Consider the following 60,754-nt stretch of genomic DNA (forward strand, 5'->3'; position numbering starts at 1 on the left):
TGTTTTCTTTGTTTTCTTTTTTTAAAACAACTTTTTGTTTTCTCCCCAGAGTCTTTGAATTGTATTAGCAATGATGAGTGTTGTCATAATTAGTAAAAGAGGTAATAGTAGTTGTTTAGCGTATTGACGGATGTAGACTTTTCTTTTCTTGTGTGGATGAATGGCTATATTACTCTTCTGACTATAAATACTCTAAATTAAAATCAACTAAACACTCGCCACTTGTGCTGAACAGTGTATAGCAAACAACAGAACTGGGCCTGTACTTCAAGAAAAATTCACCACTGATTTAACAAACTAAAAATAATTTCCGCTACTTGACTTTTTTCTCATGATTGCCAAATCCACTTACAACCTTTTGCATAGATGTTTCTCTTTATCATATTAGGCACTAGCTATTGCGGGTGATACATTTTCAAGATAAAAAAAATAAAAAAGTAAAAATAAATTTTAAAAAAAAACTGGATGAGCGAGCTTAAAAGAAATTTTTAACATAACAATCTTAAAAATAAACAAAAACTGGTATGACACCACGTTTTCCAAACTCACGACTTCTTGTTTAGCAGCCGGGACACAGACAATTGTTGGTGTTTATATATAATATTGTTTTATTTATAATACTTCTTTATGTAAAAACTAATTACGGTTAAGTCGTCCGTTCACATAAACATAAGGACTTGCAACTAGAAAATATATACATTAAAAACTTTAAGGTGTTTTCTAGATCTTTTTGTTTTTATGAGCATTTTAGTAATAATTACAATTTTGAACAATCTGTACCTTTGCAAAATTGCAACAGAACGTTTACATCCATTACAAGCTGCTGAAAAGGCATTTTAACATGTATAAAACATACAAATACCATTACTATATTTTGTTACAAGCTTTGTCAATTTTTTGAAATTATTCTTTTTCTTAATAGTTAAAACAGTAGAAGATTCGAAGGCATTAAACTTGTTTAAAAACAATATGTTTTGAAATTGTTCTCAGTGATATGAATGTATATGCATGTCTAAATTCGCGTTGCTTGTCTTCAGATCTCACCTGAGTTTCTCTCTCTCTCTCTCTCTCTCTTTGCCAACAACATAGGTGGTATATTTCTTATGACGAAAATAAACTTTATTTAATGCAATTCAGATAAATATATGACAAATGAGCAATTGTAGTTATTAAACTAAACTGCGAGGTGATTTTTGATGGTGAACATAATTGTGGTATATACTTCGGTGATTGCTACTTCACCATTGTAGAAACAATCCCGGAGAGCTTTTTCACGCGCACTTGCGATGATTCCAAGCTGGTCGCCTCGAATTGGCTATGGCACCTCCGAGTGATTTCAGCTATCATTTTCTATTTGACCCTAAACAAAATTATCTTTAAGTGTGTATGAAGGTCTGCTAGCACCACTCTGATGAAGATATTCATTTACAACTGGAACGAAATCATCATCAACGTTTACATCCTTTGATAGGTCAGCCAACAACCTGTCAGTATATTCTGTAACCTCATCACTGCGGTCAGATTCCATCACGCATATACAATGACCGAAATCTAATGTTAAACATAACCACAAAGACGGATAAGAATTCTTCCAGATAAATGTTGAATACTTGGAAATGAAATGTTGAATACTTGGAACTGTATTTAATCCCCGGCAACCAATGGTTTAGATAATGCAGCTGTATTGGATTCCATAAGAATGCTAATCGGTGTCTCATAAAGTGAATAAAAAACAAGATACTGCTTTTTATTTATCACCTTATCCATATCCCCACGAAACCTTAGCTATTGTAATGATAAATATGTATGCTTCGGGCTCACGTACCTGTAAGATGTTACGTTTAGGTCTATCAAAGCAATTTTCTTCAGGATTGAAAATAAGTCGACCATTTGCTAATTTTATCTCGTCATTAGAAGGATAGATTGGATTTTCACTAATATTTCCGTGATTATCCTTCATGAAGTCACTACGGGTGGTGGCGTGGACAGCTCTGTGATTTTTGTATCTATATGCTGTTTTGTCAAGTCTCAGCTACATCAATATAATTTTTGATAAAAGGAAACGATACACCAGTGTCCCTGATTCCACCGTTTTCATTGATCTCAACCAGAATGAGCTTTGAGCTTGAATGTCTACGTTTAACATTTTCAGTTTGCCAGTTTGCCAGTTTGATCTTCAAAAATCACAAGCTCACCTTGGTTGACACCAACGACCTCACAATTATTAAACTCAGTCAAATCTGCTTTGATGGCAAATCGGCTCATATCTACATCACCGCCGTGTTTTCGAGTGGAGTAACGTTCGTAAATATTAATAGACATTGTTGTATAATATTACTCGTACTTTAATGTGAAATCAGTAGGTGTTTGCGGGTTTCGTGAACGTTCCAAGTGCACTCAACACTTCAAGAACAAGATGATTGCCTATGGGGCCATCCAATAGTGCTTGTACTGGCATAATCGAATGAAATGACTGTTGTTTACCAAGTAGGAATAAATAATCAACAACTTCAACTGCTGCACAAGTCCATACGAGTCAAAATACAAACTATGTTGAGGGTGTTACCACGTACGGGATCCACAGAATGCCATGATCTGTTATTGAACCTAGATTAATAAATAAATGCTAGTTTTGCGGGTGAGTGGCACCATGGATCCAATTCCATCTCGCATGAAAAACCACGAAAATGTTTGATCGATTTTTCCTTCGCTAGTAAATCAAGATTGGTCAATGAACGGTTCAACAGCGAGATCTTCTGCGACCTGATAATCGAAGACCTTTGCCTGTGACTATTCGATGATTTATGCCTTTAGGCCACTCCCTTTTACATACAGCCACCGACTACCTTTCAAAGTCATTCCTGTTCCGACAGTCCATAACGCTGCAGCTCTTGCAATCGCTAGAGCCGCTGCTGCCAACAATTCTGGAATCGCTTCAAGGAATGGAAATATTCCATCAGTCTTGTGCATTCGTGATACCTCCGATTTGGATAATTTTGATGTCTCTGAGGTGTTTTTGTGTTGGGCTCAGAAAGCTGTGTTTTGGTCAACCACACGGGAATATTTCAGTAACACCGACCCCCACTTCGTGATAGGGCATTGCTAATTGGATACTTAGCAGGTTTAATTACGAATTTTCTGTAGGTGCATTGATCACTCTCATTCGACCACCAGCACTCCTCGAACAGCATTGTCTTTTCAGAAAGTATCACAACACAGCATTGATAGCTATAACCAGCGTTACCTACACGTGCATGCAAATACATGCCAACTACGGACTACCTGAACAACTGGAAGTGTTCCAGTGGGAAGTAATAAATCCAATACAACGAATAAGGTCTTGTTGTGAAATCTACAGATCCGTGTACGACCACAGATTGTGATATGCATGTGCAATATGAAGAGTGGCTTCTGCTGAAAGTTCTTGATAGCCGTTTGACCGCAAAGAGACCTCAGTTATTTCTAAGTTGTCAAATATCATTTTTTAAATCTGTACCTGATCATTGTATGGCGTTGTTAGTTCAGGCCATAAAACACATGTTTTGGTGCAGTAAGGCCATGCCGCACTTTTAATACTATCCACAACTGGCATTGCAGCCTGCTTAGCAGTGGGTGATGCGCGTGATGATAAGGATGTGAGTGCTTTTGGTACACTATGAAATAACCCACAAACAACATGATACAGACCAGTTCCATGTCATGTACATAGGTTTTCTCGCGTTAATAACGCGGTTTCACACGTCCATATTATTATCAAAAGTCAAGTCGGTCTCTAATGAACAGTTGTATCGTTATTGGCAGATCAAGCATGTGCTTGTCTTGATCCACAAGGAAAAACGAATATGAGTCAGTCGATTATTACGGCAGGGCAGATACACAGGTGCTGCGGGCGTAATCGATATCAAATCACTTGGTTCCACGGTTGGTTAAAACCCAAACAGTATGTAGCGCTGAACAACTACGTCTGTCGTTTCATACCTGCTCTCACAACTGCGGATGATTTCGTCAAAAGTTACATTGACTTGAGTTGATTACGTATGCCTCACAGTGTCAAGCGCAATATGATATTCCAGACGGAAAAATCGCTTTTCATCTGGAGTATTACTAGACCAACCGAAAGCTAATCATATTGACGACCGTGCAATAACAATCGCATACATTTGAGATTCAATGGCAATGACAGAACTAAATGTGGGCTCATGAGCACGTATCGAAAGTTTAGAGTTTTTGCTAGTCAACACCAAATTTCTTTTTCGAATTTCTTCATTGATCGATTCGATGTCGTACGTGCCAGAAGGAAGCTCAATGGTATGCCAGTTCGCGTCAGTATCTGCTGTTAACAACAATCTATTGTTCGCGTGCAGACCACCAAACGGCTGGAATAAAATATTAGGCCAAATGTAATACAATCGCAATGATGCTAGAATGATCTCAAGTTTGGGCTATTCATCAGTGGAAAAAGTCATAATAAATTCTGCTTTTGTGGATGAATTGGTGATCATCGAGGTAGCACTCTTTGCTGTATTTACAACCACATGTTGCACTGAAGCATAGATTTCACTCAAGACGCAAAGCGTCTCAACAAGAACAGTCTCAATCGTTTCAGAACTCATCATCAGTGTTGTATATATCATAAATATATTTAACAAGTTTATGTAGAATCTCATGATATCTGTCTCTGTCCATACGATTATTAGCGGGGAGCCGCTGGCAAATCGATATGGCTTCATTAATAACGAAGGGTGCATTGTTGCCCGCACAAACTGATCCCACAAGTATTTCCAATCGATCATCAACAACGTTAGGGACCCACAATCCACCACCAAGGTCCTCTCCTTGTTTCGTGGGCGTAAGTCCTGCATCGGTTGCTGTGCTAACCCTTGTACTTTTTCGTTTATCCATTATGTTTGTTTTTCCAATGTTTCAGTTTCAGGGGCAAGTTGTTCTACTTATTTTATTTTTCTTGGTGTTTGTTCATATTTGTTTTCGTGTAACGTTTAGTGGTGAAGGCTTACGTTTTGGTTGAGACGCGGCTGCCTGATCTGAATACTCTTCTTCCTCGAAATCAGGAGCAAATACTCGTCGATCCGAATATCCTTCTGTTGTAGTATGAATGGGTAGTGGATGCCCATATTTTTCTGTCGCGGTGTTTTTTTAAGCTGGCTGATATTTACCTGTTATGTGCAGGAGATGCATATAATTTTGTATCTCTTGAGTTGTTACATTACCTTTTAGAGCTTTCATCAAATTTAATATACTTTTTATAAGAATTAAACATCTTGTCAGAGGATTTTTTTCTGCCCCAGTAAAGTCCTTGCATACCCACTTTACCCAAACCTTTTTTAAATCCTTTTTTGTTTTTTTTTATCACTAAACCTCTCCGGTTGCGGGGTATTTTAGGACGTGCACGGACGGTGTTCTGTTGATCAAACTGGCGACCTTCTTCATTAAAATTCTCTTTCGGTGTATACATCAATAACAGGTATATGGGTGATGGTGAAAAAAGTGGTTCTACGACGTCTTCTTCTTCGACTTCAGCCACCAGCTCTGGCCAGGTTCATCTTCGGTCCCCTTGGGCGCTGAACTTGTTCCCATGTAGCCTTTGTATCCTTTCTAATATCATCGACACGTTCAACAATTTCTTTTGCGGGTTTGGTCAACGGCGCAATTGTTTGTTCACACACAGCTGTGAGATCTTCTCGTGCAGTTTGATGCAACAGTAACATATCTTTGACTTTTTGGTGGCCTTCTATCACATTTTGATATTGCTGAGCAGCTTCACGGCGGCGTCTTTCGTACGATCCTATGGTATCACTGACATTTTTACAAAGTTGCTTTTTATTGTTATATTGACGTATTCAAAAACCCGCACGATATTTACCCCGTCAACTGCAATTTCTTGTAAAGTTAATCTTGAGAAACTCTACTGGTATGAAGTAATCCGCATAAACGTGTCAGGAAATTCATCCCACGTGTGATCGACAGGACACCAAGTCCAGTGAATATTTCCAAGACCATGCACGTCAATGCCACGAAAGATCATCAGCATATTACAGTTGGCACATATTACTTTTGGTACATATGCCTATTACTGAGTCAAATAAATCATATCCGTGTTTTTGTGTGGGACTCGTGAAAACATTTGTGCCGGATGTACTTGATTTTCTTGTAAAATATCGCGGAAAATAGCAAGATTGTTTTTGTTTGCATCCAAATTGTTATTGTGAGGGATTTCTCCAATGGAGGAAAATAGATTGTCTTAGCGTTGTAACCGCTTCTCAACGCTCCTTTGTCACTGGACGATTTTTGCAATCACGTAAAGAAAACGCACGAATGTTATCATCCGTTATAATTGCGCCTGCTAGTAAATCGAGCTGCGGTCGAATCCATTTCCCTGTGACTTCCATCGATATAAGAAGCACCTCCACTGTGTCCGGAGAGCCTTGAGCACTCTGGGCACCATCAAGGATTGGTGGTTCTCTCTTTGCAACACACCGTACTGCTAAGTAGCAGAACTATCATGGATATTGTTCAGAGACATGTACTTTTCGATCGATATCGGACGCATTTACGTCTACTGAAACGTTCAAGCATTCAATGTCAGCGTAGATGATATAAGTGACTTTCATCTTTTATTGCACTGCTGTAAATTTTAAAATGCTTTACCTGGTTCTGGCATGATTGTTTCCTGTGGTTTTTCGCTAATTCCACTACAGTAAAAGTCATAACTGGTGAGCACTTGGTGAGCACTTGTTGGGTGCTGAATGCATGCATGCAACGTCTGCATGCAACGGTTGCATGGATATTTCTTGCATTGATGCTTGCATTGTCGGTAAAGTTATTATCAAAATATAGCATGATAAAGATTCTGATTTTTTCATTTCACTAAGCAGCAACAAATCAATATGTGTTCGTCCATGCTGCCAATGTGGAGACAGTGTCAGTAAATAAGAGCCTTTGTAGTCTCTAAGCACATCAACAGCGATACATGTGTTAAGGGCTTCAAGGGACTATATTGAATAAGGGACATTGTCTGTTCCCTCTCTAAATGTCTTTACATGATGTAGGCTGCACGTATGAGATGGTTAACATTTATTTCTGACATCAGTTTTTTGTTCACGTGTCAGTTGCCATGGTTACTGGGTGTCGAAATACTATCAAAAAGAAATGAAAAGTAGTCATCTATTCCATTTACTTCTCTTCGATACTGATTTACCATGAATTATGCATTCAGTTTTAAAATTGTCACTCATAGCCCAAAAGAATATCTAACTTAGTCAAGTGAAACGTGTGCTAACTTACAGTGACAAAACAGATACTGAACGATAAACTCAAAAACTGTTCCTAAATGAAATATTGTTTAATATTATTGAATGATAAGATTTTAAATGAGGTGTTAACAGGGGCGTAAAAGTTCGCTGCTTCGTCGAACATATTAGTTTGCTACCGTCACTAGAAATGACACACACACACATGATTTGCAAAGTATCGATGTTCATATCAATGAATTCATACTGTTTTTCTTTCAATATTGTGCATTATTCTATGTGGGTTGTGGTAAACTGAGCAGCTAATAAAACTTGGTTTCAAACTGTAAATGAACAGCTCATGATGTTACGGATATTTAATTCAAAAAGTAAAAAAGAAACAATTTAACAACATGTTTTATAGAGAAAATGTTTCGAACCTGGTGCGTCAGTATTGCACACCAACACTTTATCAAGTTAGCTATGAAAGCAGCCTGTATCATCTTTGTATGTCATGCTGATGATACATTTTTTATAAGCAGATTTATACAGCTCCAGATGATCTTTGTTGTTTGCTCAGTTCATGCTCTAGTTTTCAAGAAGAAACAAAAAACTAATAAAATTAAATTAAATATATTCTGGTTGCAACTGTTCTCTCCATCTGAAAATTGACAGCTTCATTTGCAGATCATATCTATAGGTACGAAAATGCACTACATTATTGAGTACGATACACACAGCAATTAAACGGTTAAGTATCGTGATGGAAATGAGCAAAAAACCTTAACCCCTTTTATTTCTTTATAAAATATATAATATGTATAAGTACCCTATTGTATACAGAATGCTCTTGCGAAAATTAGACGACATAGAAATACAATTCTAGGTAGTGTTTACTCCACTGAGTCTCTTTACTTTCGATTCCAAATGCCCCTTTAGCGCCTTTTAGAAAAATTGCGTGCCCAAGGTATTTAAAAAGAATAAAGAAGAAAAGAAATTAATTAATAATATTGTTTTTAAAATATCTAAATATAATAATGGAAGAAATAAATTAGTGCACTGTAGAAAATGCGATATAATTGTTCACGCGTAGCGACATGTAGGCAGCTATTGTACAACAGGGGAAAAACGACAACGTAACCTAGGCAGTAAAATTCAAGAGTTGTTTAGTATCGAGAGTTTGGAGAAACGGTGCTCCCATAAGTTGATACGAGGAACAAATATGTGTCATAAGAAATACTCTATCAGTAGAAATTCCTTCCTGGAGCAAGCCTATGCTCAGATTTTATTTCCAGTTTTAAGTTGCTAAAATTGAGCATTTTGTCCTCAATTTCAAATACCAGCCCATGTTCAAAGTCGTGTTTTGATATGGAAAAAATATAAGCATATTCAATGAGGAAAAGTATGATTTAAATATCGAATAATACAGTATGACAAATAGTCATGAAATTTACAAGTAATTATTTTTCTCATCAAAGTGGGGGGGGGGGCAGAAAATGTCCTTTATTCAGTATAGTTCTTCTTTAAGTTTGGCATTGGTCACTTGAACAGGAAATTCGATATCGCCAAAGTTGAATTAGCCAAGATGTTGCTGATATTACGGAGGGAATCTTGGTGATCATCAGCCGGATATAACGCTGACAAAATTGCCCATTCAAAACATCTGTTGTAAACTTTTTTCATGTTGATAACTGACTTTGGATTGACCCAGTCTGGAGTTGTAACTGGGTCCACAAAATGGGAGATCCAGTGAGAGATGAACCTCCACTTAGGCTCATCTTTCGAGAGTCCATCCCAAACCAACATTGGTGTATTTCTACTGCGTTATGATAATCTTTTAAATGCTTCTGCCAATATCATCATTGATGTCTTTGTGATTCAGGAGTGTGCGAGCACCGCTGTGAATCCACGGGGTGGTAGTTTTGAATCCCTCCTAGTCACGACTAAGTGGTATACCCAAGTGCGCGCTAAAGGCACTGTTTCCTTTCACTCCAGCGTGGTCAAAGTTTTGCAACACCGCTACGATTCCAGGAATCAGATTTGTCAGCAGATCTCGAACGTCTTTGCTTGGTGTGTATGTGGGCGTGATAATGGCCACTACGTTTCTGAAATTTAAATTCTGGTACATGTGATTGTTGTGTTTTTGCACAGACGTACTCAGCTGCTTCGTTAGCGATAGCAAATTCGAGACGACGTTTTCGTACATCCTCGGTAGGAAGACGGTTTTGTTCAAACGTGTCTAATACCACAAGGATGTCAGCTTTTCTTGCGCCATGCTAGTATTCGGATAGTGGAAATTACCTTAGTTGTTTTACCATTGTTTTTGTTGCTGTTTTAGTTGTTGTTGAAGTGTTAACCGGTTGAGGCTATAGTAAAGGATTCAGTATAAATACGGGTCTCAATTATTTAAGTACGTCAGCCTTTCTCATATGACTTGGATTTCATACTGCCATGCGAGCTGTTTTAGCTGTGGAACTATATGTATGTATGTATGTATATATGTATGTATGTATGTATGTATGTATGTATGTATGTATGTATGTATGTTTCTGTCTATCTATCAGAATACCATGGGTTTTTAGTTTTGAGGTCTTCATTCCTGTAAAATACGTTTGCTATTTTACCAAATTCATCTGAAAATACATCATACTTTAACACAATATGTTCATCTGTAAAGTGTTGAGTTGTAGGTTGTGGCAAAGCATGGGCGGCAAATGATTAGTTATTTTTAGTTATATATTATAATTTTTGTATAGCCTCCTACTTTGTACCGGTACCATAATTCGCAGCAGATCTTTACCTTAAAACCATTTGTTCTTTAACAATCAATATGGGCATCCAAGGGACACAAGCCATATGCAATCATAATTCTTTGGTCAGAATTTTTTCTGCACTTCCACATGAAATGCCATAATTATCTGCTACCTCTAGGACAGTAACACATCTGTTTTCTTCACATTTTTATTTCTACATAATCTTTATCTCTTTTCAAAGAAACGTCCTTTGCCTAACTTTTCCTGTATCGTCTTTAACAATCTCTCTACCATATCTAAAACCTTTCATCCATCTATTGGTTCCAGATTAAACAAGTGATTTAGTTCCATAAACATCATAAAGTCATCTGTTATATGTGAAAGGATTTTCCTAATTTTACATAAATATTTACACTATCTGTTCGACAAAATAATAATAATAATAATAATAATAATAATAATATGCAATTTGGCCAATGCATCTAAATATATGACGTAAAAATATAACGCCATTAAGCATGTTACGTCATCAACTTTAAAATAACGTCATGTCTTATTTTGGGACATTTTCACTTATATACATGCGAGTTTTTATGACGTTGGATTGTTTTATTTGAAGATATTGCATTTGTTTTATAACTATTTGCCCAAAGCTTGTCTGTGTTTAAAGAGAGGATGAGAAAGGGTGGGGTAGGGTGGGATGGGATTGGGTTGGAGCCCGATGTTGTGATATGGCGGACATTGTATTAGTGACCAGTTCTTTCACTGCCGTAGATGCAGGAGTTTGAGAGTTTTATGTTGTTAGCACGGCGGATTATAGCAGTTTAATGGAAATCCATGATGTTGATTAGCCGACAATATGACAGATGATTCATATTTGAATTAAAGTTCATGTATGGCTGGTGAGCAAATATATGATCTGCATCTGTAGTAACGTATATAATAGTCTGTGGAAAGCAAGGGCTCACTATACAAGGAAGTGGACTGCCAATTTCCTTTAAATTGGTGTCTTTGTGGTGTGAAACAGCCTTTGTAAATGTGCACATGAGTGGAAATGTACACATGTTCTTACACCAAAATGGACATCTAGTCAAAAAAAAGTTTGCATTAGTAAGAAATAAATCTTGTAATGGATCAATGATAAATTCATTGACACCTAGTTTTGTACATTCACAGCATTATATCACTAGCAGTTTGGCCATTTTTACCTGCATACGCGATGATACTATAAACCAGACATGAAACTGAATGGTTCTAAAGATTCAATCGACAGTGGGAATGGATAATAATTGCTAGGGTTACAATTATTGTATGATTTCATTGACATCTGTGAATATGACTCAGAAGCACGATTCATCTAAGCTGTAAAAGTCCCGATACATTATACTAATTATATAAATTACACAACAGGTATATACAAAAAATGTCCTGCCATTTTGTTACTAAATAATGTTCAATTGAAAAACAAATACAATTATGAATTCGTAATAATTTACGATTCACTGCGTATTAATTCTCATAGTTTGTTAATAATAATAATAATAATAATAACAAATTTCATTCTTGATGCATTGACCACGAGTTCAACTTACATACATGTTTGACAAAATATGGTGTAACGAAGAAACACAACTTTGACATAACAGTTCTAGAACACAATGAATCTCCCACTATTTAAGATTTTACAATATAACAGGCAGGATTAAATACTATTAATAAAATCTTTGCATAAGTAGAAGAAATTCCTATAATTTCCATTACAGTCCGTGTTCGAAACTTGGCATTTCTCAAGTTATTATACAGGTGACATTAACCACAACGGGCACAGTCTTTCAACACATGGGATAGTTTTCAATCTACCTTCGTTTACCTTTATCGGTAAGTTTCAGTTTCTGAACATACAAGCAAACATTGTATAAGAGTTTGAACAATAGTATAGACAATTCAAGTCGTTTATGATCTTATAGTAAACTCGTAATCTATCAATTTCATTCAAATTTCCATTTAGTTGTTGTATAACAATATCGTGACATCGTTGTTTAAGTATAGTGAAAAGGAGATTCTATGTTTTTTATAGGCTGATTTTATGCCTGGTTATGTACTTGAATAAAGCCAATTTATCTATCATCTCATTGTTTCTAATGTTTCAAAGTGTATCGCGTACGCGGTGCATTGGTAATTTACATTCTAGTCGAACCCTGCAATAGCTGTTTGCTGACCGATATTCAATTACTTCTTTTACTGATATTATTCTGATCTACCTACGTCGCCTGCTCTGATCCACAAATACTCTCCATGAAAGCAATTAATGCAGTGTCAATTTGAGTATGCTCTAACATTATAAGTATATCATTAGATATTTCTGAAATTAACGAACTGGACAAATTTATTTGTGTTTCATTCCAAATAAATCTATCACTTGGAAAAATGTTTCACTATTTGCCTTGATCATCTCTGTAATCTACCTTTCTCTACAAGCACGCGGGCCAATTCTAAATTGCGTAACTCTTACTCAAAGCAGCAAACAAACGAAATTTCTAATAAACGCTTCTGGACATTAATACTACACAAGTTGAGCCCCAATCATAGTATCACATAAAACACAAACGAGGCATATTCCTTCACATAAGAATATTACAAGCAAATAATATAATTATGGCAATACATCAACCGCAGTGCACGGAGATATATTAGTTATCCGAGACTTTCTTTTTTCACCTCTCAGACAACAACTTTTGTAACCCAACCGTTCCACAGTATCTGGCACGCAGTGGTTATCAACCCCGTTTTAAAATTGGTTTCAATAACCGTCGATAATTAATTGAAAAATCAAAACAGCAAAATCAAATGAAAGAAATTTAAGCCTGTTTAGGAAACTTCAGATTCAAATTCGAACAAAATCCTTGCTTCATTCTCGGTACACACTTCTACTCTCAGTTAAGTTGGTTCTCTGACAAGATATACAAGCTGGCAAGCGATTCATCGGTACACCCACTGCTACAGTTCTTATATTGTTTTGTTTTGGGTTTTTTTCTTTGTTTTTACTCGCAGCGTGCCCTCCAGCGTACCACAAGCTTCGCTGTTTGTACCATAATGTGGCAAGACGTCATTTTCTCTTCCTCTTCTATATGATCATATCCATCGTATGACTCTTCCAGTCTATTGGAAGGTTCATGCTCACTCTTGGATCGAGACATCAGTTATTTCCTTACCACTGCGCCAATGTCCAGTCCACTTGATGGACAGCTTAGGTGAGTTGCCTTTCTTTCTGAGAGAATGGTGCAACCACACAAGAACAACGTCACCGAAAGACTGACCATGTACCGTGAGAATATTGGTGGATTTGTATTGCCAAATAGCGGTTCCTAATTTCTTTCGCGCTTCCTCGTTGGCCGCGAAGATTGCCTTCAAAACGTGTATTCGGACATGAATTCAGAGAGATTCTACAAGGCCTCATTTAGTGTTAGGAAGATTTACTTATCGACCCAGCATCAGCTTGTACGGGCTGAATCCTAAAGAAGCGCGGCCATGCTCGTAAGAGGAATTTTTCTAGTTCATCTTCAACTTATGTCGCAAGCAACTGGCATAATGTTCGGTTGAATCGTTTCAAATATCCTATTACACTGCAGATAGCAAGTTCATTAAATACAGTACCTTCAAACTGTCGGCCTTGGTCGAATAACAGCACACTATCAACGCCAAATTTATGAAATAAAATAATCAAGGAATGCTCTTACAACCGTGGTGGCATCCATATTAGGCAAATGATCCGTCTCAACCCACTTGGTGAAATGATCTCAAATCACAAGAATGTTTGCATTTACCTTCTTCGCCTTACATAGTTTTACAATAATACGGTCTTAAACTAAATAACAAAAATGCAAAACAGCAGGTTTAGTAAAATTAAACAAATAATTTCATTCTCTGCGTTACAAAATGAAAATTTAAGAGGAACTTACATTATTGTGAATTAAATCATGACTAGTCCTAAACGTTCTATTATAAGTAAATTGAATAGAGTGTTCCGAATGAATTCCAGGTCTTGAATGTACTGATGTATCAATAGCCTTGAATCAGCCGAGGTGCCAACGGTCTTGATGTGTCACAGTGATATAATCCGGAATGTATTTGAATGAGTTCACAATAATCCAAAAATATTTTCTTTCGTCCAAGCAATCAATGCGCACTTTGTTATTTTAATGAACAATTTAAATAAACAATTCCTCTCAAATTGCATCTAAAAGCAACAAAATATACGTCTGCAAACTGAAATTAAAATAGGAATATGAATGAATAAGTGTTACTTCTTCTTTCTTATACAAATCCCCACCACTATGTCGCAATGCATCCACACATAACCTGCGTCGCAATACATCCCCACCTTAGATATGTCCGAACGGAAATTACCTCAAACAGGTTCTTATCTAAAAACTTCTAAGGTCATAATCAAGGCTGGTTATAGAACCCAAATCCAAGTAAACAATCTCTTTATTGCTTACTAACGAGAAAAAGAACAGGAACATACCACAAATCTATCTTCAGTCTTGAAGAAAGGTAAAGCGTACAAAATAAATAAAATATGCATACCATCTCGACAGATAACAAAACAAGAAAGATTTATGCAAGAAAGCTTACTTTTACACATTAGTCAAATATAATCAAATATACATATGATGCCATATAAATAAGATTTAAATAGGTATATGTCTTATGAACGAAACAAAACATACATAAAACAATACAGCACGTCTATACAGGGGAGCGTGCATCTGGAATTACATTATCTTTTCCCTTGATGTGTCTAATGTCCATGTTTCATTCCTGTAACATCAACACCACGTGAACAATTTCGAATTTTTATTTTTCATTTTGTTAATGAAAGTAAGGGTGTTGTGTTGCGATCATGAAAACATTAACCGTAGAAGGAGCTTAACTAACATAAACTTCAACGTGTTTCAAAAACAATATTAAAGCCAAACAGGCCTTCTAAATTGTGAAATAATCTCTCTGGTTCTTTTTTATACTTTAGAGAAAGAGAAACCTGGATGATTCACGCCACTTTTGTCTTCATGAAACAAGACTCCACCAACCCCTGCGTCACTTACATCAGCAGCCATTTTAAATGATTCGTTGAAGTCTGGAGCAAAAGAACTAATTTTGTTACTCAACAAACTGGTCAGGGGTTCAGAAATTATGAAAATATTTTAGCAATATTTCCAATTATAACCAAAGCTCGCATCATTTGCTTTTTACTGATTGGCACTTGGAATTTAGAGACAGCCCTAGCTTGAACTACAACATGTATAAATTGACCGTGTCCCACAAGATGTCCTGCAAATGTAACACACGCACGACAAAACTCATTTTAAGGTAAATTAATTGTCAGATTTGCATTTCTTAGTCGACCAAAGAACTTCCACATGGCTTCCAAATTATATTTACAGGTGTTGCTGTAGATGATAATGTCATCGATGTAAGCGTCACATTTATCTATACTAGATGTCATCATCTTCATTAAATGCTGGAATGTTGACGGAGAATTATTCATACCAAACGGCATCACTTTATATTGCTACCGCCATCTGGAGTTGCAAATGCCGTAATTTATTTTGTTCTTTCCGTGAGTGGAATTCGCCGAAATCCTTTTAAAAGGTCAAACTTGATGACATATTTTGCATTTCCAGTTTAGTCAATGCAGTCATCGATTCCAGGCATATGAAATGAATATGTTTTGGTGATACTGTTGACGTTTCTATAGTTAGTACAGATTCATTAGGTATTATCTGAATTCGGCACAATAGTACATGATGATCCCTGGTTACTTTTACTATTTTTTAAACTCATTCTCCAACAAATATTGAATTTCCTTTTTCAAACATTCCGGCTTGAGAGAATTCATCCTGTACGGATGCTGTTCAAAAGATATGGAATCTACAATTTCAACGTCATTAGTTATTCTTGTTGGAACATCTTGAAACAATTGTTCATAATCGCACGATAGCTGTTTTTGGTGGATGTAGATGCAAACGTTTCTGGTCCAGATTGTTTAATATTTAAGAATTTTGAAGGTTGGGTTAAACTAAAGTCAATACAGTCCGATTGCATGTCATTGTTAAAAATCTCACTGACATTTACAACTAATCTGATTGCATGATTAGCAGGGCCATCTCTATCAAAATACTCCTTTAACATATTTATATTCCAAAGTTGTTTCTGTCTCTTCCTTTCATGAGCGTTAATGATATAATTTAAGTCATTACTTTCTCTCCAATTGTATAAGGTCCATAATACTTAGCGTGAAGGTTATTCTGAAGTATGGGCAAGAGAGCTAGATTTTTATCACAAGCTGATAGTTCTGTCATGCTTTAATTTCATTCTTAACTGAGTTGAGTAAGGACTAATTCTTGCTACTTCACAAGCTTTTAACAATTTACCTTTGAAATTATAATTAAACACATTAATCTCTTAATTTTCGGCTGAAAGAAGTTGTTCATATAATAACTTCAAATATCCTCGTACAGTATGTCCTAAAACTAGTTCAAAAAGGACTGATTCCCTAATAGCAGATAACCTTCATCTCAATGTTTTCCTGTATCAAAGCAATATGACCAAATCATATTCTTCCAAGTCTAATGAAATCTTTCCAAAAATGCTTGACTTTCAGGGTAAAAGACAGACGACTTAAACTGCTGGATGATAATTGCATGCATAATTTGTTGGAAAATTTCAGACACAATTTGACCCTTGATCAAACTAGACAGATTTGAAAAGACAAAAAAGTGTTTTAAAAATTTATTATGGGAGCTTTTACTATGGTATAAATTTTAATAATTCTCAAAGAAATTGCCTCTGGAAATCTTCTGAACCCATAAATTACGATCAACACGTACCGGTTGCCTGATTTGGTCTTAGGTAAGTGACCAACACAGTCTAACATTATTCTGATAAGTGATTAATCAAATGCATGAATTGGTTACAGAAGAGCCTTGGATATCTTTCGAAGGGGTTTTCCTACCGTTTGACATGTGTTACACGATCTGCGGAAATTACAAACATCACCATAAAGTTTCTGCCAATAAAAACGACTTAATATCTTGTGACCATTCGCCACCAGATGGTACCTCATGTGGTCTCTATTTCCAAATTAGAACCCAATTTTATTTACAAAATAACAAACAGGGAAGTGTGTAGCTTCACTTTCAGTAATAGCTCTCTGAAACAAATATGATATCACAGGATCTTGTTTTCGTTTCACAAATAATTGTTCTTATCCTGATTATAATACAGAGAATGAGTAGTTAAAAGAGGATGATTGTGATCATTATTTCTTGAATAATCAAAACCAGGAGTACAAGAGACCTCATCAAAAGACTAGCCAATAAATGTGTCAAAGGAATAATTTCCTGAACATCATTAGTCTCAAGAGCGCTTTTTGCCATAGCTCTAGTGACTGCATAACTCAGGGATTTCATTTTCAATAGGATTAACGTTCTGATCCAAACAAGATTTGTCAGTTACAAGTTGATTAACGACAATATTATCCCCAGTTAGGTCACTGCCTAGTAATAAATTCATACCTTCAGTTTATAAAGGAGTCACTGTTTCACGCATCATGAGACTAAGTCTGAGGCCTAATTGACAAAATGGAGAGGAACATTAACAAAGCCACACTCTACTCACTGAATAAGAATACTTTTAATAGAAGAAGAATTTTCAGATAAAGATAATGTACCTGATAATAAAATATTCTGAAAAGATCATGTGTACCTTAAAATTTTAATAGGGATAGGTTTTGCAGAATCACTAATAAGTGAAATAGAATCTTTCGATATGAGTGATTCATAATTTTCCATAATAAAATCAGACTGGTGTTTGTTTGGCCTTGCCCTCTTACAGTTAAGACCATTTCGAATAGCACTGTCTTTATTCTGTTGCTTATTTCTCAACCTGTAACAGTCAGAAGCAACGTGCCCATTAATCTTACAATAAGGAAACGATATGGGTTTCTGATCAGTATTATCAGAGGTTTGATTCCTAAACATTGTGCCAGACTGAGATTTGGAAGTACTCGTATTAAACAAAAAAGCTGCTGAGAGGAAGACTTATTTACAAGTGAATCAAGTCATCATCATCAACTGTGTGAGCAGGATCTTTCAATATTTTCACTTTTACTAATGAAGAGAAGGTCTTGACAGCTCTCTGGATGAAATTCTTGAAATCGTCAACTGTTATGAGTTGTCGGAGATTATCATAATATTTATTAACCTTTTTGTAGATTTGTCTGTAAAACAAATATTTTAACGAAATGGAAAGAATTAAACATAAAAATATAGGGATTACAATCGTAACGATTATGATTATCAGCTGTACCGGTATACTTCGACCAGTCTGTGCTTCTGAAGCCGACATTTCTGTTTCTGTAGCAACTGTTCTGCTACACTTATTATATACAGGACAAGTAGATAAGTACTCTGACAAAACTCCTGAAAATAAAGATGAGAGTCTATTAATTGATTCACCATTTACGGACAAGGTTTTCCCAAATGGGCAATTATTACCTTGCAAGGGATATCTAGAAACGACCAATCTCGAATTTGGAATATATATTTCTTTAAAGGGAGATGAAAATCCGGATCTATCAAACCAAAACAGCGCTCCAAGTACCATCGTCAGTGTGCACAGCACCAAGCCAAAGGCCCGGACAAAAATTCTTGAGTGTACATACCTGAAAAGCACAAAACAAATTATGTATTAATGAATAAGACATTAATATTAGCCTTTCCATGTCATTTCCAGCAAGTTACTAAAATTGACCTCATTGTCAAATTTTTCTTATAATGTGACGTAATCATTTCGTCGCGTACTTGTCAAGTTCAAATCTTTATCAAAGTAACTTTATCACAATAGTATTTCATTGCTATGCTACGAATAAACAGACAATTGGACCAGAGGTATTTCTGAGGCAAACATATTTTTAGACTATACATATATTGGCGATAATAGGCGGTTACCATCTTTTTGTCTTTGACTTTTAACTGAGTGCTTCTAGTTGTGTTTATTCTTGCAAATAGATAAATAAAATGCGTCAGCTAAAGCAATATCAAATAAACACTGGAAAAAAGAAATGTATCTATTTTCTTAATGTTCAATATTCTTGCTGATTCTAGAATTTATTCGAGATACATCTTTATTAATAATCTGAAGATATATGCTTGGAATTCGGAGAAAGGATAAATGCGTCAAATTTCTTGGGAGTTGACTGGGCGAATCACCCCTGGGGAGGACTAGGATGGACTTTATATCTGCTTAATGGCTAAAGAAAATATAAGTAAAGGTTGTGTTTTATTTATTTGTAATTGTTATAATGCTGAGAAATTGCTTTTATCCAAGCTTCAAATAAAATTAGCATATTTCAACGTCCCCTAGAAAATCAAAAACTCACGAAGTCCTTTATTATGCTTAGTCTGTCAAAGTTGCAGTGAAAATGCATACAGCATTATTCCTTTTCATGGGCTATTTCAAGTGACCTGATTTTCAATAAAATGACAACTGTACGCAGACGTGTAACTCCCATGGGAGTCAAGAACAGTATACGCGACATATTATGGAGATGGTTTTGGGAATGTTTTCCGGAGATTGTTCATGGGAGACCAAAAGGTGTTCGCTGGGTTGGCTTCGCTAGCAACACTAATTGCTAAACAAATTGCAGTCCGGGTCGCTGACAGCATGAAAAGCACTGCCGTGGGCCGATTTAAAAATATGGGATCGGAGATGGTCTAATCGATTCGAGATCGACTACGACCATAGTGACTCGGGCTCGGCGGCAATCAAAGAGGGTTGGGTTCTATCCATAGCAACAATGTCCACACCGGTCAGTGAAATCACCAATGGGACTGTTCAACAATGATTTCTTGTGGATATCTCAAACACAACATGATAAGCTCAGTGTTGCCAAAATAAGGAACACCTCCGAAACAATAAAGTGGAGAATTATTTCCATTCCTCGCGATAATTCCAGCGTTGTTGGAGGCTGCAGCACTTGTTGTACAATAACGGTTGCGTTAGGGACAGTGGGGACCGCATCAGAGATGACTCTGAAAAAGGCGATTGGAGGTAATAAAGGAAAAAATATTCGATTATATGGAACGACAATCAAGCATTCCAATGTGTCTTCAAGCGGAATTACCTCGGTGCTAAAGGCTGTAATGCAACCAGTCTCCGCGCGTGGAAGACAGGCTTATTCAACTTGGATTCATTAAAAGGTCCGGAAACTCGATGGGTCGCGTTGTTTGGTTCGAACGAAGGTGAACAGCCACACGAAGTTACTGATTATTTACTCAGACGCTTCACGTCGAGAAACAACGTTTCGCCACAACTATTTTGTTCAACGCTGCCGTTACAAACTCGGACGGACGGCCCAATATGTGGATATCATTCCGTTGACATGATGCATGCATTTGAGCGTTCAACAACACCACAAGGGTTTGTGGACGCTGTGTTGTCACTCAGAAACTACACGCTTGTTGGTATTTACCGGTGAGCCATGCAGTGACTAGACGCGGTTCTGATTTGGATCTGTCCAATTTTTGCCACCAAAGTTGATTTAATATAGTTGACCAATCGGATTATTGTTGACGTTGACCCAAATTAGCTTATGACTTTTCAATATAAACCCTTAAAACTCTAAACGTCTAACGTGGATATGGATATCTACTGTGTTTTTAAACCGCGAGGTGCCGTCGTAAAACACCTTTCCGAAATCACTGGGAACAATGAAATCGGAGACTCTGGCGTGTTGGTCGCGTTCATCAAAGACTAAGTCAACAAAAATTTGAAATTGAAAGTTAGAAAATCTGTTCATCAGTTCTAATTTAAAAAGTTCTATAGTAAATAATGAAATGATGCTGGGTACTCAGAGTTATATACCAGAATGAAGAGTAACATGTGACGTGAGTGACAGTATGTTGAAATATTCATGGATAATTAGAAATCTGTGTCATTCTCTATCATATATGACTCTCCTTTTCTTTGGAGGATGTAAAACTCTTTGTGACATACTGGTGTTGTAATTGATATTGATTGTAAAATTACCCCCGTGAATGAAAGAACCTAAATCCACAGTTCCTAGCGGATAACCATTATCTGAAATTTAAAGTTCACGGTTTCTAGGAAAATTGATATTTTCTGTCCTGGAAATATGCCAAGTGGTGGTATTAGTAGTGCAAGGAAGACGGAAATATGGTTGTGGAATAACGTGTGACGGATAAATGATTCCTTCTGAGTGACAAGTGCATGATTTGTCATTTCTGATTGAACGTATATATTTGATTCAACGGGGGCACAATGGGAATGTTTAACAGAAGAACACGGGTTTGACATATGGTTGTTACTAAGCTTTAGATAGTTGTTGATAGGGTTAGAATTTTTGTGGCCAGTGATGTGCATAGCCTGTGAGCCTGGAACATTGTTTTCTGTTAGTTTCTAACATATATTTTCTTACGCTTGAGTTTTCAATTCGTTTAGAAGCCAAGTCTGGCAAGTTTGCTTTCAATTATTTTTTTCCATTAGCGAGCTAACCTTTCTTACCCCAATTGGTGCCACGTACCATTTTTGCGAATATGTTAATGCGGACAATTGAGCGACCCGTGGAGCCTAAGTAAACAAGCTCTACGAAGGAGAAAATAGAAAAATGAACTTCATCAGTTCAAATTTGGAAAATGTTATATAGTAGCAGGGCTCAAAGAATTTTTTTAGGCACAGGCTGAGCTGGTGACTTAAATAAACTCACATGCCCTGACGGAAATTCCACAAGCCCGAACAGTTCATATCTGTCAGTTCTCAAGCCGGGAGAAAAACCTCCCCTTTGGGAAGTATTTTCACACCTACCTCCCAATTTCTAAGATTCAGCCAATGTGGGCATGTGAGAAAGCTTGCCAGTAGCTTCTCGTGGGTCGGTGGTTCTTTCCGGGGTTTTCCGGGTTCTTCCTCCACCATTAATACTGGCCGCCATGTATAGCCTATCGTGCTGAAAAATGGCGTTAAACCCCACAACAACAACAACAACCTCCCAATTTCATAATATCTCCCTATTTTTTGGGCAGAGAACTCCCGATTATTACATTATGTCTGTCAATATATCGTATGCAGTCCAAAGATGCCCAATTCTATCACTTGTGAATACTGCTGTGACGAAATAATTAATATCACACTACAAAGTTTTATTCTTCAGTAAATAGAATGTTAAGATTAAACATTATTCACGTAAATTTCATATTTTTAAACCACTACAACAGTACTATGTTAAACAAATCCAGTAAATTTGTCTCCAATTAGTTTCAATCCCGTGAATGATCACTATGATTGCTGTGTAATTTTCTCTGCAAACATGGCCGCTTTTCGCAAACTTGTCAAAAATATTCTCATTCATGGCAATGATATGTAATAACTTTTGTTCTTGTACATGCATCTATCATCTTTTTGATTTACCTATAATGGTTTGTTCCACTTCCTGATCCTACCTATGCAAATTAGCAAAATGGGTTCACCCACTGCAACCTTCAACACATATCTCCAGCTATTGTCAGCCAGTTAATGTGAAACTTTGATTTTATAAATGAAATATTTTCCTTTAATTGCTGCTATTTAAACTGCCCAAGGAATTGTATCAGTTCTAATCATTACAGATTACCGTTTATACATACTACATGTAACAGGCATAGACTGAAAGTTATTTTTTTAAGATTACTGAAAATTGTGTTTTCTCGAAACACGATCATGTCAAGGGATTTGGGAGTACAAAATCGTAATTTTAGCAGTGCTTCCATTTGATTAAAATCACATCTCAATTTAAAATAGGACAGTGGTCATCTGCTTTAGACTGCGCCGTGTTATGGCATATATGTTAACATCTTGAAAGTACATTTACTCATTTCATCAGCACGATCAAATCTTCCTCAAGCAAACTATTTTGTTTCGACAAGCCAGACGGGCACCTCACTTGGAATTCAGGACGGACCCGAACTAAAATTAGAAGGATCCCGGGAGTCCGGCTATCTGATTTTTGAGCACTGGGTAGACAACGGTACGATACATTACAATACTGAGTGCAGACTACAGTACGGTTCAAGCTAAGAGTGTCGTGACGGAAGAGATTTCTAATTCATGATATTCTTGGATAGTAATATTTTCTGTCGTGGTTCTACATGGAAATCTTCTTGTGGAATATTCTGTACACTGGTTAACGAACCACTCTGATTAAAGTGCAAACGTTTTCATTTGTTTACAATGTCTGATTCGACTGGGGCTGCTTGGAAGTGTTTGACAAAAGGAACGCAGGTCTGACGTGACACATTTATTCTTTTTGTTGCCGTCTTTGCGGTAGCTCTTCAGAGAGTTTTGATATTTAGCCAGTGATGTGTCTGTGTGCCTGGAACATTGTTTTCTGTTATAGTTCGTTCCACACAGCATCGCGAATTTTATCATATATGTAGCTCAGTAAATGTTCAGGGCAACTTCATTAAATGTACCTAACAGTACCTAATTCGTTTCACACAAAATATTTAAAACTAATTATGTAATTTTAGCTACATTTAATGACGCTGACCTGAACATTTACTGCATTAGTCATACAGATAAGATAAAATTAACCATGCTATATGGAACAAACTAATACCAAATACCTCGACTTCGTGTGCGTTTGTGTACCTGTCGCTCTCAAAATGTTTTGTATGGTGTGTTATCAAAGCTGGAGAGACATTAAGTTGTTATATGGGTGGTTTTTTCGCTATATATCTGTTGTTGTTGTTGTTGTCTGATTTTGCAACAACTTCGTTATGCACAGCCGCAGATAATAAGGCTTTCTTCTTTGAAATTAGTTTCTAGAGCGTGAACACCACGACTAAGATGATCTGACTGAGACAACCAGACTGATATATGAAGAGCAAGGTTAGTGAAACAGCTGCATTTCTCTGATGCTTGGGTGAGAACAAATAGCTCCAACAACGACCAATAAAAGGTCAGTCGGTACTGTTCAGATGTTATGGTCTGAGCGAGAACTCTTTACTGGGATTTTTTCATTATTCCAAATAATTTTATTCAACTGTACAATCCGTATTAAATTATAATGAGTCAAAATTAAATATTTGCTATATCATGCAAATGTACTAATAAATAGTATTTTCGTTTACAGAACGCGGTATATATTAGGTGACGTCATGATGTTCAAACTGTTTGTACCATCACACAGTAATACATTCATAATAACCGTTTCACCATGAACACAGAAATAAAATATGCACTATTTGACTGATGAACGTTTGAACTATCCTAACATGTGAACATCTTGAAACGTCACATTTTCATGCCATATGATTAGATTTCAAATGGAACAGTTCTTTCTTACAGTGTTTTCAAACATAAGGGTTAAGCTCATTTAAGTGAGTAAAAGTAGCGGGTATATGCTCGCCTCAGATAGATTAGTGAAACAATTTTTCTTCTTTCAGGCCAAATTACTTTGACTTGTGCCATTTTGACCCCAAAATCAATAGCTTTCTTCCTTACTGCAAATGAGTTAGAGCGTCAGCCTCGGATGCGATAGGTCGTTGGTTCGATCCCAGGCCGAGTCATACCAAAGACTTACAAAAATGGTACTAACAGCTGCCTCGCTTGGCGCTCAGCATTAAGAGGTTTGTGTTAGGACTGGTCGGACTGGTGTCAGGATAATGTGACTGGGTGGGACATCATGCTACATGTCTGCGGCATGGTGCCCCAGTGCTAGATATCACTATAAACTGTCACACTGCAGACATTGTAGCGACATGACTAAAATATTATTAAAGCTACGTTAAAAATCCAAATCACACACACACACACACACACACACCTTACCGCAAATGCAAGCCATCCACAATGTTTGGCTGAGGTATGTCATAACGAAATAACGTTATTGTCCGTAAATTTGTTTCAATTAAAAATTGATTCTTTTACACTGACTTTTGCCTTTGACCTTTTGACTCCGATTTCAGAGGGATTCTTTGTCAGACCAAGTGCAAGTCAGCCACTTATTTTGGTAACCATATATGATGAATAACTAGTTATTATACATTTTCTGCTTTCAACCAGTGACCGTGACAAGTGACCTTTTGACCCTGAAATATATATGACTTCTCCGTACAATTATTAAGCTTTGTGAATCGCTCGATATTTATTTTGGCTTTCTTTAGGGATGTTTTCTTTTACGTCCAAGTGACTCATCTCGAATGTGTTATATATTCTCATTTTACTAAACCGACAGATGTTTGTCTTCACGTCAGCGCCTCTGGCATATTGAGCAACACATGACTAAATGCATTAATTCGACACAACCATTAGGATAAAACGTTTTATAACCAGACTTACATGGTCGAGGGGACGAACACGACTTTAGTTTAAGAAAGGAAGGATGCATTCAACATTCAGTCTGCAAGCAGACGTCGGAGAGTAAACATCGTGAGCTGGGTTTTTGTAGGTGCAGGGCGGGTACTGGCTGCAGTTACAACTAGGATGATGGAGTTTATGCAGGTGAGGAAAGTGGGGTACTACCTGCCGTCAACTGATTAGACCCGCTCAAAGAACAGTCGACTCTTTCTTCATTGGGAGGAATTGAGACAGTAAGGCAATGACCAGCTACCTTCAACAAGGGTCCAACAGTCGAGAGGTTGGAGTAAAATCAGCAAACCTGCCGATGAAACCTGGATGATGGAGATGATGACCTAGCCCACCTGCAACCCAAAACCCATGTAATCACCAGGGGTACGCTGCTCTGAGAATGGATGACTGGGTTTTCCATACAGCTGTCCATAATTCAATGCCAGACCCTGTACGTATTGTTGCTATGGTTATCGTTAACATCACTACTCGATATTGCCGAATTATCTATATCGGGGTGTGTCTCTCTGTATGTTTAATTTTGTCTTCCCCAAAAGAGTTTCTTCTAAAATTACTTAATTTGTTAGTAATGTATTTAATTTTGGTTTAGTTTAAGTACACTTGCGCACAAGACGTGATGGGATGTCTTCACGAAGCATTATGGGATTTCTCTCTTTGTACTACCATAATAAATTTCTATAGACCCCAATGCTGGTCCACAACGTTACTCTTACTGGTGTTTTTAACATTATATTCCCCTTGAGGCTATACATACCCACCACCTGTAAACCTATGGAAGCTCTTTTTGGTCATTGATTTTACCGCTACAGGCCATACTGGCTCCCTTATATCAAACCCAAGGGCATTTTAAACTTTAAAATCCCGATAAAGTCCATAATGGCAAAAGCCAAGATGGATGGAGAGTGTGTTTGTCCCTTGAGGCCAGTTTATGATAAAGTCGCCCCATTAACTACTGATTTAAGACAGGTATGTAATCATTTATATTAAATAAGTCCTTAACAGTTTAGGTGTCTATTCCAAAATAAGGCTTTTAGTTAAGGCGATATCTCCTTGACAAAAGTAAACGGACTAGAAAAATGCAAGGGCTGACCTTTCCCATATTAAAAAGCACAACTTACCCGAACATAGTATACATAAAGCCTTTGATTTTCTTATTTCCCGCATTCTTGCATCGAAGTTGCAGATTGCTTTTATTCTCTCGTGTTTGCCTTTGAGATCGGCGATATCTATGAAGTTTCGTTTCTTCTTGATCAAATGCTGCATTAATCATAGTTTCTGCTACACTTTCCATTTTTGAATCTACCTCATTCACTGGTGAAGTTGTTGTTACGTTCATAACCAGCTGACATCCATTTGCTGCTGACTTCACCTGGTCCAAGTCCAAAACTCTGCCCAAGATTCTCTGCAGTTCTCCATTCTGTATGGCCATGTTGAGTTTCCGGGTGGATTCTTGTGATCTTGGTTTCAAGCGAATGACAATAGAGCCGTTGATGATTTCCTCTACTTTCATATCCAAAGTTTCCTCCAATTCCACTATGATCTGCATCCCTAAATGCTCTTTCAATGCTTCCACACACGCGTTTTCCACATCAACTGCAGATGTATCTTTGTTTCCGTTCCGTCTACGTATCTGAATTCTCATTTCGATGTCTTCTAGGTCACCTGAGTTGCACAATTGAAACACTTTTAAATACATTACTATCTTCGGGTAGAAGAGATAGCATGAGACAGTTTTTAAATTCATTGTATCAGAAAATAATTATTCATTTCTAAAATCGATTCAAGTAAGTACATCCGTCCAATTTCTGAAACAATAGCAAATCACAAAAATGACTATTAATCTTAATGATAATATATTATAACATTTTCTTGGAGGAAAAAGCAAGTTCAGGATTCGTTAGCTGCTTAATTTAAAGAGGACGAGAGAAAACCAAATATATGCGCAGATAATTGTGATTATTTTTCAGCACTGTGGTATGACTGGCATCATGGTAGTTTATAAATAGCATACCTAATATAACAATGAAGAAGCTTTCAAGGAATAACCATGTACCGGTCATAGGCCATTGGCCAAATGGTATCACCTGAGGAACCAGATGATATTGACATACGTATTTTGTACTTATTATACATGAAAAGAAGCATGCAACGAATTTTTCAAGGGAGCATATATTTAGCGCTGTGGTTATCTTTCAATTTCCACTACATTGATTTGTTTTGTTTTTATCTTTTTAGTGAGGTTAACTGTTACATATTTATATTATGACAAAACTAAATTTATTTTGTACGTAGCTTCGACATTGATTATATGGCCCATTTTCGATGCATATCTAGTTGTATTATGTATCTGCTTTCCCTACCCCACTCCTATAATGCACCGAAATAAGCATACTGTTCTAGTTAGATCAAGAGTCACTAAACAAGAGCAGCAAACTTCAGTCAGATGAAAAGATTCGGTCTGTTTTTATGGAAAAATATGTAAGAAGATTTTGTCAGTTACATTTCTAAAGGTTCTCGCCACTGAAACGCTTTACAGTAAATCTTGTTCCACGAATTCCACTAAGCCAAGAATGGCACCATCGACTGAAACAGTCAGTGAAAGTCATAATAACATGACGAAAACCACAGGTTGTTGAAGTGAGCGAACCGACTGAACAATTAAGCAGCTGCATGAATTCTCTTCGTAATAAAGCGATGACTGTAAGGCAAGGATTCACGCTGAACAACACATCCGCCATACTTTATAAGGTAGCTTTGGGGAGCATTCACATTTTCTCAGGTAACAGTGACATACGTCTCATTTTCCCTGATAATCTCATAATTCAGACTCTGCCAAATAATGTATGTACGTGAATGAGGAGTTGGATTCATACAAAAGAATGTATGATTTATCTATCTATATATCTATCTATCTATCTATATATATATATATATATATATATATATATATATATATATATATATATATATATATATATAGATAGATAGATAGATAGATAGATAGATAGATAGATGGATAGATAACATAAGTGATGAACAAAAATAGTTCTGAATTATTTTTTTAAAATTAAAAATCCTTATTAAGTAGTTACGGCCTCCAAAGTCAGAGCTCCCAAACCAGAGGATTTAGATTGGATTTGTGTGATTCTCTGCTTGGATTCACGAGAACCCTCTTGTCACGTGCAGCTGAAACATCCTTCAGCTCGTCTGCATTGATCCGTGTGGACTTTCAAAGAGGGTTAGTGTACGGCATTAGAAAGAGGCATGCCACAGGCGGAAATGTTGAACTCCTCAAAATATTGAACCACCTTGGCTACAAAATCTCTTATTTTAAGATGGATTAGATAGATACAGCCCCAAATTTTCACGGGTTGGTCCAAAAAGACGAACTGTTCTCCCTAAACATATTTCCTCGTCCATAGCCATCGGTAATACTGAGAGACAAGTGGAAACCCCAAGATGAAAAGGAATGTCTCATGGAGCCGATGGAATAATGATACAGCCGGCTATTTAATATATTTAATATCTAGTATATTTAATTTGCAATATGATTAGGTGTTATATATATATATATATATATATATATATATATATATATATATATATATATATATATATATATATATATATATATATGTATGTATGTATGTATGTATGTATGTGTGTGTGTGTGTGTGTGTGAATGATATTGGTCAGTAATCGACCAGAGACGTTTATTTTGTAAACAATAATGCATAGCAATTATTTCTCTATGATTATGGATTAAATATTCAGATCATTATTAATGGAAGTTATAATGTTTAATTGCATCTGAGCTAGGACGTTAGTTTTCCACTTGGAAATTCTAGATCTTGTTCACAGCTTTGAATGTTCTAGAAAGGATGTTGACCCTCATCCTAATTATGTTGTTGTATCGTAGCTTTTTCTATTAACGTTGTTTAATTCAAAATTATGTATTCCTACCTTAACACCCGAAGTGGAATCAAACTGTTGAGATCATTTTCTAATTTGGAAGGGTTTGTTTATTTAAATTGTTCACTGGAATTACAAATTGTTTATTAATACTTTTTTGACGAAATCTTTATTTTATAATTAGTGTGAATTCAGGCAAGGTCATTTGGATTATCTCATTGTGTTACATCAATACTGTTGGCATATGAGCCTATTACAGGCTAGTGCCACATCAGCACGTTCAATATTGTAATTTATGCGCATCACCCCTGTAATTCATTTAGAACTTCACACAGTTTGAGCTGTGAGAACACTATTATGACAAATTGGAATTTTATTTACAATAGTGTGCGTTCTATTTAAATTTTCACTTTGTGATATAGGGAAATGAATTATTTGTTGACTTTCACAAATATTGTTGGTCTTCGCTCTTTTCTGTTACTTAATAAAAGACAATATAATCGTAACACTACGACTGAAGGAGTACTATATGGATGACATGGTACTGTTAAAAGAGACCTTCAGAAATAAACAATATTTTACTGACAGCACTTGCCATGAGACCCTACATCCAATAATACGAATCCATCGACATTTACATTCTGTATCTCTAAATGGGGTAACCTAATCAGCTGCTACTGGTTAAATGCCAGATGGAAGAAATTTGGATTATATACATTGATCTTTAGGAAATCTTGAATGGATAGGTGCATGCTTTCAAAGAAGGAAACCTGACACCGCAGCTCCAGTTCATTAGCTACATGATTCCATGGCTATCTGCATATGACAAGCACAACTATGCTAGATACCTGCGGCACTCAAAAGATACTAACTTTTATAATTTAAGTATATGACTCAAACAGACAGCTGCATGACATAATTGCAACTCAATAACTACAATTCTAATTTATATCGATCTCGAGTCATCACGTAGTGAAAAGGGTGAATCATACATTTATTTATCTCATAACATCTGGAATAATTCTTTCAGTGGCAACTCCTCTGTGCTACTGAGCTATTCAACCGGTTTTTGAAACATTTAAACAGATCAGTACCAGAATTTACCCTCCGTTTTGCTTTCTGTTTCAAATTTAACCGAGACATGTATGTATATATATATTTTTTTATCAAAACCAGTGTGTTTAATCTGGTATAGTATTTTCATATAGTTTGAAAGTATGTATCTGCTTGATTAACACTGATTTTGACTTCATTTCCTCATAGAAAGTACATTACAATATATACAAATGTATGACACAAATTCAGTATAATAATTGAGAAGTTTGTGGATATGAAATATTTTGTTCCTTCTCAACAATAAAACAAACGTCCCACATAGGAGCTGGCGCTCTACTGGACTAAAATATTTCCAGGAATTCAAGATAAGAACAATTCTTCCTTTTACTTGCTGCATGCTGAAAGCATCTGAAATATACTTCGACAATAAAAAGATTTTCAAATTAGTTGCTATGGTGGTCATACTGGATGTCAGATTGTCAACATTTGCATTTAGGACCAAGTAGACCATCGTGTTATTTCTATTTAATTTATATTGTGTGCTTGACCTTTGTCCGTGATTGAGGGTAGACTTTTTGCATACCTGATTTGTGTCATGTTTATAAGTTCAAAAAAAGTTGCTTACTGATATTTGAGTTCAAGGTCTAGCCTTATTTACAAACTTAGTTTGTTCTAGAAGCCTGACCTTGTTTACAAGCTAATGAAGTTTTCCAGAAAATATGATTGCATCATGACAGTTAGTATACAAGAACGATCAGTAGAGCTAACTAGCTGAAGTTCTTTGTGATTTTTTACAAAGTAGATGGTTGTCTATCCTGAAGATTCAATTGAGAGCAATGGCCATGTACGCAGTACGTTTTCCAGCAAATATGCAAAAAATGTACCTGACCATGGCTTTCTACCGAGTAGACTACGTTGACAGCAATAGAGCTTTCAATGTTATATTATTGTTACTAACCTTACCATGTATAAAAGTATCTATCAATCAAGCGCTATGTGTATATTTCAGATCTAGCCTGCAACCTGACCGATTAGATTAGCCTTTACTTAAACGATTGGTGCTTTTGAGATGTAGAGTAACAAATACCCACAATGAACTTCTCACCCAACTTTAAAGCCGATAATTCGCCATAAAGTAATTTATAACGAGGAAAGGTAACTGAGACTTAGACCCCGTGACCCGAAGGTTTGATAGTAATTTAGATTCAATGATGAGTCAAGGTTTCTGTTACATTGCTGCATTGTATTCATGATTTCCCTATTGTAAATCTAATTCCCATTAATCGAATTTTAACTCCGAATTTGTACCTAATTTCACGTTGATTGTAGTTCACATGAAAGAATATAAATGGTTTAATTAGGAGTTAACCGAATGTTAGAACAAATATTGAAATTTGTATTAGGAACTCTTACCTACTTAAATGTTTAGTAACAGTAATATTTTGCTAAATGGAAAATATAATTAGTATACATGAAATTTGATCAAGTCTCTTTTTACCATTATGGAACCCAATGCACCTTTCTCCCGTCTGCGTATTGAAGTTAAAATAAGCATTTTGGGTACAACCATTTCCGACTTGAACTAGTTTGATCTCAGACCCCTTCACACTTGGATTCATATTGATAGTCTGCTTGTTGTAGTCCCCAATCTGAATACAAGACTCAGCATCGCATGTTAATAATGACTGGTTCTTGCTGATTACATTTCCGTTTTCATCATCGTTTTGCCCTTTGTCAGAGTGGGATATTTCATCGTTGCTTTCATGTTTACAAGAACAAGTGTTTGACACCTTAATGCCTTGAACGAAACTGAGTGTACATTTACAACTGCCTGCTAATGGAATCTGGGTCAGTTTACGTTCGATTTCATCTCGAACCGTTTCTTCAGAGTGATGTATCTGGTGCCCAAACTCTTTCTCTGTTGCAGCATTTTCTGATGAGCAAATTGTTGTATTTTTATTGAAGCCCATATATCCCTGGGATAACAGTCGACTGATGAAAAGGCCCATATTAGATAAGCTGATACTTCAAGCAAACAGTCGTTGCCTCTGAAAAATGATACAAATAATATTTACAGAAGCATCAACCATGTGCTCTATCTTATCATTACTGAACTCTACTTCTTTAACGACACAAAAACCATGTATAATATCAAGTTCCTTCCATCACGCTGCATGGCCTTCAGATTACAGAATTTACTTTAACAGCGAAGTAAAGTGTTCCAGTATATCCTTGATTCATCATAATCATCACAGTCGTCATCATGATCACAACAACAACGACTAAAACCGCAAAAACAAAAACAAAAACAACAGGTAAGAACATGTTTAAATCATTTATTAGCATAGTGTGTTTACTCGTTATCCAAATATCTAAAGATCGTGTTATAGAATTGTTCAACTGTTCAAAAATCTCTAATTAGCTAAACCGGTCGACGTAAACTTAAACTATTTCCAAACATATTAAGAGACCTTCCTTGATATTGGTCTGGTTACACACAATATTGACATTGAGGTTCTTCTGAAAAAAAAGTTGATACATTAAAGTACTTATAGGCCAGCTAACTGCTTCAGAATGGATGTCGATATGCAGATATATCAGTCAAAGAATGGTTGGTGACTAAAATACATCAATCTTAAAGCTCCCGTTCCTTGCTTTCTTTTAAGCGGACCATATGAATACAGTCTTTATGAATATACAGGAAAGTACACATCTGTTATATTCGGCCGATGAGCTCTCGGTGTCATTTAATTCTACCACTACCTACAGCCCTCCCTCTACCCCATCCAGAAAAACTAAATTATTATTTAATAAATAAATACTAATTAAGATAGATACGTAAATAAACAACACGATTAAATCAGTATGTGTCAAGCTTGCACAAATCAATATACTTATGTTCTCTCTATATTTTTTATTCTCCTTCAAGTTTAAAAGATGTTTTCCTTCAAATGAACAACTAGCATAAGAATAAAATTACTCATTTACAACTATCGAACCAGCAACTCATGGATTGAACATCCTAGATAAGTCAAGAAGGCAATGCAAACTGAGAAAATGTGCCACTATGCTAAAATGAACTTACTGTCGTGTTATTCAAAGGTCTACATTACAAATACTGGTTAACTGCTAATGAGTGGAGTATTAAAAAAACCTATAGTATCGGTGAATCGGTATCAAAATAAATATGCAACTTTTCATCTTTACTTTGCATTTCTCATTTACAATCTATCCATTAACTATTCAGAAAATGTAAAACGACGTTACGTCCCTAATTACACATACTTAATAAATCTAACTTACAAGTCAACACAAAAGTGTCCTAAACAGTCACTGATTGAATGAATAACTGTCTACTTGAAATATTGTTTAATATATATATATGATCGATAAACGATGCCTTTTTATAGGCTTTCTGAGTTTTCTTTTTCAATGAAAACATTGGTGTTAGTTAGTTCCCTTGTTCCCGGAAATGAAAGAGATCCTTTTGTTTTACTTTATGTCTTGTCAGTGTATGTAAACACACACACACACACACACACACACACACAGATATGTATATATATATATATATATATATATATATATATATATATATATATATATATATATATATATATATATGCTGTCTCCTCGAGCATGAGAATGAATGTCAGTATTCATTAACCTGTATAAAAAGAAGAACAAAAAACTGGACTGGCGTTTCCAGTATTAATATTATTTTCTTTTAAAAAAATCATCTAGAAAAAAATGTAATATTTGTTATCACAACATATTAGTACTGTTTGTTTAAATGAATAAATAAAATACTTAAAAATGCAACGTTCAATGATATAAAATTACTTATTCCATAACTTGGATCGTTTGTCTCATGATGGAATTGAAGAAAACTAAATTCGCGTTCAATGTAAATTCAAATAGCCAATATAATATGCTTTAAATTCTAGCCATTTGTTCATAAAAACTGCTTTTATAATTATTTCCCAAAAATTTTGAGCTTTTGTTTGTTTTTACATCTTTCGAACGATACCTTTAGTACCGTTGAACGCTGCTACATCATAATTGATCCACTTGCTCCATATACTAGGTATTAATGTTTTGATTATTTTATTTTGTGCTCAGTTTCACAGTTTCACTTTTATTGATTTTTGCATAGGTGTAACTATAATTTGTCACAAGTGATCTTTGAATTTACTCAGCTGTAAATGGTATGTGTGGCAATAAGTGATACTGAATCAGACGTTGTTTATGTTTGAAAAGAAAAGACTTTAGGAAATCAGTATCCATGGTATATAAAACATAGAAGAAAAGATGCATGTTTACATTATAAATAATATGTATTTTCTCTCTCTCTCTCTCTCTCTCTCTCTCTCACACACACACACACACACACACACACACAAATACATATACACATGATTGCACATACACGCAAATGCACATGCACAAAATTATTACATGTAACAACTTTGCATCCATATCTGACAAATATATGCATTGTAATCAAAATGTTCATGCATAACTCGTTATTGTATTTATTCTGTTGAAAGAAGCATGTTGATTTTAAAGGAATTTTCTCTCAAATTGGTGATAAATAATGCCACAGTCGAACATTAAGTTACACTTTCAAAATCTGTCAAAATCCTTTAAATGAAATCATCACCAACTTAAAATATACAACGATCTGAATTTTTTCAGGCTATGAAAATATTTGGATTAGTCCTTTGCTCAACTCGCCAAGATCAAAAGCAGAGTCGGCTTATGTGAGAAGCCTGTGATGAACAGAAAATCAAAAGAAGCCGTATATAGCTATTCTTTGTGATCCATGAACTGAAACTTTACCTGCCTTCACATACACATTTTGAATGTTGAATAACCCCTGTTCTTAATTAAAAGGGGTGTAACTCGTATAACTTCTCAAAGACGAACATTTGTCTTCAGCCACAGGCATATAGATAAAAAAATATCTAACAACTTGAAGAAAGATTGAATTAACTAAATGTTCTTAAACGTATTTTGGCATCGATATTACTCAGTATACAATAGCAAATTGTATTTCGGCCATAACGTAGTTGAGACCGGTTACAAACTGTGACAGCAACAAAATGCCAGCGCTACGTAGACAGTACAACTCGTGTTTGTTTTCATTTTTCAGGTACAAGTGTAGTCGTATTCCAAGAAGATATTTAAATGACACGTAAGCTCATAATAAGTAAATAACGTGCTGATATTTTGTGTGTGGATTCAACAACTGCTAAACACAGCATTTATCATGCAAGTTCCATCCTTAGCCCATGTTTAGGGGTAGGTTTTGCATGAAATGCAAATCTATACACATGATAAATGCATAAGGGCTTGAAGTGTATCTTAAATAACAGACTGGAACAAAAAGTCGTGAAATTTACCAATAATATTTGTTTTCATAAGTCAACAAAGTCCTTTAGAGACATCGTTAAAGAGCAAAAACAAACAGTGTTTGATAAGGGAAAAGAACTTCACCACAAGTTCAAAGAGTCGTTGGGAACAGAAAATATGTGTACTTCTCCACTTAACCGTAATAAGAAAACATCTGTCATGAAAAGCTTTAACATAACTTCGCAAACTACGAGATGGAACCATTTCACTCAAAATGAAACCAGAAAATGGGTAGAGGTAATGTCTAATCTTTTAGATGGATATAACCTATCGCATGTCAAAATCATTTCTCCAATTTAAACTAGTGATATAACCAAAAAGGTTTAAAGCATGGATCAAATTATTTCGTCGGATGACAATAAATACTAAAAGGAACACCTGAATATAATATATGGGGGGGGGGCATGATTTCAAAAGGGTACCTATTATATGGAAAAAGAGTTTTAAAAAAGATATATAAATTAGGTGATCCTGGTGTATGTTACTAGAAAAGAGAATGAATGGATATTTTACGAGGAGGAGTTGCATCTGAGCCTGAAACAAATGAAAGTGAAAATGACTTTAAAGGCCAAAATAATGACTAGTAAAGCATGCGCGTCTAGGAAATGGGAAGAATATAATCATCCTTTCAAAAATATTTAATCCGTATACAAACTAGAAGGAAAAGTAATATAATGAATAGACAAAACAGAAACAGAAATATCATCAATGACGCGTTTAATAAAACTGTTATCCAGTACAGACGTTATGACTGAAATGACCAGGATTTGTATTTAGTTTTATATTATGTCGAACCATACTTGATGAAAGCATAAAGAAGGTAATTTCGAGAGTTATGTCCTGTTAAAAAAGTCCAGTCAGATTTAGTGAGGAGAATAGAATGCAGAATACATTTTACCAGTAGTAAAACTGAACAAAGTTTTTATACAGCCTAGACATAAATGAAATGCAGTAGTAACGTATACGCTATTTTATACGCATCACACAAATTTGATAAGAGCCAGGTAAAAATGAAAATAGACCTTTGCTTGGATAAAATATTTAATCTTGCCCATATACATGAGATGGTCAAATATATGATTATAAAATGAGCAAAAATAACAAGAAGGCATGCATTAGCGTTTACAATAACAAAGATAACATTTGTTTCTTTTATACAGTGGAATCTATGATAAACCCGCCAAATAATCATAGATTCAAGACCATCAAAAACTAAACTTGACAGACATAAATACTGGTGTAAAGATGCCTAATCAAAATTCAGAACATCGATAATTTCAAATATTTAAACAATACCAAAGTGAAGACTCAGAAATTCAGTTAAAGTGAAGGAAAGGGAAAGACACGAGTATTTATTAATTGTATTCATTGAAAATATTGCAACAATTAATAAATAATTATTGATATTTCAGTTGTCAACTGTATTATGAAGATAACTTCCATTGTTGTTATCCACGAATTATGTATATAATGTAAACAGCTAACGTTTAAGGAGCAAATAATGATAGACTTTATATGTATGTTGTATCCTTTAAAGTGCTTTACGCTGTATTTCCTTCTTTATCGTAGTAGACTTAATGTTTCTTGTAAGCTTCTCTAAAACTTTCTTCTTTAGTTTCTTTCTCTCCTCTAAAACAGTATTTTCGATCTTCGTTATCTTTTCTTTTCTTGTTTCAATATGTGTCCATCCTGCTATTTTATCTCCTTGTATATGTATATTAAATTTTTTCTTACTTATTTCATTATTGCTTATTGCCTAGTCATCAATCCTGTTCAACTTACTAATGGCGATGGATATTATTTCATCATGTTTTACAAATTTTGTTATATATTAACTTTTTTTTTGCAATCTTTTGCCACAAATTGCACCAAACCGGTTCAAAGCCCAAAAGATAATAAACTCTTTTACTGCTCATCCAACCAACCCCTAAACTAGCAGCTACAACAACATCAATCGATTAAGTAGCCATGACAACTTATATACAACTCAAATACTTATGTGCTGTTTTGTATTTCTTTCTGACACCTCCGTAATGTTCTATCTCTTTATAAAAACATTCTTAATTTCATTGACCTTTAGAAACTTAATGCCATTATCTACAGGTGGTAAAGCTAAAGTCAATGTACTGCAATCAATTGTATTACTTCATCAGAATGCCACGTTTACTGAGGGGCCTTTCAACATCTTCAGCAGCTTATCCAAAAGCATAATGTAACTGACTGTAAGAGCAGAGTTAGCCGTTGCATGGTAAACATTTAAATAAACATATTAGCCTCATTGGCCATGTATTACAAACACTTCTGTTCATCAACTAATATAAAGATTTTAAAAAGCAGATAAATATCTTATACACTATTACAGTATTAAGTTTTATTATATACCTATCTTTTTTCTGCCCAAGAATGAGACAGAATTTTACCTTCAAAACACAAAGGTAGGAAAACGATAATGTCGTTTTCTGGTTCTGTAATACCATGCTCTCAAAAAGAAGTTGGAACTAATTTTTATTCGGTGTTTCTTGAATACAACTAAACAATACGCGAATTGCCAATTATCTGCAGAGCTGTCTGTAGCCGTTTGCCATAGGAAGTCCTAGACTTTCGATCTTCAGAAAATGGGGCTCCAGATGTGAAAAACTGCAGGTCCTGGTGAGAAAAAAGTGAGTGTTTAAAAGGATATAAAATAATTACTAGTAAATTCGAAGTAAATTAGTACAGCTTAAGTAAAGAAAATCTTACTAACAATACATTTTTAACATAACTTTTCAAATTTTATATCTTTGGGAAATCAACTTTGTTACACGTTGTAGTTGTCCTAAGGGCTTACTGTAATATGTTTCACGATGAATTCGACGATATTTATGAAGAAACAATAATTTCAAACAACTGCACCGCTGCTAAAACTAAAGCTACCAGCGATGACGATGATGATGTACATATATCCACTTGTATCCAAATAGGTTTTCTATGTTTCTCGCAACTGGGACATGAACCATCCTCTGCAACGCTCCCATTTCTATCAGGTAAAGCAATAACAGTATACAATATAACAGAATAAATTGTAAGGTATGACAATGGAAAGAGCAAAACGGTTCCCCCCGTTCAAACTATTAACAAGTACCAATGAAATGGCAAAACTAAATAAACCAAACAAGGAATTAGAAAAGCTAAACAATTTTGTTGGATACGAGATCAAAAACAAAGACACAGAAAAAATAAAAACAAAGGCAAGTAAGCTAAGAACTATTACCATAGACATCAACTAGAGGACAAAACCAAACAGTCAACAGACAGCTGAAGTTTGCTGATGTTGATAGTACTTATGATGAAAGGCAGGTTAATGAAAACACAAATCCTGCTGAGGGCAAATAATGTGTTGCATTTCTCAACAACAAAAAATGTCTCCTCGAGAATTAACAAAATGTACGGATTTAATTATTGTGAAATAGGCAGGATGCAGAAAATGTGGTCACCGGATTCACCAAGTTTTGTTTCATAGTCAGAGTAGTACATGGATATAATAACTTTCTATGCCCTCACTGTTGTGAAGAATTTAAATATAAAATGTTGAAGCTGACAACCGAAACAAAAAAATGACAATACTAAATGTTTTGAACTGAGAGCAAAGATATTGTTTTTTGTTTGTTTTGTTTTTAAAGAATTTAATTTGAGCCAAACTGTACATTAAAATGTGTCAGTCTTCATACATATTATTCGTTGTATTCACTGTAATTCAAAACTGACTCACTTCTATCATGCAGTAACAAAATTTGATCAACATTTATATTAATATATAAAAAATATTATCCTAACATTAATATTTGATGTACGTATCGAATTAAAATGCATTACTGCAGCATACAATAGTATTTTAAAAACATCCTCAGGTTTTATTTATAGCCAGCCAATTAAAACACCACGACTCGAAAAGAACAGCATAGCGATTCAGCAGAATAGTCTCTGACGTCAGTATCTTGGAGGCTGGAGATATTTTCGAGTGAAGCTGTATCAAAAGGTCCTTTCTGATATTATCAATAGAAGATTGTTGATCTTAACTATGTACAGTATAGTCACAATAACGATAACGCAATAAAAAACATCGACTTTTTACTTTACCACACGAATTGAAACATGCCATACCTACCCCCAACAGTGTTTTAAAATCGTCTTCGTATCGAGCTGTCCTAATTTCCGCTCATAAAGACCCACCTCGAGTGCCATTGTACGTCCAACTTTCAATGAAATTAAAGTCTTTTCGCCTCAAAATATTATCGACTTCCGTCCATTCATTCGGCAACAAAATTCACTTGATGTATTTTATACAGATTATTGCGAATTTATCATGCCCTTATGCCTTGTATCGTACCTTAATGCAAAAATACAGACGGAGGCAGCAAAATCTCGCTGCTTAGAATCATCCATTTAGTACGTACCCAAAATCTGGCAAATATTGACCCCTCCCTCACCCCCGCCCCCGTAATAATGCTTACTTATTACACCTCCCACCAGCGTACGTACGCTTGACGCACCCACGCCCCCCACCCCAATTCTATAATTCTATAGAACGGCTTATATTTAATCTACGCAAAAACCATAAACGATTAATAATATTAACGTGTTTAATAAAACAGATAGTCCACCGACGTAGAATGTCTGGTTACATCAAGAAATAAGCTCCTTAACTTTAAACAGTTTGTCTAGCAGTCGAACAGGTTACGTATTAGACAAATTATTATCGAGGTTTCACCCCACCCACCCCACCCCCGTTTCCTATGCGTACGTACATTATCAGTAGACCCTCCCCCTACCATACGCAAGCGTATGCATTTGGGTTACCGCCCCTCCTCCCTCCATGCGTACGTACTAAATGGACGGACCCTTATAGGACCAACACATACATTGGTGTTAATGGAAGCAACCTTAACTTAGTAATTTTATCCGATCTTGGAGGTTAGGAGGGGTATAAGACTTTTAACTTCAGTTCAAATATGATATACGAAGTAACTAACTAAAAATCTATCATAGACAAGCAGGATAGTGTGCCGACATAAATAGTGACTAATCGAGTCCTTGTAAAGCGGGGTAAGATTTAATGTACTTTGTATTTTCATGAACTATGTTTAATGTTTGAACAGTTTAATACCCTGAAGTAAATGACAATTGTTATAATATAAGTCCTACAGGTCATGTAGTCGTTCGGTACCGACTATTTCAGTAATGTGTGTTATTTTTTACAATTTGATTGCACATACTTTACAATGGCAAGCATTGATTTATTTGGATCCTCATACATCCATATTCCTTTAGAAAGTTATTATATACACACTGTTCGAAAAGTACATTCGGCAAAAACAAATGTTAAATTATGGAAATGGATATAGTTGGATGAGGGCTATCTAAATGTGTTAGCTTGCTGTAATTTCACAACGAAAGCTGCAGCTGTTAAAAATAAAAATCATATTATCCTGTTATCTGTTGAATTCATCCGAGGTCCTTTTCTCTTGAACCAATTTAGTACCTGGCCACCTTTGTAAATGTCCACAGTGTTCAATAATTTTAGTCTGGGATCATCCATATATGACGTCACGCAATTTAGGCTGATTTTTCTGTACCCCGTCCCCGGCCCGCCAAACAAATTCAGCCCCTTTGTATGACGTCACAAAACTTTGACAACCCAAACCAATAAAAATTGTTAAAATTAAAACTGGTTTTAAATCCCTTTGCATTAGAAAAACAATATAACACTGCATTCTAAATTATTTCTCTGGTGGATGGCACTGGTGTTGGTTTTGTGACGTCAAAATTTTTAAATACCCCATCCCCCATCATCATACTTGTTCGATCCCCCTCGGTGTACGAGGTCATATATGGATGACCTCTGGAAGCTTTTTGATGACATTTAAGGTGCAAAGCCTTCATTAGTCGGGATTGAATTTATTTTCAGGTGAGTAAATTCACTTACATGACCATACTGACATACAGTATACTAGAATACTGAGCTCACATATGTCAGGAATCTCAGGCAGCAGCACTAAACACAAACACAAAAACACAATATCTGACACGTTTTATTTTTATTTATATCACTGGGAGGATTTACTGATTGCAGTTATCAAAATTTTAACTTTGACACGTGTTGTTTGTAAACCTTATTAATAATGTATAAACACTTCTTATGTTACGTGTTTAGGCTCGAATAAACAGTAACACAAGAAAGAGTGAAAACAACATGTTTTGAAAAAATTAATAAATAATTTATTTCCCTGGAAAATTACTGTAAAAATGAAAATGTAAGAACTTATGGTTTTAAGAATCAAATCCCAAAAATAATCCAAGAATAATCCACAAATTAAATTTTAGAAGTCCTAATAATGAAATGTTCTGATGATTTCAAGTTCGGGTCCCGATGAAGAATCCAAGATGGAAGGCGATGACGTATGCTGTATCCTGTACTGTGTTGAAATCTACAGTTCCTTGTAAAAACACAAGAAATAATCCGGTGCTTGAATTAATGAGATTCCTTTGTTGAAGAATTCTGCACGAGCACTCATAATATTTCCAGAGAAACAAATTAATATTTCAGAATCCAAATAATCTGAAGAAAAATTAACAAATAACTCGAAACACGGGCGACAACAGAAGAACGACTTAACATCAAGTACTTTTAAGTCCAAACTGAGATTTCTGTCTCTAAGTATCACTATTAAAACTACTTAATGCTTAATTTCGGAAACGCCTGAATGATGAAATAGAGGGTCACGTGACCATGTTTACATATAAACAAATCCCATAACCCCAGTATGACCTTGACAAAAACCAATCATTTTAAAATAAAAATAGAACTTATTTACGTGGTTGCTACTAATTTTGAATCAAGGTCAGGATCTAGGTCAACATTTGGTGTTTATGAAAGAATGATTCGGGTCAACTGATTATCTGGAAAAAATATCACCTCCAGTGAATAAATTTTACTTTGCAATAGATGTTAATGAAAAATAAAAATACAAAAAACTGACAAACAAACAATTAAATTAAAACAAATATATATTAAATCGGATATACGTAACACTTCCACCCATAAAGAAAAAAAGAATTATATGATACAACTTTCTTGTTACCATATAATTATACATGAAGTTTAAGAAACACATAAGAAGTACTCTTATGAATTATAAATAATGTACATGAAAAAATACATTTCTATACACGGGAAAGTACATCTGCTATTAAATTATCTTTTCCCTTGATGTGCCTGGTGTCAAGGTTATATTCCTGTAACAACAAACTCAACCTTAGTAGTCTTTGATTTTTATTTTTCATCTTGCCAATGAAAGTAAGAGGGCTGTGGTCACTAAACAGTAATCGAAGAAGGAGCTGAACTAAGGTAAACTTCAAAATGTTTTAACGCCAATATCAAGGCCAAACATTTCTTCTCGACTGTTGAATACTTTCTTTGGTGCTTATTTAATTTCTTAGAAAAATAGCACACTGGTCGATCAATACCATTTTCGTCTTCTTGAATCAATACTGCTCCAACCCCAACATCACTTGCATCAGCAGACAATTTAAAAGATTGGCTGAAATTTGTAGCTGTAAGAACTGGCAAGCTTTTAAGTATGGCTTTTAACTTGTCAAAAGCCTTCTGACATTTTTCAGTCCATACGAACTTGTTTTTCTTACTCAATAAATTTGTCAGGGGTTCAGCAATTATAGAAAAATTGGAACAAAATTTCCGATAGTATCCAGCCATACCTAAAAATCACATCAGTTGCTTTTTATTTACAGACACAGGGAATTCAGAGATAGCCTTGGCCTTAGCATCTATAGGTTTACCTTGTCCATGTTCCACGATAAGTCCTAGAAAAGTTACACTACCACGGCAGAACTCGCTTTTAGCTAAATTAATTGTCAAACATGCATCAGTGAGTCTGTCAAAGAATTTCCGAATTGTTGCTAAATGTCCTTTCCATGCGTCGTTGTAGATGATGACATCATCGATGTAAGCATCACAATTTTCTAGACCAGAGGTGATCATATTCATGAGATGTTGAAATGTACTTGACGACCCTTTCATCCCAAGCGGTATTACTTTATACTGATAAAGTCTATCTGGAGTCACGAATGCCGAAATTTCCTTGCTCTTTCCGTTAGTGGGATTTGTGAAAATCCTTTCAGAAGGTCAAATTTGGTGACATACTTGGCATTCCCGATCTTATCAATGCAGTCATCGATTCTTGGTAATGGGAATGAATCTGTTTTTGTCACACTATTCACCTTCCTATAATCGGTACACATACGGAAAGTTTTATCTGGTTTTCGAACAAGTATGCATGGTGAACTCGTCACTTTTCCTGGGCTCTATAAAATCATTCTCCAGCAAATATTGAATTTCTTTTTTGAAGTATTCCTATTTGAGAGGTTCGTCCAGTACGGGTGTTGTTTCACGGGTTTGAAATTTACAATTTCAACGTCATGGAACATTTTGTTTGTTCATGTAGGAACATCAGGAAATAAGTGCGCATATTCATATAATAACTGTTTAAGTTTATTTATTTCATGCACTTGCAAACGTGAAAGTTTCTTGTCCAGATTTTTCATAATTTCTGAATTCCGAAGATTTGTCGCTCCAATATCAGTAGAATCCGATGATATTCCTTCACTTCAATATTTAATGAGTGGGACAGGTACAACTAAATTTAATTGCATGTTTTACCTGGCTATCTCTTTTAATATACTGGTACTCCTATAATTTATTTAGATTCCAGGATCACGTAGTATCATAATTCAACTCATTCATTTTCTTCTTAACTTTGTAAAGGCCGTAATATCTAATCTGAAGAAAAATTTGAAGAATGAGCAAGAGAGACAGAACTCCATCATTACCAGACTCAAAAGTTCTCTCCACTGTAGTTCTGTCAAACCGTAATTTCACTTTTGACTTGAACTGCTGAATGCCAAATTCAAGTATAATAGGCTGGAAAGTTCCAGACCTAAAATTTTACCCATGATCCGATTAGACAGATTTGGAAAGGCCAAATTAAGTAAAAATTTTATCAAAGTTTTAGTATTCCTCAAAGGAATTGCTTGTGAAAACCTTGTTGACGCACACATAATGGTCAACAGGTATTGGTTACCTGGCTTGGTCTTAGGTAAGGGACCAACACAATCTACCATAATTCTGCTAAATGGTTCGTCAAAGGCAGGAATAGGTTGTAGATGAGCCTTAGGTTTCTTCTGATTGGGTTTTCCTACCATTTGACAAGTATGGCAAGATCTACAGTATTTACCAACATCACTTTTGATTTTTGGCCAATAGAAGTGAGTCAAGATCTTGTGATAAGTTGTATTAATCCCTAGATAACCAGCGAAAGGTGTGTCATGGGCCAGACTAAGTGTTTCCTGTCTGTAATGTTTTGGAACTACAATTTGATAGTTCATTGACCACTCGTCACCAGCAGATACCTCGGGAGGTCTCCATTTTCTCATAAGAATTCCATTTTTAATGAAATAACACACGTGCACTTCAGAAGCTTCAATTTCACTAATGACCCTTTGAAACAAAGAGGAGATCTCAGGATCTTTTTCCTGTTCGACGACAAGTGATTGTCATTTATCACCCTGATTAGAATAAAGAGAATGAGTAGTTAAAAGAGGATCAATGTGATCAATACCCTCTGATTCATTCAAATAAGGAGTGAAAGTGACCTCATCAAAAGCCTGACCAATACATGTGTCAGCTAACGGAATACTTTCCTTATCAATATCATTCTCAAGAGCTTTCTTCGCCATAGCTCTGGTAACTAAACAAGCTGGGAATAAATCAGGGAATTCTTTTTCAATTGGATCGACTTTCTGATCCAAAAAAGGTATGTCAGTTACAAGTGTATTAACCACAACCTTATCTCCAGCTAGGTCGTTGCCTAGTAATAAATGAATGCCCTCAACGGGTAAAACATACACTGTGCCGACTGTCACGGGTCCTGAGACTAAGTTTGATGACAAATTTACAGAATGGAGAGGAACATTAACAAAGCCGCACTCTACCCCCTGAATGAGAACACTCTCAGTACAAGAAGACTTCTCAGAAAAAATAAAAGACTCTTAGAAGCTCCTGTGTCCCTTAAAATTTTAATAGGGATAGGATTGGCCGAATCACCCAAGAAAAAAAAAAATATATATATATATATATATATATATATATATATATATATATATATATATATATATATATATATATATATAGAACCCTTCGATATGAAAGGTTCATAATTCTCCATAATAAAATCAGACTGGGGTTCATTAGACCTAACAAATGTATTGCTTTCAACACATGAACGTGACCATGACCTCTTAGAAAAAAGAGCATTTGGAGAAGGTCTGTCTTGATTTTTATGCCTATTTTTCAATTTGTAGCAATCAGAAATAACGTGTCCTCTTTCCTTGCAATATGTACACGTATGAAGAGACAAGGATCTTGAATCAAGTTTGATTTTTAGAAGTTGCGCAAATTTGAGTTTTAGAAGGGATTGTATTAGGTTGAAATAATTTCCTGCCAGAAGACTGTTGAGTATAAGTCTTGTAAAGAAAAGGAACTATGAGTTAACGCATACTCATCAGCGGCATGAGCAGCATTTTCCAAAGTTTCGATCTTGTGCTCGTCAAGCTAAGTCTTAATGTAACTATGGACAGAGTTTTTGAACTCTTCAAGTACACATTGTAATAATTTAGTCCAATGCTCCCTTGGCCACTTCAAATTTTCAGCAACTTTTTCAAAACGAGTAAAATATTTGTCTACTTCTCTTTCTCTGAAGGAGGGTGGGAACAAACCTTATGTTCTTTGCAAGATCAAAACTTAAATTTGGATTTGAAGTATGAATGTGCTTTTCACTTGCCAGCTCGATTTCTTTCATTCTACATTGATATTCCCTATCTTCCTTCTCTCTCGCCGATTACAAACGCATTTGCTCTTTCTGTAACTGGATTTGTTCATTTTGCAATTCCGTTTGTCTTTCCTTTTCTTTTGCTTGTAAATGCATTTGTTTTTCTTGCAACTGCATTTGTCTTTCTTTTTCTTTTTCTTCTGGTTATAAGTGCATTTATCTTTCTCTATTTCTTGTCTCTCTCTCTCCTCTTTCTCAGATTGTAACCAAATTTGTTTTACTTCTTTCCGAAGCTCCAGCTTCCTTAACTCCAACTCTATCTTGTATTTTAATTCTAATTCCTTTACTTTTACGTTAGAGTCTGAAACAGACATACTGAGCAAAACCAAAGCGCATTTATCCAAAACACTGCTTTTTTCCTAATACTGGACCAAAATCCTTTTATGTCTTGTTTCTATAAGGAAGATTTTGCTTCAGAAGATCGTATTTTCTGGCAAGTTGAATCAATTCATCTTTTTTGAAAAAACTCTAATTGTTCCTGGGTAGAATTTGAAAGAAAGATTTCCACCTTTGATGCCATTTCAGAAAAAGCTTGCCGATTTCACTAAAGATTTTTAAAAATTTCAAAAACAAAGTTTTCTGAAATATTTTAGCCAAAATTCAAATATCTCGGACGAGCTACCCAATTCATATGTCATGTTTTTAGGCTAAAATAAACAGTAAGACAGAAAAAGTGAAAACAACAAGCTTTGTGAAATTAAACAAATAATTTTTTCCCTGGAAAATTACTGTAAAAATGAAAAAGTAAGAACTTACCGCTTTAAGAATCAAATCCCAAAAATAATCCAAGAATAATCCACGAATTAAATTTTAGAAGTCCTAATAATGAAATGTCCTAGTGATTTTAAGTTCGAGATCCGAAGAAGAATCCAAGATGGAAGGCGATGACGTATGCCGTATCCTGTACCGTGTTTAAATCTACAGTTCCTTGTAAAAACACAAGAAATAATCCGGTGTTTTAATTAATGAAATCTTTGTTCAAGAATTCTGCATGGGCACTCAAAATATTTCCAGAGAAACGAATTAATCTTTTAGAATCCAAAACATCTGAAGAAAAATTAAAGTATAACTCGAAAAACGGGCGACAACAGAAGAACAACTTATCATCAAGTATTTTTAAGCCCAAACTGAGATTTCTGTCTCTAAGCATCACTATTAAAACTACTTAATGCTCAATTTCGGAAATGCCTGAATTGCGGAATAGAAGGTCACGTGATCAGCTTACATATATCTATGCAGGTCGGGTCAATATTATCGTATCAGGTACTATCCAATCATAGTATATTCAGTGTTCACCCTTAACAAATACATCTTGAAAAAGTGTTAAAAGACAATACACTGTCCATATTTTGTTGGTCTTTTGAAACAAAGATATAGGAATACAGTGTGATAAAAGTTTGTACATAAGAGACGTTCTATATGTACCCTAAGTTTGGCAATTTTGTTAGTCAAAAGTGTCTGAGAAGCTGTCATTTGCCTACTTGCCGATGCGAATGGTTGAATGTTTATTTTCAAACCAAGTTCGTTTATTTCTTTTGCAATGTTAAAACCTTTATCTACCATTATGCATTCTCACCACACGTTTGTTTGGGGGTAAAACATGGCGGATGTTACCGTAGCACAGGACGCTCTTATCTGATTGGTCAATATTGGACAATATTTGTGGATTTGATTGACGGGTCGGATCTATGTATTGCTATGAACTTTTGGATAGATTATGTTACCTTTTGCGAGTTTGTTGAGGGCTTTTACGTTATTTGATCTTCAGGGCCAGATCGGTCGGGGGGGGGGGGGGGGGGGGTATGTTTCCAGGGTGTCCGGAAACCCGCCCCTTCCCCCAAGCTAAAAAAGAAGTACACACAAATGTAGTCGCATGTCACTTGCAATTTGACCATCTGTGAGTCGCCGTTTGATTATTGCTCACTTTTATTTGGTATTGTGCACACTTGAGTAAATAGTAGCAACAGGGGACGCCGCTACAGGGCACTAGCGATCAAGATTAACGTTTTCTCAAAATGTCAACCTCATTACACCCGGTACTTTCTCCGCTTTAATATGTAAAAAGCCGGCATTATTACATCCGAATGTATTCATGGTTGAAAGGTCAAATGTCTATATTTAGCGTCATTTCTACAACTTATTCAGCGGGGAAAAAAAACGAAAACCGAATTTTTCAAAACGCTGAAAAACTAAATATGCGAACATATACGCTCACCTACGCCTACTTTTTAAATACTTTGGAGTTCTTTTTACGAGAATAATGGTAAAATGTGTGCGAATATTTGCGGAAAACTCACGAATTACGTCTTTTTCAAAGGTCACCCATGCCAGCAAGAACGGTAACTCTTCCAGGCACATGGGTACGTACAAAATGTAAACAATACAATAATTTGGGTTCAAAAACAACGAAAACTTGATTGTATGAAAAGGCAGACGTTTATAACAAGGAATCGGATTATACAGACGTACTGTCATTCATTATACCAAACTTATTACAAAATATTTGTACAACTTTTGTTGTGTAATATATTTTTGAGGTTAGAGACTCGACGGGACTATCACTCACCGATTCAGTGATACTAGACGTATTGACAGGGCCGGCGCTACCATATAGGCAAACTAGGCAGCCGCCTAGGGCGCTGATTTCAGGGAGCGCATATTTAAATTTTTTTATTGTTATAAATTTTGAAACTGATATTTTCCGGGGGGGGGGGGGTCCCCAGAATCTAACTTTGCCTAGGGCGCCAGATAGTCTGGCCGGGTTTGGCGCCGGCCCTGCGTATTGATAATATGTACGTGATTGTGATCACTGAGATATTATCAATGTCAGGTCATCTGTTCTACGTACGATTCTTATCTAGAGACACTGGTATTAAAATTAAAATGTTCATGTCTAGTAGGGACGGATAAGAGGTAAACGTTGAACTATTTTTCAGAATTTTGAAGAACGAAAACAAATTCATTAAAAATCGTCATGCCATTTTTCGTGAATATCAATATGAATATTGTCATCATAAGCCAAGGAACAGAGAATCGATCTGTAGTATTTATCCATTTAAACAAATACATAATCATACATATTTCTTGAGAACCAACTCAGTGCCAGTTTCTTCTCTATCTCTGATACCACAACTGTCTTTACTTCATGAACAACGTAATATTGCTCAAAACAATGGTCAGAATTATTATGAAAATATCGCAAAGTTAGGACATCCAAAATTTAATGTTGCACCATCCTAAGTTGACACTATAGAAATCCTGACTTACTGTAATGAAAACTTAGTGGAAAACCTTTTGTCATTGATTTTATTTTATAGATATGAAAACTGACCAAATATATCTTATGAAAACTAAATTCTAAAATAGCAATTGTTATTTACTAAATTGTGATTTCAGATAAATGTACATATGTACAAGAACACTGTAATGAATATGCACTATTGGTTTTAAGAGTCACATACAATTTCAACTTGGTATGACTCATGCTTTTCCTATTTCATGCAAAAATGTTTGGGGGCGTGTGATAAAAAGGCACAGAAAGTCTTCAGAAGTACCTGGAACATAGAAAAAGTGAATTTATTCTTGAAACTGAATGTTCACAACACATTTATATATATAACAATATGTAAAAAATATGCAACTTTCAGCATGAAGTAACATGAGGTCAAGAATTTTCAAAAAGTGACCAAAGACCAATATTAAAAATGGTGGACGGTACATGTGTTTGAATGCTTCCTGTGAATTTGTTTGAAAAGATATCATAAAGATGGGCTCATTTTTTAAATCTGCACACTCAAATTAAACAGAAAATATTCCATTTTAAAAGCAACATATAATTTCAACTTGTGTATTACTAAAAAATATAGTATTTCATGCAAAATTGTTGGGGGGGGGGTGATAAAAAGGCACAGAGGGGCTCCTGAATTACATGGAACATATAAAAAGTCAATTTATTCTTAAAGCTGAATGTTCACAAAACATTTCTATATAAAATATATGTAAGAAATATGCAAATTTCAGCTTGTAATAACATGAGGTCAAGAATTTTCAAAAATTGCCAAAGACCAATATTAAAAATGGTGGACGGTCAGGGCCGGCGCTACCATATAGGCAAACTAGGCAGCCGCCTAGGGCGCTGATTTCAGGGGGCGCATTTTTCATTTTTTTTTAATTGTTTATAAATTGGGAAATTGATATTTTCCGGGGCGGGGGGGGGGGGCACCAGAAACTAACCTTGCCTAGGGCGCCAGATAGTCTGGCCGGGTCTGGCGCCGGCCCTGTGGACGGTACATGTGTTTGAATGCTTCCTGTGAATTTATTTGAAAAGATATCATAAAGATGGGTTCACTTTTGGAATATACTCACTCAAATTAAGCAGAAAACATTCCATTTTAAAAGCAACATATAATTTCAACTTGTGTATGACTAAATATAGCATTTCATGCAAAAAAGTTCTGGGGGGTTGATAAAAAGGCACGGGGGGGGGCTTCTGAATTACCGGGAACATATAAAAAAGTCAATTTATTCTTAAAGTTGAGTGTTCACAAAACATTTCTATATAAAATATATGTAAGAAATATGCAAATTTCAGCTTGAAATAACACGAGGTCAAGAATTTTCAAAACTTGCCAAAGACCATTATTATTAAAAATGGTGGACGGTACATGTGTTTGAATGCTTCCTGTGAATTTATTTGAAAAAATATGATAAAGATGGGCTCATTTTTTAAATCTGCACACTCAAATTAAACAGAAAATATTCCATTTTAAAAGCAACATATAATTTCAACTTGTGTATTACTAAAAAATATAGTATTTCATGCAAAATTGTTGGGGGGGGGGTGATACAAAGGCAAAGAGGGGCTCCTGAATTACATGGAACATATAAAAAGTCAATTTATTCTTAAAGCTGAATGTTCACAAAACATTTCTATATAAAATATATGTAAAAAATATGCAAATTTCAGCTTGTAATAACATGAGGTCAAGAATTTTCAAAAATTGCCAAAGACCAATATTAAAAATGGTGGACGGTCAGGTCCGGCGTTACCATATAGGCAAACTAGGCAGCCGCCTAGGGCGCTGATTTCAGGGGGCGCATTTTTCATTTTGTTTTTTTATTGTTTATAAATTGGGAAATTGATATTTTCCGGGGGGGGGGGGGTGCGCCAGAATCTAACCTTGCCTAGGGCGCCGGATAGTCTGGCGCCGGCCCAGTGGACGGTACATGTGTTTGAATGCTTCCTGTGAATTTATTTGAAAAGATATCATAAAGATGGGTTCACTTTTGGAATATACTCACTCAAATTAAGCAGAAAACATTCCATTTTAAAAGCAACATATAATTTCAATTTGTGTATGACTAAAAAATATAGCATTTCATGCAAAAAAGTTGGGGGGTTGGGTTGATAAAAGGCACAGGGGGGCTTCTGAATTACCGGGAACATATAAAAAGTCAATTTATTCTTAAAGCTGAATGTTCACAACACATTTCTATATAAAATATATGTAAGAAATATGCAAATTTCAGCTTGAAATAACACGAGGTCAAGAATTTTCAAAAATTGCCAAAGACTAATATTAAAAATGGTGGTTGGTACATGTGTTTGAATGCTTCCTGTGAATTTATTTGAAAAGATATCATAAAGATGGGTTCATTTTTTAAATCTGCACACTCAAATTATGTAGAGAACTTTCCATTTTTTATATATTCTATAATTATGAACAAACCTCCTCTGTTGCTATAAATATACTTTTGCTTTTGTGTTTCGAGGAAAGCCAGGGCCCCTGTAAAACTTTGGACCCCCCCCATATATATATATATATATATATATATATATATATATATATCTTGATACGGTTATGATCTTCAAGTAGCTCAACATAAAAAATCGTAGCACCATAAAAAGAGAACTGACACAGCATAACGTTGGAATTTTTATCATGGCTCGGGAAAGTGGAATGAGAAAAAAAAAAATTATATAGAAAAATTGTACCAACCTTAACCATGCTAATCTCGGTAGCAACCTCTTTTAATTCCTTTGTACCTTATATGTGAACACATACACACGCTGGAAATGTCGTGTGCTATATATTTGGCTCCTGGTGGGATACCTCGTATCTATAATTATATCCAGGCGTTTAGAACGGTAATAGCTACTACTTGGAATTATATTCCAGTTGAATGTGGAATAGAACTATAACATTATACTCATCCTGATTGTTATGTTGAAGCTCATGTGTAATTAAATAATAATTATGCGCATACTCACAAGTCTCGCGTAGACCTGGCATGGTTGTTTTTGTGTGGAATTTTTAGGGAAATTCCCAAAACGTGATTTCTTAGAAGCTGTGTGGGGGTATTTGGGGGATAAACATATTACGTGGACTAACATAGGCTACCATGTTGTGCGGCATTTGTGGGGAGAAATGTTAGTTATATAGGACATATGTTTAGCACGGGAACGTTATTATAGTAACAAACATTTTTATTGGGACAAACGTGTTTATGGAGACAAATGGTAACATTGTTACATTTGGCTGACCTTAATTTTGGTTATGTAGTAACATTGTTAGAGTTGATCTCGGCATGCGCCATTAATGGTGCGTACGGGAAATCCAATGTTAAATTTGGCCATAGGTTTAACATGGGAATAATATAAGGGTCTATCAAAACACCCCAAACCACCTCGAAACACCCCAAACCTCTCGTAACCCTTACATAACGTATATAAAGAAATAAAATAAAAGTACTATTTACTTATATAATTTAGTGGAGTTACGGTATAGTGTTTTATCTGTTAAAACAAAAGCAAACAGCACTTTACGTACATATATATAAACATAGAAACTTCAGAACAAAACGATTATAAGACCATTACAAACAAGTGAATGTTTTCCTTTTTTAATGTATGTACAATACGAAATGACAGCATACTGAAACCATAGTGACACCCTGGTACTGTTTATTAAAGCATTTAATCAGATTAGTTAAAAAGAAACTCCTTGAGCATTGTACATATGCTTTCAATATAGTACGAAGCAAATATGCAAATTTTGTCTGCCGTTTGTTCATTTGATATTTAATTATTTATGTAAAACTCAAAAGGACCGAGATTTTAGAATCATATGAAGTTGGTAAGCTTTGGATAAGTATAATTTTATGTGTAATTCTATATCTGATCACAACACAAAGACTTTCTCATTCACATCCTTTACCTCAAATAATAAATATCAGCAACACCAACATTAAATTCATACAATCAGTACGAAACCTATGTGTTACTCTGGACAGTACTCTCACATTGCACCAACATGTCATGAACATATGCAAGGCTGCATGTCTTGAGCTGAGACGCATCAGCTCAATTCGCAAATATCTTTCAGTTGATGCCACTAAAACACTGTGTTTTCATTAGTACTTTCAAGACTGGACTATTGTAACTTAATTCTGTCTGGTTCATCTCAATATCTGCTCCAGAAACTTCAAAAAGTTCAAAACACAGCTGCTCAGATCATACTTAGAGTACCACGATCAGAGCACACCTCCCCGCTGCTCTGTACCCTACATTGGCTATCCATTCGATCCAGAATCAAACACAAAATTTGTTCTCTGTGCTACGTTTCACTGTCAGACTCTAGTCCAACATACCTATCTGACCTCACCCATGTGTACGCACCAGCAAGATACTTACGCTCCTCTTCTGACAATCATATACTCATTATTCCCACTATGAAAACGAAGTCATATGGACGTTCTTTTGCATACCAGGGCCCAGCAACGCGGAATGAATTGCAAACTGAACTTAGACAGAAAGACACAGTAATCCCATTCAAGAGTGCTATTAAAACTCACTTATTTTGACTGCAAGAACAAACTTAAAGACCTAATAATGTTTCCTACCTTAAATATTCTCAGCATGGTTTTTTTATGTTTTCTAATTTCATGGTGTTTGTTTTTGTAATCATATCATTGTGTTTTTTAATCTTATAGGTATTGTCTAATGTTGTAAAGCACTTAGAGCTTCTGAAGATTAGGCGCTATATAAAGTCCTCATTATTATTACTATTATCTTGAAAGTGTCACCTTGCACTTCTATAAATTATTGTTTGATCTTAATAAAAAATTGGGTTTTCAGAATTCTGATCTCCTTTTGCAGTTCGAACTTAGTACCTCTTCACACCCCAGCACTGTAACAACACACTCATCACGGAGGTGGATGCATCACCTGTTCACTTCACAAAAAGCAGCAAACACGCAACCTGAAAGTCATGATAGTTATTATGAATCCGTCCAAACCTCAGTATTTGTTATTTAATAATGCCCATGAATGTATATCCAGGATGAAAACTATTTTAAGTAGTAGCTGGTGTTTGTCAAGTTCTTTGAAATGTACTACAGTATCAAAATTATATATGTTTATGAAGCTAATTCCCTTATAAATGGAGAAGTCTACACTTTCGCTACCAATTTAAGACTTTATTTCAATTGACATGTGATAAATATTCATCATATCAAGAGACTGGTCAAGTTCTTACTCTGAATTTGTCCAAATGAAGAAAATATCACCAATAAATCTACCATAATAGAACGGAAATTTCCAAGTTCTAGTAAAGATTTTTTTCTCCCTCTCAGCTACATAAATATTTGCATAAGACATGGTGATTCTTTTACCTATGGTCATGCCCTTTTCTGCAAATAAATCTTTCTATTGACATAATAAAAGTTGGTAAAAAAAAATATATCTTGTACTTGAATCCTTAATGCTCGAAAATACATATATATATATATATATATATATATATAGAGAGAGAGAGAGAGAGAGAGAGAGAGAGAGAGAGAGAGAGAGAGAAAGAGATAAACAAACTACTGATACAAAATCTTTTTTATTTCCACTAGACCTAAAAGGTCACATGGGTCATTAAATAATGTTACACAAAGCAAAATTTGCCAAGCAACAGTTCTGAATTGGCAACGTTCCAGATGTATTAATTAAAGATGAGAATAAAATGGTAACAACATGACAAAGGTAGGACTCATATTCATGATTGTATGGGCCGAGCAATTTTTTTATTGCTGGTTTACCGTAATTAGAGTAAATTATACAAATGAAAAGTATTTTTATCTTATTTCATTATATATGATCAAACCTATATTAATCAGTATAGAGGAAACCCAGATATCAGCTTCTGTGTAGAGAAAAGGATACAAGTCGCTGCATTTTCTGGACCTGCTTGTGTTTGAAACATGTGCTGTCAAGTCCGGGCCAATGAGTCAGGTGCTAATGTCAAGTAGGACTATTCCAAACTCAAGACTGTTAAAGAACTGAAATTCCATCAATAAAACAATGTCCCTATTTTTTCACTTACAACTAGGAGAAGCTCTCAAAAAATTATTTTTCCTAAAAACATAACTTACATTTTTAACCATTCCTGGCCAGCCAAATCCAGATATACTCTATTTTATGTTCACCCATTTCCAGGCTGGTTCCCATTTTTCCATACAATTAGTGCTGTGTGTCTTCTAAGTTTTATCACTGCAGCAATGATAAACCATACAGGACACATGGTACTAATTGTATGGAAAAATGGCTGAAACAACGAATACGACATATTGGGGGGGGGGGGCAACTGCTGCCGAGTGACAGCACTATAGAGCTATGAATTCTGCTATAATACTTCCAGAAATGGATGACTTTATTTTGCAGTCAGCAGATTTTCTGTCATCTTTGCAAGAATTTTTGCCTACAATGGCATTACCACCTTTGCACTCTGCTCCATCACTACCTTTGGTGGAGGATTTCAAAAGTAGTAAAAAGAGAGAACTGGAGAGATTTTTACAGTAACAGAAATAAGCAGAACAAGTATTTTCTTATTCAACAACAACAACGATAAGAACGTGAGAAAAGAAGAAAATGAGAAGATGAAAGGATGAGGAAAACATTAAAGTGTGAAGGATGGTAGGAAGGCAGTGAATACAAAATGCTGTGTGTGCTTTAGGTCATTTTGGCAAAGGCATAGTATCTGAGACAAATGTATCAGACTTAACTCAAAATGTCTTGATTTCTAGCATTTCTTGACTGAAATGGGTTCTTTTTTCATTCTTGAAGACCTCTCCTCCTCTCACTCCCGTTTATTCTCTTTATTCTTTGGACACTCTGATGACCAATGTCTGTCTTTCCTTTGTTTTGATGTTGTGGACATTCTAGAGACCAATGTCCTTTCTCCTGACAGATATAGCAGGTACCTTAACTTGTATCTCGAGAGGAGCAGTCTATAGTCTCATCTGAAGTATACTTTCAAATGACTCTGTCCAGGAGGACATTCTTTTTCTACTCTTCCATCTTCACAGTTTAAAAACTGAATATTTACTCTTGGTTTAAGGCACTCTCTCTCTCTCTCTCTCTCTCTCTATATATATATATATATATATCGCAAGTGTGTTATGTATAATATTGTCTGTAATAAAGCAGTATCAACTTAGATATCTAGGAGCATTTTCTTTATATAAAAACAACTCAGTGGGAATTTTTAGGGAAATCCCTGAAACATTTAATTGTTGTTTTATCAACTGTATGTCAGGTTTTACATTTAGGTAGATCACTGGATGGGCAGAAGGACAGAAAAGACAACTATATGCATGGAATGACAAATATTTAGAAAGATACATGTACCGGGTACATTGTTTATAATGGCTAAGAGCTCAAAGAATGTTCTGCTTCCATCTTTTCAATGCATTCTTGTCCTAATATAAATATTGTAACTGATGTGCACTTTAACTAGGTAATTATGTTGCAGGTTTTCTCATAATGTAAAAGTAATTAATACATGTTTTAACAAGATATGTTGCAGATTCTTTCTCTTAATGTAAATAGTCTAATATATTCACATTTTAACAATTTGTGGCAGATTCTTTGCTATGCTTACAAATCAATGAAAATTTGCTCTTTCAGAATTTAATAGCTCTGTTTTAATGATCACTTTAGGTCCTGTTGTATTTCATCAGGATTATGTTTTACTTTGAAAACTTGATAGGTCATAAATTTATATTTCTTTGCACTGTTACTAAACTATCTCAACAAACCCCTACCAATGCACTACACCATATGTATACCTTTCCATGAATATGGTATTATACCATGACGGGAAAGTGCTACTCAAGCATATGTAGACAAAATTTAATTACTGAGTGTGGATCTACACAGGCATAATTGTCAGGCAGATAGTACACAAGAATAAACACCTGCTCCATATCTAAATAGCCCTCTACCTTATGTATTAATAGGTTTGGCATCATCGACTCTGATATTACTGACCACTGGATCTCAATGACATGAACCTTTGGCTAAGTTATGAGGTCTTAACTAAATTAACTGTGCAGAAAACATTATTTTCTTATTAGATTTACCGTGATCATGACCTCAGCCCAAAAGAACCCAGAATCAATAGCCTGTATTACCATGCGTTTAAGTCATCCACAACATTTGTGAGTGAACTTATTGTAGAATAAAAGTCATTCTTCAAAATACATATTTCTTTGCAACACAATGACTGTAACCTTTAAGCTTTTGACCCCATCATAAACAGACCCCTTCCATACCTAGTGTATAAGTCCTCCATGCACCTTGGTTATGGTATGTGGTCTGGAATGAAATTATACAAAAACCATTTTTCTTCCTTTAATCAGTGACCTTAACCTTTATCCCCCAAAATAATAGTCTTCTTCGTTGCTTCTAGTGTATGCTATCCCCAAAGATAAGTCCAGACTTGTGATGTACAACTTGATTATTTTGCATACTATGGCCACTGACCCTCAAATCAATGTTTCTATCTTACCCCAAAATGCAGACTGTCCACAACATTTGATCCAGCTCTGTGATATTACTAATGTCATTATGCAGAAACATTTTTCTTTCTTCAATTAGAGACAGTGACCTCTGACCTTTCGATCACCTATCAAAAAGCTTCGTCCTTTTTCAAGATGCAAGCTATTCGTAATGTTTGAACAAGGAATTGTGAGGTAGAATATTATTAAGCAGAAATGGATTTTCTTCCTTCAAAGTGACTTTGACATTTGACCCTGAGATCAATAGGTTTCTTTCTTGCTACAAGTACAAGCAGTCTATAAATTCTGTTGAATATAAGTCCTTTACTAAAGTTATCAAACAGAAAATGAAAAGTTTAAAGACAGACAGGTGTGGCCTTTGGAAAGGCACTTAGCTCCCAATTTCCTCTGCAGTGATATAACCGTTAATGTGTGGAAGTGCCAACCAAACAACCATTTGCTGTTCAAAAGAAATTCCAACTCTCAAATTGAGGTAACACTCTGTTGTTATTGTTGTTGTTGTGATTTGGAGTTTTTAATGTAGCTTTAACAATTTTTCAGTCATATCGCTACGATGTCTGCAATGTGGCAGTTTATAGTGATGTCTAACACTGGGGCATCATGCCGCAGACATGTAGCATGATGTCCCACTCAGTCAAATTATCCTGACACCGGGCCGACCAGTCCTAACACTAACCTCTTAATGCTGAGCGCCAAGCGAAGCAGCTGTTAGTACCGTTTTTGTAAGTTTTTGGTATGACTCGGCCAGGGATCGAACCCACGACCTCATGCATCCAAGGCGAACGCTCTAACCACTAGGCCACCGGAGCAGTCAGGCAACACTCTAAATATTTCCAAGATATAAAATAAGACTAATTATCATTCTTTCTTTTTATGTTACGTACCTAACAATAATCACTAATTACTGTGAATTTAGGTGACATAAGAAATTACCTACTTATATTAGGCTTTATATTTCTTCCTCTTTCTTTATTTTTTTTAAATGAATGACAATTTAATTCATTAATTCTGTATTTACTAATTAAGTAACCTTGTAGAAATGATGTATAACCATTATGTAGCAATTCATGCAACTTTCTATTCTGTCCTTTCAAAAATGTGTTAGTTCACTGTACTACTAATATTACAACAGAGATTTCACATTTGATTTTCAGATTTTAAATGAAGCAATAAACTATACAAATGTCTACAGATTATTAATGACAACTCTCTTAAACTGTCACCTTACTAACTGCAAAAAAAAAACAATCTTTCTATCAGGTTCAGATTCAATGTACTGTTTTACAACATTAGTTATTCTTGGACAATAGAAAAATAATCAGCATGCAATTTAGAATAAAGAAAACTGACCATACCCAGTAAATGTCTGTCTCACATTTGCTCAGCCCCAGTCAGTAAGTCATGTATAAACTAAGGTATTATTACAAGCCATGGTGGGGCCCCGAGTGGTCTAAAGCGCTCACCGTTCCGGATCACTGCCATCTCACCTCTGTCTGCGTGGGTTCGAGTCCAAGATTCGGCTAGCGTGGGTACGTGGGAAAGCCTGCCAGTAGCTTCTGGTGGGTCGGTGGTTCTTCCCTGGGTTTTCCAGGGTTCTTCCTCCACCAGTTATACTGGCCGCCATGTATAGCCTATCTTGTGCTGAAAAATGGCTTTAAACCCTAGAACAACAACAACAACAAGCCATGGTTTGATGTCTAAACATTGCTGCAGGCTTGAGTTAATTTCTTATGCAAGGCTATTGTGACCAGAGAGAAGAACAGCATCTTGAATCGGCACAGGTGTTAGATCGAGCAACTTCCCACCTATGTGTTACAGCTTAGTCCCAAGATCAGAGGAACCTGTGAGGGAACGGGGCATGTTCTAAATCTGTCCCAACATGGACAGACAGCAAGAAGGATATTGTTCGCTAAGTTTGATTGGATCGGGTCAAAGCGACACTCAATGGAAATTGTGATAACAATTTTGATCCGAATTATAACTTTTAACTAGCAAACGAAAATTTAGTCTCACCTAGGAAGATTGCTGAGCAATATAGGGTTACTCAGAGGAAGCCACTTGTAATTTGGTAGTAAAACTTATTCTAAGGAAAGACAAAGCTACGTAATGATCAGTAAGTTATTTGCTTGAGTTTTGCAGAATATAACAGAACTGTAATTTT

The 60,754-nt window shown here is 35.5% G+C and overlaps 1 protein-coding gene across 3 annotated transcripts; it reads right to left on the reverse strand.

Moving 5' to 3' along the window:
- Positions 1 to 16,778: 16,778 nt before the first annotated feature.
- LOC149799573 (uncharacterized) lies at positions 16,779 to 55,397 on the reverse strand. 3 transcript variants are annotated; one of them, XM_089958909.1, is made up of 4 exons: positions 53,021 to 55,397; positions 31,893 to 32,442; positions 26,545 to 27,088; positions 16,779 to 18,725 (listed from the first exon to the last, which is right to left on the reverse strand). In XM_089958909.1, exons 2-4 carry the CDS (start codon positions 32,401 to 32,403, stop codon positions 18,107 to 18,109), a joined length of 1,674 nt encoding a protein of 557 aa, XP_089815035.1. In that variant the 5' UTR covers positions 32,404 to 32,442; positions 53,021 to 55,397; the 3' UTR covers positions 16,779 to 18,106. The 3 variants fall into 3 exon arrangements, with proteins under 3 accessions (XP_089815035.1, XP_089815034.1, XP_089815037.1); XM_089958908.1 differs by having other exon boundaries at positions 52,749 to 55,397; XM_089958911.1 differs by lacking the exon at positions 53,021 to 55,397 and adding an exon at positions 38,230 to 40,217.
- Positions 55,398 to 60,754: the final 5,357 nt, after the last annotated feature.

Source organism: Sinohyriopsis cumingii, chromosome 5 (assembly GCF_028554795.1).
Source record: "Sinohyriopsis cumingii isolate HCF-2022 chromosome 5, ASM2855479v2, whole genome shotgun sequence".
In the NCBI taxonomy this organism is placed as follows: domain Eukaryota; kingdom Metazoa; phylum Mollusca; class Bivalvia; order Unionida; family Unionidae; genus Sinohyriopsis; species Sinohyriopsis cumingii.

Coding starts and splice junctions, on each gene's coding strand:
- LOC149799573 (XM_089958909.1), bottom strand. CDS start 32,403: ATGGGCCTTTTCATCAGTCGACTGTTATCCCAGGGATATATGGGCTTC. Junction 27,089..31,892: donor GTGCATTGGGTTCCATAATG/GTAAAAAGAGAC, acceptor TGTGCAACTCAG/GTGACCTAGAAGACATCGAA. Junction 18,726..26,544: donor TTTATGTATACTATGTTCGG/GTAAGTTGTGCT, acceptor TGTGCTTTTCAG/GTATGTACACTCAAGAATTT.